The sequence below is a fragment of the Bubalus bubalis genome, chromosome 3, assembly GCF_019923935.1.
Source record: "Bubalus bubalis isolate 160015118507 breed Murrah chromosome 3, NDDB_SH_1, whole genome shotgun sequence".
In the NCBI taxonomy this organism is placed as follows: domain Eukaryota; kingdom Metazoa; phylum Chordata; class Mammalia; order Artiodactyla; family Bovidae; genus Bubalus; species Bubalus bubalis.
In genome coordinates, this window is record NC_059159.1 from 165,722,018 (window position 1) to 165,793,311 (window position 71,294).

Here is a 71,294-nt window from a genome sequence, read left to right on the forward strand (position 1 = left end):
GTTTACCACACAAATGTGAGAGGTGATGGGAGTGATAAATACTGTTCTGTTGGTCCTCTCTGCCATTATTGTGCAAAGCAGAGCCATAGATGCTCCCTAAGCAAATGAGCAGAGCTGTATTCCATGCAGTGTTTTTATGGATGCTGAAATTTGAATTTCAGGTAATTTGCCACACGTTGTGAAATATTATTATTCTGTTGACATATTTTCAACCATGCAACATTTAAAAATATAAAAGCCATTCTGTCTTATGGGCTTTACCAGATTTGGCCTGCTGGTCTTCACTTGATGACCTCTATGTTAAATAACCAATTGTCTTTAAAAGAACAAATATGGGAAATTTTACTTTATAATCTCTCTTATATTTTCCTTTTCTGGTGCTTTCATTCCTTTGCATAGATCTTTGTTTTCTGTGGTTCCATTTCCCTCAAACCTTAAGAAATTCCTTTAGTGTTTCTTTCAGTCCAGATCTACTACTGATAAATTATCTTAGTTTTTGTATATTTTAGATGGTTTATTTTGCCTTCATTATTCCCTTTTAAGTATTTTTATTTTCATAAGGATGAAATAAAAGAGTAGTACACCAAATAATGACAATATTAATAATGTGTTAAGGAAATTAGAAGCAATTTGTAGTTCTATTATGTAATTACTCATTGATATTCAGTCTTGGCTGTCAAAATATCCAATACTATTAATTTGCAATTAACATTCACAGTGCTTATTAGATACTTTTCTTTTCTTCTTTCTTTAGTTCTGACTTGATGCTGGTACATTTGTTTGTGTGCACATCTTAAGAGGACTGTGTGAAAGTGAAAGTGTTAGTTGCTCAGTTGTGTTTGACTCTTTGTGACCCTATGGACTGTAGCCAGCCAGGCTCCTCTGTCCATGCAATTCTCCAGGCAAGAATACTGGAATGGGTAGCCATTCACTTCTTCAGGAGATCTTCCCAATCCAGGGATCAAACCCCGGTTTCCTGCATTGCAGATGGATTCTTTACTGACTGAGCCATGAGGGAGAAGAGGTGTGTGTAAACAAGTGTATGTGTGTGTAAATAAGTGTATGTGTTTAGTGTGTGTGTGTTCATGTTTTGGTCCTCTGCCCAAAAGTTTACAAATGTCAAGAAAATTTGGAGTTCCTCTTTTCTGGATGTTCTTCTGTTATACCTTCTCATTTGTCTCCATCTTCATCAAAGCTTTGTTAAAGCTATAGTTTTCTTTAATTCCAAAACATTATATTCCTCTGATCTTGATGTAACTCTTTTTAAAATAACTATCAACCAATTGGAGTTATTTGGTTAGATAAAAATTCAAATTCTTAAGGTTGCTGCTGCTAAGTCACTTCAGTTGTGTCCGACTCTGTGCGACCCCATAGACAGCAGCCCACCAGGCTCCCCCGTCCCTGGGATTCTCCAGGCAAGAACACTGGAGGGGGTTGCCATTTCCTTCTCCAATGCATGAAAGTGAAAAGGGAAAGTGAAGTCGCTCAGTCGTGTCCAACTCTTCAAGACCCCATGGACTGCAGCCTACCAGGCTCTTCTGTCCATGGGATTTTCCAGGCAAGACTACTGGAGTGGGGTGCCATTGCCTTCTCCTTCTTAAGGTTACCAAAGTAGAATTCACGTGTGCTTAAAATTCAGTATATGGAACTCTCCATTAAAGAGGGAAAAGTGCAGATATATTGTGGCTTAAAAAATTGCTTTTTGGTGATCAAGTTTGAGCTGCAATATTTTCACATGTTTCATAGCTTTCATGCATCTGAGGAATAGAATTAACACTCTTTGTGGAATGTTTGTGTGCCGTGCTGTGCTTAGTTGCTTCAGTCATGTCCAAATCTTCGTGACCCCATGGACTATAGCCCACCAGGCTCCTCTGTCCATGGGGATTCTCCAGGCAAGAATACTAGAGTGGGTTGCCATGCCCTCCTCCAGGGGATCTTCCCAACCTAGGAATCAAAGCCAGGTCTCCCATACTGTGGGCCCATTCTTTACAAACTGAGCCACCAAGGAAGCCCAGAAAGTTTGTAGCTTTACATTTAAATTTCAACTTAAAATTTTGCCTTACAGAGTTGCCATAATTAATAACTATAAAACTACTCAATGTAAATATTTAAAGATATATAACATCTGCATTTCTTCCATTCAGTAAGCTATTTTCCAGCTGAATATTTCTTCATTAACATATTTTTTATTGCATACTCACTATAGTTAGGGCAGGCTTCCCAGGTAGTAAAAAACCCACCTGTCAATGCAGGAGACATGAGATGTGGGTTCAGTCCCTGGGATGGGAAGATTCCCTGGAGGAGGGCATGGAAACCCACTCCAATATTCTTGCCTGGAGAATCCCATGGACAGAGGAGCCTGGTGGGCTATAGTCCATGGGGTTGCAGAGTCAGACATGACTGAAGTGACTTAGCACACATACATAGTTAGGACACTGTGCTAGGTGCTGGGACTCTGCAGTGAAAAGGTAGATGTTCCTGCCTTGTAAACACTTAAAAATAGAGAACAGACCTATGGACAACAGGGAGTTGGGAGGAGGGAGAGGATGAGATGCATGGAGAGAGCAACATGGCAATTTGCAACACCATATGTAAAAGAGATAGCCAATGGGAATTTGCTGTATGACTCAGGGAACTCAAACAGGGGCTCTGTGACAGTCTAAAAGTGTGGGAGATGGGTGTACCTATGGCTGATTCTTGTTGATGTATGTCAGAAAACCACAAAATTCTGTAAAGCAATTATTCTTCAATTAAAAAAAATAAACTATGTGAGGTATTATGAAGGAAACAACAGAGATGCAGGGCTGTACATCTCTACATCTTTCCCTGATGTAGAATGACCAGGGAAATCTTCACAAAGAAGCTAATCAGTGAATTGAACAACTTTGAATAATGACTGATAAAAACATGGATGAAGTGGATGGCTTCAACAGACTACCCAAAACAAGAGCAGATTCATTTCAGGTTGTTTGTGGCCACATGGGATCTGGTTTCCTTTCATTCAGTCTTAGAAGAGTTCCTATGTGTGGCTGCAGAAGAGGAGCTACTGCTTATTGCTGGAGCTGAGCTGCATTGACTGCTGAAATGTTAGTGCATCTGTCCTCTGAAAGAGCTGCCACTGGGAATTGGGGTCCAAAAGGCACAGGGTGACTTCTGAGGAGTCACCTGGTACCTGAATACCAGAGTTGTCAACTGGAACAAGTCCAGACCAACTTGTTATAGGTATTTGGATTCTGCATTTCAGCATTTGAAAATTCTTCTTCAACTTGGGGTTTATTACCTGTTGAATTAGGAAGAGGCCACAATTAAATGGGCGGATTCATACAGGGCCCCAGACTCAACTACTTCAGCTGAGAGACTTGATGATTCTAGGAGTACACTTAAAGCTTTGAAATCAACATCCATTTCACTTGAAAAAAATTTTAAATGTATTTCAGAATCATCATCATCTCCTTGTTTAAGATCTTGGCCCCAGCCCCATCACTCTTGACATGGAAAGTAATTTGAGAAGCTTTTCCACTTCGACCCTACGAGAATATTAGCTTCTTGAGAGCAGAGACCCTGCTTACGTTGTTAAAGGTTAAATAGTCAGTGCGTATAGAACACTAAGACTCAACAAACATTAGGTTAAGGAATGAACTCAATGCATTGGCCTCCTACAGTGGTATCAAGCCCACAGGTCCCTTCTGTTGATAATGTTGTCAGTCATAGGAAAATTCCCCTAGTGAGATTCTCTGGAGTGTTTTACAAAGGGAATCCTAGATACTTCACAGAATGCCTTCTGATCGTATGTACTATATGGTTTCCATGAAAACTCTGTCCAGATTTTCTCTGTACTATAAGCTGGAGAACTGAGTGAAGAGAAGGCTCTCAGGCAGTCTCTCTTCATTCACTGTCCCCCAAGAAATGTGCCTTTTTGTCTCTTTTGTTGAGGTTCCGAGAGAAACTTTTTCCATAGAAAAGTTTTCAAAAATTTTTGGTAGTCAAAAGCTATTTCTGGGTGAATAACTAGAAGAAATTGCCCTTCTGATGGTGAGTCAGTAAAGTTATCATGATCTCTTTCATTCCCTGAGATTTTAATGTAAGGGCTTGAGAGCCATAATTCATGTCATTCGTAGACAGCCCTAGACTACTGCGATTCTCCCCTGTTTCGCATGCTGCAATCTAACCTCTATTTTGCCTTCATTTTTGAAGGAGAGTTTCACTGAATACAGAATTGTGTGTTGATACGTTCTTTTTTTCCTTTGGCAATTTAAAGATGTTATTCCACTGACTTGTTTCTGTTGAGAAATTAGATGTCATCCCTCTCATTGTTTCCCTGAATGTAATGTGTATTTTTCTCTGATTACTTTAAGACTTTTCTACATTCATTTGAATGTGATAAACCTTTGTTTGGTGTTCTTTCTTTCTTTTTTAAAAATGTATCCTGTCGGTGGTTTTGAGTTTCTTGGGTTCATGAGTTGTTCTTTTTCATCAAATTTGGAAAATTTTTGCTATTATTTCTTTATGTACATTTTCTGCTTCAACTAGTTTTCTTCTCTCTTTTTGGGACTCTCATTAAACATATATTGGACCTGATTTTGTCCCTCAAGTTAATATTTTCAGAATTTTTTTCTCTTTATGTCTTAATTTGATTAATTTCTATTGACTTGTCTTTGAGTTAACAATTTTTTTTTTTTCTGAAATGTCCATAAACTGTTAAGCCCACCCCCAAAGTTTTAAAATTTACTATGTGGTGTTTTACATTACTAGAATTCTCTTTTGATTGTTTTTATAGCTTTCATTTACTGAGAGTTCCTAGATGTTCACTTGTTATATCCATTTTTTCATTTAAAATTATGACCAGGTATATAATATCTGTTTAAAAGTTCTTGTCCCTTAATTCCAACAACTCTGCCATTTCGGGCATGTTTCAATGATCTTTTTCTTACTGGCTGTGTGTCACGTTTTCCCTGACTTTTTCCCATATCTGATAATTTTTATTGTATGCTGGATATTGTGAATGCTAAGTTGTTAAAGCTCAACATTCAGAAAACGAAGATCATGACATCTGGTCCCATCACTTCATGGGAAATAGATGGGGAAACAGTGGAAACAGTGTCAGACTTTATTTTTCTGGGCTCCAAAATCACTGCATGTGGTGACTGCAGCCATGAAATTAAAAGACGCTTACTCCTTGGAAGAAAAGTTATGACCAACCTAGATAGCAATTGAAAAGCAGAGACATTACTTTGCCAACAAAGGTCCGTCTAGTCAAGGCTATGGTTTTTCCAGTGGTCATGTATGGATGCGAGAGTTGGACTGTGAAGAAAGCTGAGCGCTGAAGAATTGATGCTTTTGAACTGTGGTGTTGGAGAAGACTCTTGAGAGTCCCTTGGACTATAAGGAGATCCAACCAGTCCATTCTGAAGGAGATCAGCCCTGGGATTTCTTTGGAGGGAATGATGCTAAAGCTGAAACTCCAGTACTTTGGCCACCTCATGCGAAGAGTTGACTCATTGGAAAAGATTCTGATGCTGGGAGGGATTGGGGGCAGGAGGAGAAGGGGACGACAGAGGATGAGATGGCTGGATGGCATCACTGACTCGATGGATGTGAGTCTGAGTGAACTCCGGGAGTTGGTGATGGACAGGGAGGCCTGGTGTGCTGCGATTCATGGGGTCGCAAAGAGTCGGACACGACTGAGCGACTGAACTGACTGAAGTTGTTGAAATCCAGGATTTTTGTTGTCTTCTTTTGAAAAATGTTGAGTGTTTTTTGTTGTTGTTGTTCGCATGTGTGTTTTTTTCTCAGAGCTTTTGATCCTGTCAAGGCATGTTCAAAGGGCTTGATAGGATGAGACAGATGTCTACCTAAATGTGGTCTTTCTAGGCTCTCAACTGAATACCTGGGCTTACAGTCATCTGTCTCCACTCCGGTTGGTCAGAATTCCATGATATCCCAATAGCGTGTGACTTCTGTAACCCCCATTCAGCTTGTCAGTTCCCTGTAGCTGTTTCCTGATGCTTCTGCATTTACAGTTTAATATTTAACCAAAGGAACCTACACAAAAATTTCTGCTGCTTCTCTGCACAGCTTCCTTCTTTCTTGTATCCTTCTTCACCAATTCTAGGTGCCTCAGCAGCCCCCCAAAGCTGATGCTGTTTCCTTTCCTTGTAAGACTACTGCTTTCTCTTTGGGCACCACTTTCCTGTCTCCATTTGAAAATTGCGCAGGCAGGAAGCTGAGATGAATGGGGAGCTCATGTCTCATATTTCCTTTCTCTCAAGATCACAGAACTATGTTATCTGTTGCCCAATCCCCAAAAGTAATTGCTTCATAAACTTGGTCTGGTTTTACAGCTGTTAGGACAGGAGGCTAAGTCTTTTAGTCATTACTCTGCATGGCTAGAACTGGAGGGCTCAGTCTCTTCCTAATCTTTGTTTTCTCGGAGCTTAGAGCAGTGTTTCGAGCCAGGTGCTGGTGCTGGCTGAAGGAGTGCACAGTAATTTTGTTAAGTGACCAGGATAAGGGATTGTGGTGGACTACTGTGTGGACCCCATGTCTCTGGCCTCCTGCTCTTGCTTTTCTATGCTGTATTGTATGGGGCTTCATTTTCTTCTCTCTCTGGTTATGAACTGGCGGGTCCAGTGTCCATTTTTGTAAAAAGAAGGCTTAAGTTCCCCATGAATGACTTTTTCTTCTCTGCTTTATGAAACTGACAACCATATTTGTGATGAAACCACTTTAACCTTTCAGGATTTGCTTTGGGGGACTACAGGGGAAGCACAGGGAAATGTCCAGTGTTTTTCAGTGCTATCTTTGTAGCTTCCTTCTTCGTGTACCAAAGCCACAGGACACTGCTTAGAGCATCTCTCTGATGCAGTCAGAGGCTACTTCTCTGTCTCCCTGAGTACTCTGAATGTTTATCCTGGTCCTTCTGGAGTGACTGTTGATTGCTTTACATTCTTTCAAGTTGATGCTGAGCTGTCAAATTTCTATTTAAGCCATTTCCTGGGAGTGACTGTGCAGGAAGTTGGGTTAGAAGATTGCATCAGGTCAGACATGTAAACCTTGGAAGAAAGAAGGGCTCTTAAAGCTGAGTTCTAGTGCTTATGAGATGTGCAGCAATTGTCAGTTTTCTTAAGCTCTCTAAGCCTCAGTTTCTTCAAGTGTAAAATGGGAATATGAATGCCTATCTTCTAGGTAGCGTTAAATGAATTAACAAGGGTAAATCACCTCTGTCATGCTTGCCTCAGGGAAGGTTCTCACTGATGGTGGATACCCTTTCCCTCCCCGCCTCTTTCCCTCCCATGTCCTTCCTTCTTTCTTCTTTTGGACACTTGGTGGAAGATGGTGGTGCCTCTGAAGTGCTAGTGCTCGTGAATATGTGGACAGGGAAAATGTCTTTGGGGATTATGGGTATTTTTGCTGGGAGGTTCTTTGCTGTAAACATATTTGCCACAGCATTTTTGCTAAAATTATTTTTGCTACATAACTAATTGATTGGAAGACAGCTTTGCCCTGAAAGACAAAATAACTAACTGACAGTTTGGTTTGGCAGGTTGGTTTCAAATGGTTGGAATGAATAGTGTTTTTCTAAGTTAGCCTCGTTAATGATGGCTTTATCAAGCCGACGGAGCATGGAGGTTTGCTCCAAGAACTGGTTTCTTGTTTTGAAACACACTACATTGGAGTGAAACAGGTCAAGGGGGTTCAAGGCTCAGAGTTGAACCCACCTTTCCCATGGAATGTCTATCAACAGACATATGACAGTACTGCAAGAATAAGCAGTAGGCATTCACCAGGCAGTACAGAGCTCAGTTACAAATATGCATCCCAGTATTTGGAAATCTCTCTTAATGAAGGAAGAAATTTCAGCCAAAAAGAAAAAATATGATGCTGAACGAGGAGATGAGTCAATAAGCCAAAAAATGTATAATACATGAACAAAGGCTTGGAAGACAAGCCACAAAATAAAATTGATTCCTTGCACAGTATTGCCATGAGTCTGCAGAAATTTTAAACATATTTGAATATTTTATAGTTTGCAATAAAGTCTTTAATTTTTTATTCATTTTTCATGTTTCATTATCATTTTAAAATTTTATTCATTCATTTTCACATTCTGACATTTTAATTTTAAAATTTTTTTAAAATTAATTTTTTTATTGGAATATAGTTGTTTTACAATATTGGGTTAGTTTCTACTATCAGTTCAGTTCAGTTCAGCCTCTCAGTTGTGTCCGACTCTTTGCAACCCCATGAATCGCCAGGCCTCCCTGTCCATCACCAACTCCTGGAGTTCACCCAAACTCATGTCCATCGAGTTGGCGATGCCATCCAGCCATCTCATCCTCTGTCGTCCCCTTCTCCTCCTACTCCCAATCCCTCCCAGCATCAGGGTCTTTTCCAATGAGTCAACTCTTCGCATGAGGTGGCCAAAGTATTGGAGTTTCAGCTTCAGCATCAGTCCTTCCAATGAACACCCAGGACTGATCTCCTTTAGGATGGACTGGTTGAATCTCCTTATAGTCCAAGGGACTCTCAAGAGTCTTCTCCAACATCACAGTTCAAAAACATCAATTCTTCAGCGCTCAGCTTTCTTCACAGTCCAACTCTCGCATCCATGACCACTGGAAAAACCATAGCCTTGACTAGACGGACCTTTGTTGGCAAAGTAATGTCTCTGCTTTTCAATTGCTATCTAGGTTGGTCATAACTTTTCTTCCAAGGAGTAAGCGTCTTTTAATTTCATGGCTGCAATCACCATGTGCAGTGATTTTGGAGCCCCCAAAAATAAAGTCTGACACTGTTTCCACTGTTTCCTCATCTATTTCCCATGAAGTGTTGGGACCGGATGCCATGATCTTCATTTTCTGAATGTTGAGCTTTAAGCCAACTTTTTCACTCTCCACTTTCACTTTCATCAGGAGGCTTTTTAGTTCCTCTTCACTTTCTGCCATAAGGGTGGTGTCATCTGCATATCTGAGGTGATTGATATTTCTCCCCGCAATCTTGATTCCAGCTTGTGTTTCTTCCAGTCCAGCGTTTCTCATGATGTACTCTGCATATAAGTTAAATAAGCAGGGAGACAATATGCATCCTTGACGTACTCCTTTTCCTATGTGGAACCAGTCTGTTGTTCCATGTCCAGTTCTAACTGTTGCTTCCTGACCTGCACACAGGTTTCTCAAGAGGCAGATCAGGTGGGCTGGTATTCCCATCTCTTTCAGAATTTCCCACAGTTTATTGTGATCCACACAGTCAAAGGCTTTGGCGTAGTCATTAAAGCAGAAATAGATGTTTTTCTGAAACTCTCTTGCTTTTTCGATGATCCAGTGGATGTTGGCAATTTGATCTCTGGTTCCTCTGCCTTTTCTAAAACCACTTGAACATCTGGAAGTTCACGGGTCAGGTATTGCTGAAGCCTGGCTTGGAGAATTTTGAGCATTACTTTACTAGCCTGTGGGATGAGTGCAATTGTGTGGTGGTTTGAGCGTTCTTTGGCATTGCTTTTCTTTGGGATTGGAATGTATAGTTTCTACCATACAGCAAAATAAATCAGCTATACATATACATATACATATATATATATATATATATATATATACCCTCTCCGTTTTGGACTTCCTTGCCATTCAGGTCACCACAGTGCACTCAGTAGAGTTCCCCCTGCTATACAGTAGATTCTCATTAGTTATCTATTTTGTACATAGTATCAATAGAGTATATGTGGGTCTTCCCTGGTGGTCCAGTGGCTGAGAGTCCCTGCTCCCAATGCAAGGGGCCTGTCAGGGAGTCGCACACTCGCATAGTGTTTATGTGTCAATCTCAGTCTCCTAATTCCTCGCACCCCACCCACTGCCCCCCCCCCCCATTAAGTCCTTTTGTAGATTTGAATTTTTAAAATTTTATATTGGAGCATAGTTGATTAACAATGTTGTCCAAGTTTTAGGTGTACGGCAGAGTGATTCAGTTATACATACACATGTGTCTGCTCTTTTTCAAGTTCTTTTCCCATTTAGGTTATTACAGAGTACTGAGCAGCATTTCTTGTGCTATACAGTAAGTTCTTGTTGGTTATCTATTTTTAAATACAGCAGTGTGTTCATGTCAATTCCTAACTCTCAATCTACCTCTGACCCTTCCCCTTGATAACCATAAGTTCTTTAAAGTCTGTGAGTTTGTTTCTGTTTTGTAAATAAGTCATCATATCCCTCTTTTTTTGTTATTTTTATCTTTTATGGCAAAATTGCCTTACAACCTGTTAGTAGTTATACGGTAAAAATGCTTGCAGCGAAGATGTCGATGGCGAAGATGCTCATGGTGAAAAGACCAGACAAGGTCTTGGAGACATGAGAAGGTCCCAGTGCATCGGTCCTTACTCCTGTGTCCCTGTCTGTATCACACCCACAAGCACTTACAGGGGTTTCATTTGGCTGTGTAGACTTCCAGAGTGGGACGTCTCTGGCCCGTTTGCCCAGGGGCTGTCCCATCTAGGAAGGCACTACAGGAGCTGGGAACAGTGTACTGAGGTTGATCAGGCTCCATTGGGCCTGACAGTTTCCTCTCTAGGCCTGTTTGCTTCTCTATAAAATTGTTATTGTCCTCTGGACCCAATTCTCCTCCCCATGGAACTCTTGAGAGAAGAGATACATGCCAGTGATTTTTCTTGTGGTTTCAAATTGTGTTTCCCAGTGCCAGGACACTAGGGAAAGGTCCCTGGTGCAGGAAGCAAACTCCGTTGGTATTATTCCTTAAAAAAAAAAATTGGGAATTCCCCAGGTGATCCAGTGGTGAAGACTCCGCATTTTCAATATTAGGGGCCTGGATTCCATCCCTGTTCAGGGAACTAGATCCCACGTGTCACAACGAAGACCCAGCACAGCCAAATACGTCAATGAATATTTTTTTAAATATGGCAAGAAGGGCCAAGAAAGGTTCTGGATCCCCATGCCATGGTGCAGGAGAAATATTTCCCATCTGAAAGCACGGAATGGAGTGCTAGGGATTGGTGGGGTGGTTGTGACCAGCCATGCCAGAAGAGTCCAAGGTAAAACTCATTTGCTTTTGGCTCAGGGACAGCTGGCAGCTGGCCAGTGCTCAGTCATCTTATTCTTTGCCCCTGCAGGTCCTAGTAATTGGCAGTACTCACTGGATTAGTCATACTTGCTATCAATCAGTAATTGTGTTGTATAGTCATCAGTCCAAATGTTAACTAAATCAAACACACTGAATCAACCTCTGTGGTTGGATCCCTCTTCTTGGTTCTCTGTCTTCACACCCTGTTTGTTTCCTGTCTGTGATGACTTATCAGGATGTAATGTCATTATTTTATTCCTTTATGGTTCCCCCTTCATAATTTCAATTCAGTAGCTTGGAAGCTTGGTGAGCTCAATAGCCATGTCAGTTTCACTCACAGCTCCCAGGAGCCTAATACATTCAGGGTGCTTATTAAGCATCAGTTGAATGAATGAATAACCCAATCTGTAGCTCATCATTTACTCTACCCCATTTCATTATAATTCCTATAACTTGGTTTTGCTTCCTTAAAGGCGGAAGAGGAGAAATACAGAGAGCATAATCTCTAGGTTATGACAGAAGGGCGACTGTCATTTACTGAGCTCTGACCAGAGGCCATGCACTTTGATAGGCAAAGTCTCATATTATCTTCAGGAGCGCACCTAAGGCAGGTACTGCCCTACTTCTCATTTTGCAAATGAAGAAAGCCAGGCTCAGCTAGACTAACTCAGCTGTCTGAGGTCTCACAGCTGGAGCGTGGTGGAATTGAGAATGCAACACAGGTCTGTCCAGCCTCAAGGCCCTGCTCTTTGCTTCCTGTGTCAGTGTTTCAACAATTTTGGTTCACTATTGCAAAGCAGAAACAGAGACACAGATGTAAAGAGCAAGCATATAGACACCAATTGGGGGGAAAAGGGAATGGGATGAATTAGAAGATTGGGATTGATATATATACACTGCTACATATAAAACAGATAACTAATGAGAACCGACTGTGCAGCAGAGGGTACTCTACTCAGTGCTCTGTGGTGTCCTGAGTGGGAAGGGAATCCAAAAAAGAGGGGTTTTTGTATATGTATAACTGATTCACTTTTCTTTATAGCAAAAACTAGCACAACATTGTAAAGCAACTATACTCCAATAAAAATAAATTTCTGGTTCAACTCTGGCTGCACATTGGAGTTAAAAAAAATACGTTGGATTGTCTTCCATTGTGTGTGTGTGTGTGCTCAGTCATGTCCAACTCTTTGCAACTGTATGGACTGTAGCCCTCGGGGCTCCTCCGTTCATAGGATTATCCCAGCAAGAATACTGGAGTGGGTTGCCATTTCCTCCTCCAGGGGATCTTCCAGACCCAGGAATTGAACCCATGTCTCCTGTGGCTCCTGCATTGGCAGGTGGATTCTTTACTGCTAGCACCACCTGGGAAACCTCACCTTCTATTATTCTGATTTAATTAGTCTGTGATATTGCCTGGACATCAGGTGGTTTTTTTTTTTTTTAAATCTAGCCCCATCTCCCACTTCTGCCAATGCATAGTCAAAATTGAGATCTATTGCCCTGAAAAGCACAAGATAAACATAGAGCCGGTGAAGCAGTTTTGCTTGAGGGCAGAACTTCCTGGGAAATGCTTTAATGATAATGCATCATGGTCCCCTGGGATAAATGCACAACCTGGAGAGGAGAGGGCTCTGGGTAGGATTTCCCTTCAAAAGCAAGACCTGACTTTACTCATCTGTATTATGAGGATGATGACAATTATGGCTTGTTTAGCCGTGAACCTAGAATCTTAGGCTGGAGGTGAACTTAGAAGCCCAAGCTGGTGAAAGGGCTGCCAAGCCCAGTGGAAAGTCCGGGGGTGGGTGGTGGTGGTTTGGGGGAGCAGAGGGGAAGGAAGAGTGCCGTCAGGATGGCACAGCACTCACTGACCCTGGAGTATATGTCTCAGTCCCACCCACCTTTCCATTTCCTGCCCTGGATGAGTGAAAAGTCCCCATTTGCCAAGTGTAACGTACTCGAAATATATGGTACACGGGGAATTTTGCTTTCTCTTGGAGAAACCCTCTTGTCTCCCCCAATACACTGAAAAAGGGAAGCTCACTTGAAAGTCAAGCATTATGAGCATAGAATTATTGAGACTTGTTTCTAAATTACAAATGGAAGGGGCTTTAGCTCACTTGATCCTTCTGTACTCAAGATTCTTGGGCCTCCCTAGTGGCTTAGACAGTAAAGAATCCCCCTGCATTGCAGGGTTTGATCCCTGGGTTGGGAAGATCCCCTGGAGGAGGGCATGGCAACCCACTCCAGTACTCTTGTCTGGACAGAGGAGCCTGGTGGGTTACAGTACATGGGATTGCAGAGTCAGACACGACTGAAGTGACATAGCACGCGCTCACTCATGATTCTCACAGGAGGACATTGAGATTCATAGAAATAAAGTGGTTTGCCCAAGGTGGCAGAATTTGCCGGGTGACAAACCGGGGCCTGGACCAAAGTTCATTGACTCTAATCCACTGTGTTTTCTACAGTTCCACCCTGAAGCATTATTATTATTGCCATTATCATTGTTGTTGTTATTTTGATGTGTATGGGGGGAGTGGATAGAAGCAATGTAAACAGGGATGGCAGTCAAAATGTATAACACTTGGTTAGTTTTGCTCTTTGTTCTGAAGTTCCTAGGGATTAGAGTCCTTTTGAGAACAAAAATTGTGTTTGGGGAGCTGGATTTGGTTCTCCAGTATTTTTCATCTGGAGAACTTGGTATTATGACTTTTGTGGACGTTTGACTTTTAATACATTTAGGGGAAATATTTCATTTTTTTCCATAAGTATAAAAAATGGTTTATCACTCCCAGGAGTTGAAAGTGAAAGTTGCTCAGTCGTGTCCAACTCTTTGCGACCTCATGGACTCATGAGTCCATGGGATTCTCCAGGCAAGAATACTATAGTGGGTTGCCATGCCATACTCCAGGGGATCTTCCCAACCCAGGGATCGAACCCACGTCTTCCACGAAGCAGGCAAATTCTTTTACCATCTGAGCCACCAGGGAGAGGGAAATTTTTGAGACTGAGTTTTTGGAGGAGGACTTATCGTCTTCTCCCTCAATCCATGTTTCATTTTACCTACAACCACTAGCTGTAAACAAATGAAATTTCAATGTGACCATTTTTTGACCCACAGAAATGGCAATTTAATATGGTCCAACCTAATATTGGCTGAGCATCAGTGGTGACTCCAGATACTGCTCTGGAAATGGAAAGAGATGAATGAGTTTAACCCCTTCAGTTCTGGCTGATTGCTGTTGTCATGAGTGACAGAATGTGTGGTTTCAAAGATCTGGGTCCAAGTTCTGGCTCTATCAAATACTAATATGACTTTCTCTGGCATTTTTTTCTCCTTTTTTAGGGATGTTCAGTGTGAGCTTAAGCCGCTTAACTACAGAATCTCCTAATTCATGAAAGGAACTCATCATATTCTGTGCTTCTCTTCCTTTCCTCCATCTGACCAGAGTGGTACAATCTGTTGGGCTTCACAATCAATTTATCATAAGGTTTATTATAACCTGTGAAAAATCAGTTGCCACTTTGGATTCAAATACATGGAGAACTAGATGCATTTTAAAACTTCAAGAGATTATCTTTGGACCTTAATCTAGAAAGAAAAATAAATGCACAGATGGACAAAAGAATTGGTCTAATTATTAAAATTCTGTGGCTTTCAATGCCAGTTTATTAAGTTACATCTATTAAATACTTTAACATACAACATACCATTCACAGTGATTGAATACATACAGTAGTGCCGGGAGACATGGGATTAATTAAGAACATATCCAACAGCATACAATATGCAGTTTACCTTGGGTTTGTGATGTTTTAACATAAAACATAAAATCAGTAAAAGCACATGGGGCTTATCATTAAAACCAGATAAACATTTGTTTAATCTTTTCACCCCTGAAACAAAAGGGGGGAGATTACATATTTCATGACTTTACAAATAAAGTCATCTGATGAAGTTCAACTTCTTTAGTTACTCAACATCGTTTGTCTCCTTCCACCTGAACACATACGACACAAGCCTGGGACTCGCCCGTCGTATTCTTTGTTGTCTCGGCTCTCTGGCATCTAGGGAAGTGCTGTCATGTGACAGATGCTCAAGAAAGTAAGTGAGTCATGGGTGACATGGAAAGATTACTAGTCTGGATGTCAGGAGATATGCCTTCTAGCCTCACACTGCTACTTGTTACTGCCTGGCATTGGGCCATTCACATCACCTTTCTGAGTCTGGGTTCCTTCATCCTTAAAATGATGTAACCTGGAGAAATAAACTCTACAGTTCTCTAAAATTCCATGACATGCTCTGTTGGTCACGATCTCAGAGTCCCTTGTGTTGGACAGTCTCTGAGAAAGTAGGAAATGGCAACCACTTCTAGGCTAGAAGCCCTGAACCCTTGACAAGGCCTTCCAGGTTCTTAATAATCAAATAGAACATTAATCAATTTAAGGAAAGGAAAGGAAAGTGAAGTCTCTCAGTCGTGTCAGAATCTTTGCGACCCCATGGACTGTGTAGCCTACCAGGCTCCTCTGTCCATGGGATTTTCCAGGCAATAGTACTGGAGTGGATTGACATTTCCTTCTCCAGTGGATCTTCCCAACCCAGGGATGGAACCCAGGTCTCCCGCATAGTAGACAGATGCTTTACTGTCTGAGCCACCAGGGAAGTCCATTTAAAAATGGACTTAAAAAATCAGTTTAAAAATGGCCACAAAGATTTGGAAAAGACCTCAAAAATCCTTTGACTCAGTTCTTCTTCTCACCTCAATGAAAGAATGGTTTCTACAAAAGCCTCAAGATGAGTCCTTTACTTGAATATCTTCTGGGACTAAACATTCACTATCTGGGAACATTCTCTTGAGGGATAGAAAGTTCATTTGGATATCAAGGCAGAAATGGTGACCCTGTAACTTCAACTTCTTAGCCTTAGTTCTTTCTTCTAGGAAAATAAGAAAGAAATCTCTTCCCCTTCCTACATCACCCCATTGACACTTGATATTTCTCACGTCTTCCTCTAATTTCTCCTCCAGTTATTAAGAGGAGTACTATTTAATAAGAGGAGAGGGTAATTGGTGAGCCTAGGATTATGATTCAGGAAGCTAGTATCCCAGCTCCAGATCTGCCATTAGCTCATTGTGTGGTCCTGAATAAGTTCCGAATGGGCTGGTATGGTACTTTTTTCTTAAAATGGGATGATGGAAGGAGAGATGGCAGGGGGCAAATGTGTATCAGAGCTTGAAAAGTTGTAAATATGGTTGTCAGAGTCAGGCAGGGCATAGATGTGACTGTTCTGACCCTCACTCTCTCACTGTCAGAACAGAAGCATTCAGGGGTTAATAGTTCACTGAATTCTTCCCAGGCCCAGCTGCCAACAGGATGCAATCGCTCTTAATATCCAGGATAGTGGTGCATCCTTTAAAAAATTTCTTCTAAAAATGGCAGAATCCTTCCGGGCTCTGGGTCCTGGGAGAGCAAGAAATCTTGAGGAAAGTGACTTCTGCATGTGTTTGGCAAGGTGCAGCGTATAAACAGTCCTGACCTAAAGAATTAATCCCCAATGTCACAATCATGAAAATACGACTGGGAAAGGACTTGGGAAAACACCTTGCAAGAGAAACTTGGCAACAGACATGCCTTGTTGCAGTGAGCTAGTTGAACTTTTACAATCCAGAGGGGTTACTGACAATCACCGGGGTGGCATTTCCTCTGGGGTGGCGTAGCTTTGATTGAAATGGAGCCCAGGGCTCTGGCATGCCCTGTTATTGAACTGAACCAGACGCTTTTCAGGATGTGAAAGTGCACCTTTTCATGTCCTACTGTACCTTAGCCAAACAATTTAGGAAGTTTAGTAGCTTAAGCAATTTTGTTGGGCCAAATAGATCCAAACCACGTCAAAATGCTAATGACCTCATGCATTTTGATCATGGTTCCTGTACTGGCTGAGAAACACAGGCTTTTCAAAACATTTGAGTTATCCCCAAAGTTATAATAGTGTCATTGGTGTTGATGGATTATCTTCTCTAGTCCAGGAGATAATAAAAACCTTTTTCTATATGTGGCTTAGCTAGTGGATTTTACCACAGAAAGTATCTTTGTTTTCTCCCCTTTTATTTATGGAGAACTGTACTTGAATAGCTATTTAAAAAACCACTTAGGGTAAGCACAAGTCATTTTGTTAATGATTATCCTTCATCAAACGGCACCCATTTTCATAATGAGAAAATACCCACATGCCTAAAGCTAGCAAATTAATTAGCTAATACAACCAAAATAAATTAAAAGATCTACAGACAGTGGGGGTGCTAAGCAGTTAGAATGAACACATCAGAAGAGAAAATAATTTTTCTTTGTATCCCCAGGGCAAGTAGGTACTCAGTAAATGTTTGTGGAATTGATTTGATTTCAGCCTTCTCATAGACTTAGAACCAGTAAAACATTTTCTCCCTAAATTAACTATTTTACAAAGCATGTGAGCATGTTCCTTTTCCCCTTCTAAATCTTTGAATGCACCCCATTTACTCCTTTTAGGGGACCATCACGAACTTAAAAAGCATTCCCTCACCTCATTTTCACAACTAGTGTACTAATTTTTGTCATGGAAATAATGCCAAGGAAACAGAAGTTCTGACTTGAGTCCCACTAGCAATGTTTGGCCTACTTGAACAATAAAAGGAATACCAAAGAGGATTTAACAAATTCAGCAGTAACAGAGAAGTTAACATTTCATTTCAGCAATGAAAACTTGAGCAAAATACAATCTTCAGTAATCAAGAGCAAAACAAATATGTGGTGGGGATTTTTCCAAAGCCTCAAGTCTTTTAGGAGAGTAGGAAATTCCTATTTTTTGGATAAACTTCCAAATTCACCAGATTCCCTATGGAACAGAGGGAAGATTTGAAGGCCCTTGGTAAGGGGTTCTTTTCAAAGGAGGGCAAAGTGAGCAGGCCACTCTGGGCACCTCTGTGAAAATCCTTTTCCACATCCGAGATTGCTTGGTGCTCACATGCAGATGCAGACAGAGCATTTTATTTCCTTAACAGGGTTAGTTCTGACCTAGAGCCAGGCTGGAGTCATTGATAAAAACATTGCTGAATTGCAAGTAACTATTGTTCTAGGAGTTGGTAGAGGGAACATTCTCTTATCAAGCTGGTTTTGTAGTTACTGAGAAACCTTTCCTTTCTGCTTTAAGTAAAGGGTAATTCCTCTGACTGAGATGCCCTTTCCCCAGGCCCTCTGCTGCCCGCCCACCTCCTTTCAGGATGCAAGCTTCACTTCCCTTGTAAAGACACTTTTGAACCAGGTGGAAGGGACCACGCCCTGCTCTTTGCTCGTGCTGAGCCCTTTGCTGACTGTTTGGAGAAACTCAGGGCTTCAGAGCCTTAACCTCCCAACTAAGAAATTAATTTTTATTTACTTATAGCTCAACAAGTGTTGGTCAAGTACTGCTCCACTAGTCATCGTGTTCAGGAACCCCATCACACACGTCTCTGCCTCTGAGGTAACGAGTAAGAGTGAGGTGAAGTGAAAGCTGCTCAGTCATGTCCGACTCTTTGTGACCCCGTGGAATAGTCCATGGAATTCTCCAGGCCAGAACACCAGAGTGGGTAGCTGTTCCCTTCTCCAAGGGACCTTACCAACCCAGGGATTGAACCCAGATCTCCTGCATTGCAGGCAGATTCTTCATCAGCTTAGCCACCAGGGAAGCCCAAGTAAGAGTGATATCGTTGCCAGGCTTGCTTTCAGACCCATCTGTGAGGTCTCTCACAATAGGGGATATCTATAACAAAGGCCAAGGTGCTGGAGACCACTCCCCAAGTCACACTGACACACTCGCGGGCTTCACAGAATGCTCAAAGCTAACATGTTTCATCCCCATGAGCGCATTTGATCCTGGGAAACAAATTGACGGATTCCTCCTTTACAGACAAATCAACAGAGGCTAAGAGAACAAGAATGTCCTTCCAACCTTTGACATATGGTTGCAGGAAAATCATACAGATTTGAGGATCATAGAGGATATGAACTCATAGAAGCACAGGAGAGTGTTCTGCCTCTTCTTCAGGAAAGACACCTTGGCTGGGCTGATGAGCCAATTCCACATTTAAATCCCTTTGAATATTTTCAAAGTACCCATATAACACTCTGCATATACAGTGAGTCAAACCTCAAAGCAGATCTCAGTTAACATCTCCAGATTTGGTGATTGGCATTTTCCCTCCAGGGAATAAGTCCATCGTCTCTTGGGATCAATCGACTTTGTTATATGGGTGGTCTGTTTTCTAGAACTCTTGTCTTCAAGTTTCTTGAGTGGCCTAATCAGCTGGTTGTCTAACATAGTGAGGAGACCTCCAGAAATCTTCTGTTTAACAGTATCCGGTGATACTTGTTTGGAGTTGGAATTAGACCTTGAAATACACTGAGTGGCATTTGACCAGGAGCCAGGTATTCATATACATTTGGGTAGAGTCTGTCTCATTCTTCATAGTGTGTTTTGGTTTAGCACACACATAAAAGGTACTCAAGAACACTGCTGAGCAGGTGCTGTTGTATTTTTAATATGCATGTGGAACTCACAGTTGCTTGTTTTGGTGCATGTGTACATAATAAAGAGAAAGGTAGTTTTTCTCATTGGGTAAAGTAGTTTTGGCATTTTCCCTCCAGGGAATAAGTCCATCGTCTCTTGGGATCAATCAACTTTGTTATAAAGGTAGTTTTTTCATAGATGGCATGAAAATTAATTCCTTTTCTTGAAGAACATTTATAAGAAATATCAGTTCTTTTTTCTTTTTTTTTTCCGGTAAGGCATTAAAATATGTGTTTGGGGGAACTGATGCAGGATTTTGCCTCTCAAGTGTTTGGACTATTTCTGGGGCTTTGAATTTTGTTTTTAAGTTTCCTGAACTGAAGCAAATGCTGCATAATAAAATTGAACAGTACCTAGGCCCTCTTCTTGACAAATGCATAGGAGCCAGGCATGGAAATGTTCCATTCATTTGGTGATCAGTGTTTTAATGTTTAGAAACTCACTGCTCTTCCAAGCAGTTCTGATAATAGGTCTGCTGTCTTCTGCCTTTTTCTGATTAGTATTCTCATCAGTTAGGTACATAAAGTATGAATTTTTGGCCCCTAAATTTCTTAACTGCTGTCTCTATCCTCCGACAAAGCCTCCTGGTTATAATTACGAGTGAGGAAAATTAGGACCTAAGAAGCAGAGGACCTCCATACAATGACATTTGTCTTACCACTATAGCAAGAAGGCTCCGAAGAAGGTTTTATCTTCTTTTGTGTAATCTACCAAAGAGATATCGCTGACATTCACCATCAGCTTGTCCCCTTCATTCAAGGAGAACATTGCCCCTAGGTAGATGGGTTGGAACCAGTTGCTACCTATTTCACACACTGACTTGGTCCCCATTAGGAGCTGGGTTGGTTCAGGGTAGCTGTCTGTTACCTTGGTGATGACCACGATGATGGAGTCTGGCTTGTTTGGTCGCCTCCCTTGGCTGATTTCACCACACTCCGATGTGGTCCCTCGAAATGTCACCTGGGAGTAAACAAAGTAGTCTCCCGACTCTGGGATCACCAGGAATTTGTTGGTGTAATTCATCCGGTTCTTGGTGAAGGCCAAGCCAAGTTCATGTTCCCAGTGTAGAGCTGGGAACTGATTTTTCAAGGGCTGCATGGGAGTCTGTCTCACAACTGCAAAGACAAGAGGGTGGTTTCATTGCTTGTGTCAGAACCTAAGGAATTTGCTTAGAAAAATCTTACATTATTTTCAAAGAGTAAACAGATTGGATAAAACCAATGCTAACAGTCTCCTTGAGAAGGAATGAGTAGAGGATGTGTGAATGCACATAGACTTCTGTTCAGAGAGTAACATCTTAGGCAGGGGACCTCAAGCAAATCACTTGGCCTCTCTGGACTTGAATTTTCCTGTTTGATAAATTGGAATTTTTTCTGAGCCCTCTGATCTTGGAAACCAAAGAAGGTTAAAAAAAAATCTCCTACTCTCCTTGCTCCAGGCACCTGAAATTCTGTCCACCCTCAACCTGATCCTAAACCTGAGCCATCCTCCTGAAAATATGCTGGCTTCAGGATAAAGCATTCACTGAGCTGATCAAGCCAAATGTCCATCCCACTTCCCCATACGTGGTTCTTTTTAGCTGTATGTACTCCCTTCTATAAAAGGAAAACCCTTCAGCCTATCTCTTGAGAAACTTGCAGACTTTATGGTCTGAGATCCTTCCGTTTGCAAGCCTCTTCCCTCTCCGACCTCCCCACTTTGCAATAATCCTTTTGCATATAGTATTTATTAAAGAGGATTTGTTTTTTGATGTACTTTTCCTTAAAAACAACAAAAAAAAAGAACAACATTAAAAAAAAAAAAAAACGAAAAGGAAAAGGAGATAATACCAGTGGAAAGGATTAAGAGATGATGTATGTTAGGAACGTCCTCTAAACTACATTCACTTTTACTAGCCTTTTGGTTTCGGAAATGCTCTGCTACTGAGAGAGATGTCAGAGAGAGTCATATTCCCTATCACTCCCTTCCAATGCCTATTCCAAAGCCACATGAAACACAGGCAGTAATTAATAAAAAATTAGCATGCAGAACACCAGAGATCCAGAAGATTTTGCAATGCTTCTCTCACATCAAAAGGGACAAAATGTAAGCCAAAATACCACAGACTTGAGGAGTGAAAGAGACAGGGACTCTGGACCACCCGGGCCCTGTTCTAATCCTGACTCTATAACATGGAGGCTCTTCTGTCTGAAACTCAGTCTCCTGTCTGTGAACTGGAGACAAAGGTCTCTCATAGTCTTGTTCTAAAGAGCAGATGAATGAAAGAGACGTGGACATTTTTATCATGATGGCTGGATACAGTGTTACTTCTATATATATTTATTCTCTTTCCTCAAATAAGCTAACATCTTTCATTTTGACATTAAAAATAAACCTTTTTCATATTATATATACTTTATATGTTTTTATGTTTGCATTATTTAAAATGGTGGCTCAGACAGTAAAGTATCTGCCCGCAATTCAGAAGACCTGGGTTTGATCCCTGGGTCGGGAGGATGCCCTGGAGAAGGGAATGGCTACCCACTACAGCTTTCTTGCCTGGAGAATCCTATGGACAGAAGAGCCTGGCAGGCTACAGTCCATGGGCTTGCAAGGAGTTGGACACAACTGAGCAACTAACATTTTCATTTTCACATACATTATATAGAACATATGAATGAATGCTTTTTATGAGGTTTTGTCTATAGCAGAAAAAAATTGAATCAAACCATTGATTCAAACCATTGATTTTGAATAAGATAACCTGCAATAAAACTGGTACTTTTCAGAAAAAAGAAAAACACATTTTAATTTCCTACAACTGCTTTTGAAATTCATAGCAATAACCACTATGTACTGTTGGCCACAGTTTGGGGATAGGTTATATTTAAAGAAGTGTTCAGCAAACTTCTCACTTGGTAAGTGACCAAAACCTGGTTCCCGGATTTTCTGAAGTGTCTTTCCCATTGCTGACTACATTGTGACTTCTTCTGCGATTATGACACATGTTTAGAATGTGTGTGGTCTTTCCTGATCCCTGCACTGAGTGGCCCCTGGACAGCTCTGTTGTTTCTCTGCAAAATCTGTAAAAGCCATTTTTACCAGTGACCTCTGATAGTCTCTACTCCTTCTTTGTGGGTAATGCAATAGATTTAAAAAAGTCATCTGGAACATCCCTGGCAGTCCAGTGGTTAAGACACCACGTTTCCACTTCAGGGGACACGGGTTCCATATCTGGTCAGTGAATTAAAATCCCGTGTGCCGAGTACAGTCAAAAATTAGGGGAAAAAAAACCAAAACTTAATTTCAGATGATTAGAAGCAAAAACATATATTTTCTAGACAAAGTCAGTTCTGTTAAATTGGTATGCAATTAGCTAGGTCAACACAGCAGCAAGCAGGACTTTGAGTAGCAAGTATGTTGTAGTGGAAATAGTTGGAGTCAGTCTCAAATCTCAACTCTTCCTCATCCTGTGACTTGGGAAAGTGAACTTAGTTGTCTGAGCCTCAGTTTCCCCATCTTATTGGGCTGATACACAGGTTGATAGAGATCGTGAATGTAAAATGTCTACCATAGTGTTTAGTATTTGAAAGTGTTACTTGCTTAGCTGTGTCTGACTCTCTGAGACCCCATGGACTGTTGCTTGCCCGGCTCCTTTGTTCATGGAATTCTCCATGCAAGAATATTAAGAGTGGGTTGCCATTCACTTCTCCAGGGAATCTTCCTGACCCAGGGATCGAACCCAGGTCTCCTGCATTGCAGGCAGCTTTGTTACCACCTGAGCCACCAGGGAAAACAGTGGTGCTTGAGACATATTAAAAGCTCAGTAAACCTGGGATAGATTCCTGTCCCAATTTCCATTCCCCCCATTCAATAGGAAAAGGAGTGGCATCTTCATACTTGGTGTCTAGGATTTTCCTGCCAAGCCTGTTCAGTATCTCCCATTTTCATAGGTAAGTGGTGAGTGATAGCAACTGACATCTCCCTGGCCCTCATCCTCACTTAGGACTCACCACAGTTCCCACTTGGTCAAACATTAAGGCAAATGTGGGCCACAGGGATATCCCTTTGTGGGTTGCAGACTTTGTTATAGGTCAGAAGAATATGCTTCTTTTAACGCTCTAGTATTTCAGTGAGTTTTTAACACATCCTTCTGCACTGTCTTGCTCTCATCTCTGGAGTCTTAGAAGTATGTGTGACTCCAGACACAAGGTGTCAGGAATGTCAGCACTAAACTTGGGAATCTGACTAACTGGTGATGCTAAGAGATTGCTCTTAATCTTTTCACATCAATGAAAATTCTTTAGAAATACCTAGCTGAATGTAAATGCCCAATAACTTCATCTTGGATAGAGCACAGATGGACTCAGTAAATTGGCAACTCAGGGGAACATTGATCTTTGACTAGATTTATAATTACGTGACTCTCTGCATCTGAGGAAAGTCATTTCTGAATGACCAAGTGTGAGAATGAAGGGAGAAATGATAGAGAAGGAGGAGCACTGATAGAATCTGAAAGAAAACGCCCAAGAAACAAAGGGGCTTTGGACCTTTCAAGGGAGGAAGAAATCTGAAAACCCTTGACTGAGAGGAGTCTTGTTACCAAGGGGTGTGGTTTCCATTTTAAAGCTACACACTTGAGTCTTGGCAAACACTGAAAGAAGCCTCAGGTCCATGGCCCTTAGCCTCTTTGAAAACACACTCAGAAGAATTACCTGTCAGGTGTGCCCTTGGCTTCTCCCTGTCAGCTCCAGGAGGTGTGTCTGTAAAGAAAGGAGAAAAATGCTTGTATGAGTGGGAGGGTGACTGGAGTGAAGACAGCGTTTGGGGAGTTGCATGGTGCCTGCAACCGGAGAGAAGCATTCCTCTCCTCCAGCTTGCTTCAGGGTTTTTGTTTTTGTTTTTCCCCCCAGGGGCAGGGCAGCCTCAGAAGAAATAATCTTGAACACAAGTGAACCTTGACCCCATGACTTTGGCCAAGTTATCCAACCTGAAACTCTGTTTTCTCATACCTAAGATGGGCACATCAATTCCTACCATGGATGATGAGTGCTCAAAGTGATTCCCAGCACATGGTTGGTGTTCAGCAAGGCTCATCTTGCCTTTCCTTTGCTTCTGTCTGTTCTGTGAGAGCTGATTGGCCTTCTTCATTGTCCCTTCAACTGTATCCTCTGAGCCATCTGAATGTGCTAACAGATCTAGCTGGGCACTGCTCTGTAGCTATGTGACCTTGGCAAATCCCCTTCCCTCTCTGGACCTCTGTTTCCCTATCAGTTCTCAGAGATGATTATATTGGATAACTGTGTTCTAACTGTAGTAATAAAGATGATGTTATTGATGATAAAAAGAAAAATTATTGCATACATTTGGTGTGCTAGGTATTGCAAAAATACCTTTCCAGGAGTTAATCCACACTAACCTTGGGAGGTCGGTACCATTATCACCATTTTTATAGGTGAGTAAACTGAGACCGAGGAAGGTGAAATTATTTGTTTAAGGACTGTCAACTCCACAGGCCATACACTTGGCCATGGCACCATTCTGCCTTCCATAGTGACTGAGGAGGAGCCTCACTTTTCCTCTGAGTCTACATCTGAACTTCCCACATATCAGAACCACAAGAAACATTCTTGCACCCCACAAGAAATGGCATAAAATATGAACACACTTACAAGCTCGCTGATGCGAAGGTCCAATATCCTGCTCTTTTGGAGTCTGTTGGGAAAGAAAGACATGGTTCAGGTCATCTGTGGTCCTTTTGACCCACTGCTCATATCATGAGTGCAGTTAAGATGCTGCTGCTACCCAGCCTTGGTCCTCAGAGATAAGGGAGATGGGCATGAGAATATGGGGTTGATGGCAGTCTTGCACCCAAGCTCTCTCCTTTCCTCTTCCAGCACCCCAATGACCTTTCTCTCTCCTAGGCTTGTCTCTGAAGCTCAGCTTTAAAATTTTGTCCTGAGAGCTTTTTCCTGCTCCATTCTAGGGCACTCTGACATCTTATCGTTGCTTCTGTTATTTGAACAAATAGCCACACTTGCTTTATTTTCTTTTCTTCAGCACAATTTAAAAATTGGAACTATTGCAAAAAATGAGACTGAAAAAGAAATGACTATACTCTCTCACTATCACCCTCCACAATTCTGCCGTATTGCTTTGTAATATATGAAGACTTTTTCATTCTTGCAACCCTAGTTTGTGAGCCATTTCAGATACCAAAGGGTAGTTAAAGAATAACTGCTTTGGGGGGTAGACGGACTGGATTTGAATCCTGTTTCCACCAGTTATTAACCGTATAATCTTGAGCAAGATACTTCCACTCCAAGCTTTGGCATTTTCATTTGAAAAATGGGAATAATAACATCCCCAGCAACAGATAACTCCCGGGTCAGAGATGTATGAGTCAGTATGGAGAAGGCCTAGGAAATGAAAAACCACCACTCATAAGACTTGCATACGAACTCAGGAGCAAAACTAAGTTCTTAGTTTAGAAATAAGATCACTGTTTTACATTATCAATGTTCTCTTCTCTGCTGTAATTTTGACTCAACTCTGAGTCTTCTGATTTGGTTCTTGTAACTACATAGTCCACGTGACCACTGATCATAGTCCACGTGACCACGTGACATGAACACTTGGTTAATTTTACATTTTAAAATTCATGTGTGTATGTGTGTGTGTGCTTGTGAATGAGAAACTGTGAGTAAGAGAGAAGGCAGTTTTATCAGTGGGAGAGGGTGTAAGTCATTGTGTTTTTGCATCTGTGTGTCTACACATGTTGTATGTATGGATTCTATGCATGTGCATATGTGGTCTTATGGATGTAACTGGGTTGTTGGTGGGTCTAGGTCTGAGCAGTTCTGTGATAACAGTGATCTTGTTAGAGCCCAGACCACCAGGCTTGTGTTACTCTCAAGACACGTTGCCTAACTTCTACTAGAAGCCGCCCGCCCGAATTGTCTAGTGACTTTCTCGCCTTCCCAGCACCCTTTTCTCCACTTCCGAGTTCTGTGGATGGCCCCACTACTGCTCCTCTTCAGTTACCAAGCCTGACATTTGCTTGCTGCTTTCTTCTTCCACGAAGCCAAGTATTATTTTTGTTTTGAAAATTTTGTCATTCATGCCTCCACTCCAGGTTTCAGCACACTGCTCTCCTGGATCCTTCCCACAGCCTCCTAACAGGTCTTCCTCCACCTGGTTCCTACTTTTCTTGAACCCATCTCTTAAGCTGCCTTCAAAGGGCTTTTTCTAAAGCATCAGTTTGAGACACAACTCTGTTCCTAAACCTTCGGTGCCCCCTATAAACTTTCAGACACAGTGCTAAATGCTTATGTTGGAATTAAAGTCCCAGCTGCCATCCCAGCCTTGTTATCCACTATTTATCCCTTTCCATGTCCTCTTTGGCTTCCCTGGTGGCTCAGCAGTAAAGAATCTGCCAGCAGTGCAGGAGACACATGAGACAAAGGTTTGATCCCTGGGTCAGGAAGATCCCCTGGAGGAGGGCATGGAAACCCACTCCACTATTCTTGTCTGGAGAATCTCATGGACAGAGGAGCCTGGTGGGCTACAGTCCCTGGGGTCACAAAGAGTCGGACACAACTGAAGCGACTGAGCAAGAGAAGCAGCAAGTTCTCTCTACTCCAGTCATTAGAGGCAACTAAGTGAATGATTCAAGAGACCTGAAAAAGGCAGTAAATGCAGCCTTATTTATTCCCTGAGTAGTGGCACTGTGCTGTGCTAAGCCCTTCATATGCGTTACCTCCTTCATCCTGGCAGTGAGTCTCTGCAGTGGATGCTGTTTATATCCTCATATTGAAAATTAGGCCTAGGGACACTAAGTGTCCACTAAGGGACACTTTCTTAGTGGAAAGTGGAGGAGCAGGGCTTTATCCCAGGCCAACTGACTCCGGAATCCTAAGTCCTCAGCCATTATTCCTTCTAATCCTGGGCAAGTTCCTCATCTGCTGAGGTGGATGGATAAGTGCTAGAGGTTCCATGTACTGTGGCAGTGGGGGAAACACAGAGTCTGGAAAACAGGAACTTGGCCCAGAAGTGGGGGAATCAGAGGGGATTACCCTTGAACTGAGTTGTACAGGTATTAGCCATATAATAAAGATAATGACAATTTTAGACAAGACCAGAAGCTTGTGCAAGAGTGAAGAGGCTCAACAGAGCACAGGAGCAGTTGGGAAACTGGGATTTCTGCTGCCAAATGAACTCATTATATGCTTTTAGCATAGCGCCATGAACACAATCATCTTTGAACACTTAAACCCAATCAACATGATGACTTATCCAGCATGAATAACTTGGATGAGCTTGGTAGGTAGGAAAGCAGCCTAGAAATGAGCTTCCTCTGTAGCCTGTTTCCTTACTTGTTATTGACACAGCTGATAAAGGACTTGCTCCTTTGGCAAGGTAGAAAACTGAAGGTGAATTTTCAGAGAGAACTGGGTAGCCTGGTTACATCCCCTGGTGTAGGAAATGGTACCTTCCCCGGTTGGCCTTCTACTTCATTTAGTTCTTCGCTGAGAGATCTCTGTGAACATCCCGCTTATTTTTGTCTAAGCAGACTTTCAGCTAAGAGTCTGGAGCATTTCTCATGGCTCAGAGTCTGATTGTCTTTAGCAAGAATTTGGGAATGAACTCATTTCCCTATTTGCTCTGCTGGATTTCTGTAACTTGAGCACATATTTTATTTTCATATATGGATGGATGTGTGTGGGTTTGAAGTGGCCCACCCAGCATTCTGTGGATATCACATCAGGAGGCTGTGCCTGCCAGTTGGCAGGTTTGAAGAACAAAGCATTCCAAGAGTCTCCAAGAAGAAGGTCAGCTGGGACTCTCTTTCCAAGAACAACATCTAAAGCCTTCCATTGCTATTTCTCTCTTTCTTTAAAAAATGATTTATCTATTTTTATTTTTGGTTGTACTGAGTCTTTGTTGCTGCACACAGGCTTTCTCTAGTTGTGGCAAGTGGGGGCTTCTCTGTGTTGTGGTGCGTGGGCTGCTCATTGTGGTGGCCTCTCTTGCTGAGGAGCACAGGCTCTGGGGCACCCAGGCTCAGTCGTTGCAACACATGGGCTCTAGAGCGCATGCTCAGTGGTTGTGGCCCATGAACCTAGTTACTCCATGACATATGGAGTCTTCCTGCATCAGGGATTGAACTCGTGTCCCTGGCATTGGCAGGAGGATTCTTAGGCACAGTAACACCAGAAAAGTCCACTTTTTCTCTTAATAATCACTCTATCAAGGAAGGAAGATGACTGTGATGAGAAGCAGGAATGAATAAACAGGAGATTTGAGAGGATGAAACAAAGTTTTCGAGGCAAGGTTTACGTATGTGTCCTGGCTCAATGCTTGTTGCTCTCAAGGTGGTTGCTTAGAAAAAATGTCAGTAAGTGGCTTACTGTCTTCCAACTCTGAGTCGTCTTGATCACTTTTGGTTATTCTGGGGTACCAAGGAGATGATGGCTCCTGAGAAATGCTGGTCACTGCAACATTAGCTCAGAAAGCTGAATAGATACGGAATCCAAGAGCACCCTGAGAAACATACGTTATCCATTTCCCATTAAATGCCTTCTCAAATCACTGGCTGAGAACAAGGATCCAAGTTTTATTCCCCCTTAAGAGCATTTGTCACTCCCTCAAGTGTTGTTGCTTATTTGTGGGCTTATTGCTTTTCTCTCTCTAGCAAGACTTGGTCTGGCTTGCTCACCCCCACATTCCTAGCACCTCAGACAGTGCCTGGCTCTCCCACTGGATTGTCCAATTGATGCTCAGGCACCAGAATGACAGACAGAAGAGAGAGCAGAAGATGGAATAAGATTCAGTTTCAGTGACTTTAGCCAGAATTTTACAACTTAGAAATCCAAAACTTTGCACATATTCTAAATATGTGCAAAGTTTTGAGATTTTGTTAAAAAAAAAAAAATGATTAGGCAGAAGTGGATAGCCATAATCGTTTAGTACAGAGGCCTCCAAAGGTTGTTTTCATCAGGCTCTGCTTGGAGCATAGTCACAGCTCTAGAAATATTTGTTGAAAGCTGGCCAGGATCAGAATCAGAAAATGCAAATGTGTCTGCACACCAGCATATATGTTGATGAGAGAGTAGGACGCTTGCTACTTTGGTATTTATTAGCCCAAGCAAAGCAAACGCATGCTTTTTCCCCTTTAGTTCTTATGAACTTAGTTAATAAAGGTAGAAGTGAAAGTGCTAGTTGCTCAGTCACTTGCGATTCTCTGGGAACCCATGGACCATAGCCCATCAGGCTCCTCTGTCTATGGAATTTTCCAGGAAAGAATACTAGAGTGGGTTGCCATTTTTTCCTCCAGGGGATCTTCCCAACCAGGGGATCTTCCCAACCCAGGGATTGATCCTGGGTCTCCTGCATTGCACGAAGATTCTTTACCATCTGAGTCAGCAGGGAAGATATTTCTTATAGATCAGGGAATTTTCACTTGCATTTGATTTTTTTCCCCTTCTTGCTTTTTTTTTTTTTTTTTTTGAGGGGATGGTGCATGTAGATTCCATAGCGTGTGTGTGCTCAGTCATGGTCCACTCTTTGCGATTCCACGGACCGTAGCCTGCCAGGCTCCTCTGTCCATGGGGTTTTCCAGCCAAGAATACTGGAGTGGATTGCCATGCCCCTCCCCCAGGGGATCTTCCCAACCCACAGATTGAACCAGTGTCTCTCGTGTCTTACGTGCGCTGGCAGGCAGACTGCTTACCACTGCGCCACCTGGGAAACTGGCTGGTAAAGAACCTGCCTGCCAAAGCAGGTAAGACACGAAAGATCCGGGTTCAGTCCCTGGGTTGGGAAGATCCCCTGGAGAAGGAAATGGCAAGCCACTCCACTATTCTTGCCTGGAAAACCCCATGGACAGAGGAACCTGGCAGGCTGCAGTTCATAGGTTGGCACAAAGTCGGACATGACTGAAGTGACTTAGCAGCGGCAGCAACTCAAACTAACCATGACCTATTACTTCAGACATTTTGGAAATTCTGTAATACGTCCAACAAGGAAAAAGGAAGGATGGAGGGAAGGAGGAGACTGCAATCTAGTTGAGGGCTCCTTGGTGCCAGGTACTATTAGTGCTTTTGTGCTTGCCTCATCTAGTACTCCAGTTGCCCTCAGGAGAGGTTATCACCTGTTTATCATCTTTATAAGTCAGAGGCAAAGAGGGGGAGGGATCTGAACCTTTAGATCAAGTACAGACTGGTACATGTCAGGAGCCCTATAAACATTAGCTGACTACATGATGGATGAGCCTGAAGTGATATGGTCTTTGAGAATCTCTTATTGTCATTTCTCCAGAAAAATCCCTTGAGTATATTTTAACTAATGACCCACTTATCCTTTTTCCCATAGTCTGTACTATGGGAAATACTATAAATACCACATAAATAAATAAATACCACATAAATACCACAGTTGCAAAGGCATAAATGCTTTATGACCCATAACATTCTCCCAGCACTTCAAGGAGAAATACACAGATGCTTGTTGCTTTGCCTTTTCCTTTTGCAATTTCCTATTGGTACTTGCACAAGGATATACCCAACCAGGAAATGTTTGATGCCAAGGCCATTTTATTTCATCCTCTTCCAGGGTATGCTGGATGGAGCTTTACATGGAACACTCCAAGTGGTGCAAGGCAAAGAATGTGGTGTTTGCAGCCCAACAAAAGGTGGAAATCTCAGCTGTATTATTTCCTAGTGGTCACAGTGGTAAAGAATCCACCTGCAATGCAGGAGATGAAGGAGACGCAGGTTCAGTCCCTGAATCAGGAAGATCCCCTGGAGGAGGAACTGGCAACCCATCCCAGTATTCTTGCCTGGAGAATCCCATGGACAGAGGAGCCTGATGGGCTACAGTCCATGGGGTCGCAGAGAGTTGGACATGACTAAGCACATAAACATGATAACCTCAATGAGACAGTCTCATCAGTAAAAGCAAACTGATTCTTTCCTCCCAAGACTGTTGTGATGGCGAAGAAAGACCATGTGCTAGAGTAGAAAGCCGATTCATTTTCCTTCTTTGTTTGGGCTCAGTCAATCCTTATGGTATGTGTTGTTGGTTCTGAAGGAGGAAACAGAACAGGCTCTATCTTGAAAGCAGGACTCCATCTTGGGCCGGACTAATGGACTTTGAGCTATATGCCCAGTATCTATGGAAACGACATACCAACTGGAAAACCAGGCCCTCGGAAGGAAGAGCCCCAGGGCTCTCCATTGCCTAAAAGAATACCCTAATTATCTGTGCAACTGAATAGAATCATACATTCTATTATGCTTATTGGGATATGACCACAAGCCTATTGATAATTGTCCACTGTTAACTATCTGGAGAAGGCAACGGCAACCCACTCCAGTACTCAGGCTTAAGGCATATGAATCACGGGTTAACTTTGATTGTATCTGTCTTTTTCCTTTGTTCAGACTAGTTTCAGGGAATTTGGGGAGGTGGGTTTGGGCATGTACACTTAGGCTATATAAGGTTTTCAGAAAAACTGGCCGGGGTCCTTGGCTAAGAGGAGACTGCCTTGGGCCTGCCGGTGTAATAAACTGCACTTCATTGTCTGCATTGTCCTTCTGAGTGAGTTTGTTTCCCAGCACGTGTGGCTACAACAGTTCCACAAACCTTCCCTTCATCCCCACCGCTGCAGTGGTAAACAGAAGCCACCCTTGGGTCTCTTTATGATTAGTGGCACATTTGGATCCTTTTGACCCTCTGGACGGCTCTCTCCTTCTCCCAACAGGAGGCCTCCTTAGTCCACAGTTTGCTTCTAGACTCCTGCCCTTGCTGAGTCTACAGGAGTTGAAGGATTGGGATATAGCCTCACCCATTCAAAGCCCATGCTTGTTGCTGCTTTCAGCTGCGGGGCCTTGTTAAGGACACCAGGCTGGGGGATGACCTCTGAGAGGCACGGTGCTGCTGCCGCTAGGCTGCCTCTGCTCTGTTAGAAGAGGACGCTGGCCTTGAGTGATGTGTGTTTATTTTAAAGAGGGAATGGATGGATCATGGAGTCAGTAGCCAGGAGCTCCAGCGGAAGTGTGCAATTCACATACCTGCTCAGTTGCCCTCCCTTCATTTCTGCAGCGCACCCTCACCTCCTCTGGATTCTCTGTACTTTGCCTCTGGTTTGACCTTGGCAGTGGGCTGGGCTTCTCCTCCAGTTGTGCCCAGACTCCTTGAGGCTACAGCAGAGGCAGCCACTGAGTGCTCAGGGTTCTGCAGTTTACAAAAAGCACTTCTCTCAACTTTGTTTCCTCTAGACAAGCAAAGGGGCTTAATCCTTACATCCAGCAGAGGGAACAGCTTCAGTGAAATAAAGCACTTAAAGGTGGCCTCAGCAGAGAAATGATGTCTGTGGAGCATCTACTGTATGGCAATAGCTTTCTGGACATTGTGCAGAATTCTCAATGCAATGCTGTGAAGAAAATGTGTTACTCTCTCTGTTTTATAGATGGGGAGTTTAAGGCTTAGGGAGATCAGGTACCTTGTGCATTCTTCCATTCTCCTCTCCATCCAGGAAACACTTATGAATGCCTTCTGTGTGCTAGGGACTGCTAGGTGTCTCCAGAGGAGAAAGGGAAGTCTCATTTTTGAGCACTTATTACGTGAAAGGCATTTTCTAGGGTATCATCTTTAAATCCTCTCTGACTACCCCCAGAAAGTGAATAATTTGCTGGCTTTATACTCAAAGGCAGACTAGCATCACGGTTAAGAGGAACGAACACGCACAGGGGTTCTGATCCCAGTATCGCTCTGTGTATGGTTTAAATTTTCTAAGCCTCAGATTCATCTTCTCTAAAACAGAGATAATAGCAGTACTTTCTTCATTGTGTGATTTCAAGGATTAACTGAGATGATGCACTAAGCATCAACAGTAAACATTCACTGCACGTGTTATATGCCAGATCCCACATTAAGAACTTTATAGGCGTGACCTCATGTGCTTGTCTCAAAACTGAATATGAAAAAGCTTAGAATGGAGTCTGGTATATAATAAATTATAATGTGCTTAGTCGCTCAGTCATGTCCAACTCTTTGTGAACCCAAGGACTGTAGCCCACCAGGTACCTCTGTCCATGGGGATTCTCCAGACAAGAATACTGGAGTGGATTGCCATGCCCTCCTCCATGGGATCTTCCCAGCCCAGGGATTGAACCCAGGTCTCCCACATTGCAGGCGGGTTCTTTACCGTTGAGTCTCCAGGGAAGTCCACAAATTATAATAAGGTCACAGTTGTGGCCTGGAAGGGCCATGGCTTTCCCTGTAGTGTGTACCATGCTAAAGCCTGAGCTGGCATCACTGTTGGGTCCCGCTGACCTGGAGCAAAACCAGGATGTCTCAGGGGCCATGTGTAGGAGAAAGAGGGGTGCAGGGAACAAGAACCAGGAGCCTTGCAGGGATTTTCAGGAAAGGCTGGAACTGAGATTGGAGGAGACGGAGGAGAGGTGAGGAGAGTGCATGCAGATGATTCTAGAGGTAGGACCTGGAGGAAAGGACTGAAACTGACGGTGGTGCAGCCCTGGGAAGCCGTGCCTCCCGTGGCATTCCTGACTCTTCATCACACAGCACTGAGTGCCCAACCTGTGGATCTGTGCTGGGTTCGGGCTGAGCCAGTGTGGTGCATTCAGCTATGCCTGGAGCGCAGACTCTGTACTGGAGGGAAGATGAAGGCCTAGACTCCGGGTACCTTTGGGCCTGAGTCAGAGATGGAGAAGGCCACTAAAGGCCAAAAGAACACCCGGGCCGTGTTCAAGAGCAGCTGGGAAAAGATGCATTGGAGTATGGGTGAAGGGGGCAAGACCAGGGTGGAGAAGGAGGTACGAAGACAGCTCACAAATATCAGAGACCAAGAAAAGCCTTCCAGTGCCAGAACCTGCTCTCTGGACTGCTGATGGCAGATTCCAGGAAGGCTGCTGAAATCGTCCTCTTGTGACGTAATTTCCATGAGCAGGGAAGTTCCCGGAGCGTAGCTGCTACGACTGCTAATACTCCACACCCTGCCAGATACTTTAAGTGTTTTATTTCTAATTATCCCTATTTCATACATTAAAAAGCTGAGGCCCAGGAAGATTAGGTAACATGGCTAAGAAGTGGCTAAGCCAGAATTCAAATTGGGTTTGAATTTTTGACTCACGGTTTTTCCACAATGCAAATCTATCTAGCATGCTTCAAGAGTCTCAAATGCTTCACTGTGTCTAATTTTCTTTTTTTTTTCCTGTATAGGTAACAAATATATTTTGTCCAAAATGTTATGGGTTCAAGAATATCTCCCTATTTCCTTTGTTACCCAGCCCCTTCAGTTTCCCCACTTGGATACTAACAGAGTTATCAGTCTATTTAATCGTCTTCCTTGAGATAGTCTATGCATTTATAGACACATCCATATATATTAATATACATTGTTTTTTCAGAAGATGAAGTATTTCGCATTCTATATGCTGTTATGTACTTTGGTTTTTTTCACCTAACATACATCTTCCAGAAAGTCCCACCCTTTCATATGAGATGCTTCATTTTTAGTTTCCCATTGCATGAAAGGACCACGATATATTTAATTGATGCTATATTTATGATCACTTCATCTAAAGGCAACTAGCCCAGCCTTCTCAAATCTAATTTTTATTTCATCTCTGCAACTTACTGGATAATATGTCACACTGAATCTTCCCTAACACATTTCCTGAAGGAAGAGTCCCGTTTAAAGTATTTTCTTTTTTTAACAGTGCTGGTGACCGTTTTTGTTGCTGCTAAGAAAAACCTGGAAGACTACTCACAAGTCGCTGTTGCTTTTCCAAAGTCTAGTCTAGGGACCCAGCAAGAAAGGAACTGGTCCTGTTTTCTGGTAGAGTGGGGCCAAGCAAACACAGACGTAGGATCTGGCTCTAGGCCTGCCCCTGACCTGCTCTGTGACCCTGGACTTCTCCTTCCCTTCTCTGATTCTTGGCTTCCTGAACTTTAAAATGAGGACATTCGACTAGATCAAGTGTCAGCAAACACTTCCTGGAAAGGGCCACGTAGTAAATATTAACTCTGTGGACCACAGGGCCTGTCACAAACACTTAACTCTGCTGTTTGTATGAAAATGTCCAGCGTGTAATGTGTCCAGTGTGAACATGTTCATTGCGTAAGCGAATGGGTGTGGCTGTGTTTCCACCACACACACTGGGTGAGATTTGGCCCATGGGTCATAGCTGTTGACCCTTGGACTAAGGGCATTGCCATCTTTTAATTTCTATAAATCTCTGAAGAGCCCTGCTACTAAGGGAAAGGAAGGGACAGACACCCAGTAGTGCCTAGATTGCCAAGTACTTTCGAGGGGCTTTACGAAGTTTCCTTAGCATCCTTAGGGCTCTTCTGTGGGGTGGGTATGATGGGAAAATGGAAACTTGGGGAGCTTCTGCGCGTTGCTCACTCTCTTCCTTTCAAGCCCCTTTGAGCCTCCTCTTCTCAAGCCTCAGCTCTCTTCTGAGGTAGATTAGAAAAGATCCTCAGGGATGCTGGCCTCCTACCGTTGTTCCGTGGGTGGAATGAGGCGGTCTCTCAGTGCAACCCTCACAGGGGGAAGAGGCCAGGTGAGGACCTGGCGCGCAAGAGCACTGGAGCCCTGAGGGGACCTTGGGGAGCCAGAGGGGCTGAGGAACCAGAGGCAGGGAAGAAGGGTGAGGGGAGAAAGGTGAAGCCACCGTGGTGGGGCCAGGACGCAGTGCAGTGAAGAGGTTCCCAAGAATCACTGCGGCTCCCATGGGGAGAGTCAGGGTCAGGCCCCTCTTTACAGGATCTCTCATTTTGCAGAGTTCTCCTATTCCCTATGCTCCTCAACTCCCCAATACATGAGGGTGATCCCCTCTCTCATCCATGCAAAGGGGCAAATGGAAAGTGCTTTTGTTGGCTGAAAGCTTGATTGTGGATGGGGCGGTGGAGGAGGGGAGGTAACAAAGAAACCAAGGCACCCTGGATTTGTCAACTCTGAGGCTTTGCTCTATCCCCCTAGTCTTCGACCTTGGGTGCTCCGCCGATACTCTCGCTCCAAGTTCCCCGTCTGCCAAATGCCTCTGTTCCCCCTCTCACTGCCTCTCTAGGTTAGGATGAACGTCCAGTGGGATCACGTTTATGAGCTCACGCTACACGTGTGAGATGGGAGCTCATAGCGTATCTTCATTATTGTCTTTAACGTGTTATCATCAGCTTATCCTCTGCTGCTCAGCCAGCTCTTCAGGCCTGTGAATATATTTGAAGGTCTGGGTGACCCCCTTCTCTTAATTTTTCTTGTGTTAGCATTGATTTGCCTGGGCCTGAAAAATCATTCCGTAAACAAGCTCAGATCCTGTGGATCTCACTGAAGGCTGTTGGCAGATGGTGGTTGTGGGGCTGGGTGGGAGTGGTGAAGAGGAGGAGGAGGCGAGGACGGGGACACAGAGGGGAAGCCCATGGAAGGGAGGATGGGGAACATGGTGATTTGCCCCTAGGTGCATCTGGGGCAGTCCCCTCAGGCAGATCACAGTGGGGCTTTGTATCTGCAGGGCTTGTGGAATGTTTCAGGCTCTGAGGGAGACAGATCTGGGTTTGAGATGTGGATCTAGGTCTTACTAACTGTGGCATCTAGGTCATAAGGACAAGTGCAAATGAAAAATAAGAAGCTTTGTTCAAAATAAGAGAAATTTCTTTCCCTTCCTCTTTCCTCGAGCATTTATGTTAGGAAACTCATAAGTGGTTTCTCTCTGCTTTGGAATGTATAGAAACTCTTTCAAAGACCACATAGGTCTCTTCTTGCCACCCTCTCCCTGGACCTGGGAGCATCTCTCTGAAATGTGAACATCAGGAAAGATAATACCCCAGCCTCCCAGTTACAGTGCAAAGGTAGGTACCTAATTTAGGTGGGCACCTGGCTCCGAGTGACCGCCTTCCGTCACAGGGAAATTGGACGCTGGCTCTCCCCCTGGAGGAGGCCACTCGGCTGCCACAGCTGTCACTCCAGTTGCAGGGAGCTCGGATGGACTCGGTGTGACAGCCGGTGGCGGCAAGTGCTCTGAACGTGTTCCTGCGGCTCTCCCCACATTTCCAGCATGTAAACTGCACCTGCGCGTGCTTTATTAGTGCTGTCAGAGCACAGATATTAGAATCCTTTTTGTTAGAAAGAGGAACAGGCAAACACACACGCACACACAGAAGCCTCATGCTTACGCACACAACCGGAAGCTCCTGAGCTGGGCTTCAAAGTCGGGCGGCTAAGAACCCTGACATTTCATTGCTATGTCTACCCAAGCTGTCCTGGTAAACTGATTTTCCTTCTTGAATCCCACTGTCTTCCATCCCCTCTGAGCTAGTTATTGTCTGCTAGCCTCTCTGGGTCCACTCTCGGTCCTGTGCCTGGCGAGTCTTCCCTCCTGGCAGGCTGCCTCCCTGGCTCTTTTGAACCCAGCTTCCAGCTGAGTTCTGCCGAATGGGGTGAGGGGCTGGGACCAGACACTGGTCAGAGTTTCCCTTGCCCGCTTTCTGTTGCCTCCCTGCTGCCCCTCCAGGCAGGCCCTCTCCTACAAGTTAGGTCTCCTTGGGTTCTTTTAAAGCGCCTCCCTCTGTTTGCCTCTTCAGGTCAAGAGGCGGTGACCAACTATACCGTTGGTAGCACCAGGATGCTGCCAGCCCTGTGGTTCCCATTAATCCGTCTGCATTTTAGCAAATTGACCTTTCTTTGAACCTCTTTTAAATTCTTTAAACATTCTTATTTAAGTCTCTTCTTTGAATAGGGCTGGTGTTTCTTTTCAGGACTCCAATTCCTGCATGCTCCCCAGCCTTAACCTCATTTCCCTTTCTCTTTCTTCTGACCAAGAACTTGTATAACCTGACCAAACCACAGCTCCAAAAGTCCCCACATGTTCACTCTCCAGGGAGATTGATTTAGCAATGACAGAACGGAATATTAACTTCTGCATCTCTTGAGTGCCTACAACAGGGCAGGCACGTGGTTCCTTCACTCACAGGGCTTCCTGTCTAGTGCCAGCTTGTGCCTGGACTCCCTTTCCGACTGGGTACATCACTGCCCCCTGAGGGACCACAGCATCCCACCTGATGGACTTTTAGATCAACACCCCTTGGGCAGTCGTTTGGGGCAGAGACAGGGTTTTCCATCAGAACCAAGGAGAGCTCAGGTTGGAAAGCACTCACTGCCTCATTCAAGAGCACCCGACCCTTTCTGGCTAAAGAGGGACAAAGTCCAGAATGTTGACTGGACTCTACAGTTTGACTTTGTAGGAACCAGCCCCACAGTGGTCTAGGGTCACAGCCCAGACCCCCATGCCCTCCTGTTCTGTAATTATGAGCAGCGATTCTGGTTGTCTGCCTGTTTCTACATTCCCTGAATGGTCGTGGCATGTGGCCATGGATGCTGGTGTCCGGATCTCAGCCAGTGTCAGTCTCAGGGTCCTAATCTCTGCTGACCCTGATGGGTGGTGAGAGTTACACGCTCACCACGACTGGTTCAGCATGTCTCTGCTTTCAAGTCACCAGCAGTGCTTAGAGAACAGGTTTCCAGTTAAACTAACTGAAGAGCCTGTTTTCCCCTCTGGAATTTAATACTTTGGACTGAAGTTAAATAACTTATCACAGATTATGCAGGAGAGTTTTTTTTTACAAGGGTATTGCTTGAATGACACGCTCTTCAGGCTTTGAGGTTTTTGGAGTTCCTAGTCTGGAACTGTTTTCCCCCATCACCTGTCAGCACTCTCCAACCATTGCATCATTGTTTTCCTAGACCCAATATTCTTTGACTAAGCTCCGTGACACCCCATCCCGACCAAGACCGGAGAGATAAATAATCAGGTAGGAGGTTCTCTTTTGAGCTTTGATAAAGAATATTTCCAAACCCAAGAAAGGGGGTTGATTAAATAAATTATAACACATACATATACAGCAATATAATACAACCATCTATGTCATCATGCTGCTGTGAATTTACTAACAATAAATAAAATCACAATATATTAGGAGACTCAAAATAAACCCATCTTATTGAAAAATACCCCAAAATGTTAATTGTAGTCACCTTCATGCATTATGGGTAATGATAATTATCTTTTTCCCTTTATCTGTATTTTCTTTTTTTGACAACTATGTATTAGTTTTGCACTTCCTCCCCCCATAGTTTAGCTTTTTTTTAAAGAAAAGGAATACCCCCAAATTATCAGTACATTATAAGTATCTAAATATGTGGCTTGAAGTTCTTTCCAAAATAAACATCCAAAAGCACAATTCATACCCTGGCAATGTTAAGAGTAAAAACCAGTTTGGACTTCTCCAGCCCTCACATTCTACCTCTCCTCTGCATGTGGAAGCAAGCACCGTGATGGATCCCGGAGCTCTGTCCAGAGCTGCAGTAGTGGCCAGGTGGCCTCCGGAGGTCTGCGGACCCCCAGGTCACCGAGAAGTCTCACTTACCCGGAGCTCACAGGCCTCTCCTTGGGCCCGGAGCTGGCCGACGAGCAGGTAGGTGGTGAGTGCGGCCAGGATGGGGATCGACAGCAGGCAGCAGGTCAGAGGCCAGCGTGCGCTGCTCCTCCTGGACGCCAGCCCAGCCCTGGCCTTGGGCCTGCAGCCGCCATCCTCCGGCAGCATTTCCACACTGGCCGTTTCCCTGAAGCCCAGTGTCAGGCTCTCTGCCATGCTCCTGCTGCTCCTAGAGTTGCCTCCAACTCCTTCTGGGCAGAGAGACCCCCCATTAAATAGAAGCCCAGCTCTCACAGTGGGTGAATTAATCACTGCCTACTCCTCCCCTTGCCCGCCCCCCCTCCCCTTTCCACAACACACTTGGCCCCACCCCACCCTGCTAGGGAATGCACCGCCTACAACAGAAACCAAGTTTGGTTTAAGAAAAAAAAAAAGAGAAGGAGAAGAAGAAGAAAGCTTTCCCAAGCATATTTATATACAGTGTGCTCATGTGCTCCTTCCTTCATCTACAGAAGGAAGTCAGGAAAGTCCCTGGAGGAGGAAAAAAAGAATTCAAGTCAGTGGGTGGAGCCAATGAAAACATACCTGCTCCCTGGGCTGCTGGAGGCCTGCCCGTGTGCCAATCTGGGAGTGTGTGTCTTCCGGAAGTGAAAGTGAGGATGGGGAGGTATGCCCTGTGGCTTGCGGACTGGCAGATGGAAATCATGTTTGCATCACCACTTTGCAAAGTGCTGCCAAGCCCTCTGCTTTTTTAGGTCTCCTAGGAGCTTATTCCCATTGCACAGATGGGATGACTGATGTCCTGAAACGAAAACACACCTGCCCTAGGTCAGCCAGGGATTAAGACACAGGAGCTAGGAAGATGATCTGGTTCTTCCAAATCATGTTTTAAGCTTCTTTCACATGGTTGCTTATGAAAGGAAAGTGTATTTTTAGCTTGTGTTGACCAACCTGTGTTTGTCTGAGGCAAGAGTATGAGGTAATAAGAGGTGACTGTCTATATGGAGAGGACACCCTCTGATGAGTCCAAAGTTGACTGAGCCCAAGCTGGGCGTGCCTGGGGGCCATCACGTGTAACAAAGGCTAACACTGATTAAATGCTGGCTTTGTGCCGGTCACTCTTCTGAGTGAGTGAAATGTATCAATGAAATTATTCCATCCTGAGATGACCTTTTGGTGTAGAAATGTTGCTCTTCCCACCTGACAGATAAGGAAATGAAAGTGCAGAGAATAAGTGATAGAAGCAGGCTTGGCACTGGGGCAGGCTGGTTCCAGAGACTCCCAACCATTACGTTACACTGCATGTCCACGGACACCCACACCATTCTACCCAGACTGTCATCCCTTCAGGTACAGGTTGCAGAGGCTTCCTGGAGAAAGAGGTGGTGTTGGAACAAGACCTTGAAACTTAGGGAGGGTGATACTGGAGAAGAAGAGAGGGCCCTACAAAAAGACGGGTTACAGAAAGAGGAAAACTTAAGGGTGTCCTGTGGCATATGGTGGAAACCAGTCTGACTCGTGCCTCTATTCAGCGGCTACTTCTGTTTCTATCACAGCTGGAACCCTGCAGGCTTCTTGGAAAAACCTTGCATGACCCACCCACTGTCACCTCTCCGCAACGTCCAGCTCTTCTCTTATTGTTTTCCAAGCTGTGGTTCCCTCAATGCACTGTGGACTAGCTGCTCTGTTGTATTTGTTGTTCCTCCACTGTTTCCCCTGCCATTGAGTATTTCATACTAGACTGTGACTGTTTCATCATCCTCAGTAAAGTATCAAATCTAAGACGGCAGACACGTCCCTTCCTGTTGCTTCTAACGTAGTAACTGTCACATCATAGACTCTTAACCAACACCTGTTGAAATAAGCATCTAAAATATTCTCAAAGAATCCCAGCCAAGGGTGTGTTCCTTGGTTACCTATTCTTGGTTTAACAAATCTAATAAGAAACTTTTCCTTGAGATTAACCTAAATCTTTGCTATTGTAACTTTTAAACATGTAATCACACTTAGTATCAAATCATCTTGAAGGAGTTTATAAACGTGTACTTACCCTTGTAGTTCTTTTTTAGAGAGTTGGTGTGCTTGATCAAACCACGGTCTTAAAAGTGTAAGTGTATGGGTTCAATTGAAGAGGTATGTATTATCATCTTCAGTATAAGAAGGTCTTGAAAAATGGTGAATACTAAAAACACCAGACTGGGTATCTGGAGACCTCAGTTTTAGTCTCGTAGTTGTGCGACCTTCAGAACTCCAGGAGACGCTCCTCATTCTGATGTATCTGATTATCTGCAAAATGTGGTAAATAAGCTTGTTATGGGCTTCCCAGGTGGCACTGGTGGTAAAGAACCCACCTGCCAATGCAGGAGACATAAGAGACACAGGTTCAATCCCCGGGTCGGGAAGATCCTGCTGGGAGCCGGCACATTGCATATTGAGTGAGGATCTGGAATAGCTCAACTGGAATTTTATCACTTCCGGGAGCCAGCGTGAGGCACTCCGCCCATGACAAAGGTCATGAGGAAGGAGGCTCGACATACGCAAAGGCGGGATCGAGCCTCAGGAGTCCCCCTGGAAATTCTCGAGCATCTACCCCCAAAACCAGAGTCTGCCTACTTTCTGCTTTGTGCTTTCACCTACACCTCTGACTTTATGGGGGGCTGTCCCCCACTACCTCTCTCTGAAAAAAGAGTTAGCTCACAGCTCCAGTTAATAATTCCTGGGTGTGACAGTGTTTAACCTACAAACTCCTTTGGAAATCCTCTAGCCTGCCTGAATGGGTTTTTCCGGCCACATGTGATTGTTCAGAGCCTCCCAACTGTGAGAGGCAGGAGATGTTCTAAACTGCCTAAACACAGATTCCTTTGAGTAGTTAAAAGATTGATTAGAAAATGTATTGGTGAAGGGTTTTTCACTTGTTGGGCCAATGTTTGCTGCTAAGTCTCCATACTCCTACTGTGTCCTTGGCAGTGTATTGATTGATATAATGGGTGTATAGAAATGTAAAATGCAGCTTTGTTCAATGCTTTTTGGAAGGCTGGCGCCTGACTTTGGAATAATCACCTTTAGAGAAAGATAAGTTTCTTAAAATGTTAACAGGCCTCTGGGCCAGAAGATGATGTCTATCACCTGAACTTTTGCATATGATAAGTTTGCAGGAAGAAAGCCTGGCTTGCTGCATGACTCTACCCCTTCCCCCATTATCCTCTATGCATACCTTAAGGTATAAAAACTACTTTGGAAAATAAAGTGCGGGCCTTGTTCACTGAAACTTGGTCTCCCCATGTCACTCTCTCTCCCAAATTCCAGCTGAGCGTCCATCTGGAGCGCGGATGTCCTCTGCGACCATTTATTTGCCTGGGCTTCTAAGACCCACTCGAGAAGGTGTCTAAGGTGGGGCACCTTCCGCTATTCGAGAGGGCGCCTGCGGCCTCCGTGGTCAGAGCTAACCTGGTGTCACGGGTTATATTGATTTTCCGCGTAAACCAAGCCACTCAGCTTCTTTTCTCCACTGAATTTCCTCACTGAGCTATCCTCATTCTATTCCTCTTTATTATATCTAATTAACATTTGAATAGGCCGCCTAGCCGTCTCTCCTTCGAAGACCCTGGATCAGCCGGGGCTGGTCCCCGGCAAGATCCCCTGCAGGAGGAAATGGCAACTCACTCCAGTAGTCTTGCCTGGAGAATTCCATGGACAACGGAGCTTGGTGGGCTATTTCCATGGGATCTCAGAGTCGGACACTACTGAAGCAACTTAGAACGCAGCACACAGCCTTGTTATAATTCTGTTTAAAGTAAGGGTCAATGGATTCTGAATTTGTGCCTGGGGAACTTCCTTTGGGAAGAGGATAAGAGTGTTAGGGCATAGACCTATTAGACAACTATTTGAGGTAATTGTTGAGGTACATTTACATAGTGCTGTAAGAAAAAAATGGGCTTCCCTGGTGGCTCAGTCTGTAAAGAATCTGCAATGCAGGAGACCTGGGTTGGGAAGATCCCCTGAAGGAGGGCATGGCGACCTACTCCAGTAATCTTGCCTGGAGGGTCCTCAGGAACAGAGGAAAAAATACAGGGAGATTCTTTATACCCTTTACTCAGCTTTTCCTAAAGACAGCATCCTGCATAAGTATAATAATACCATTATCAGGAAGTTGACATTGATATTCAGATTTGACCAGCTTTATATGCACTGTTTGTGTATATGTGTTTAGCCCTGTGATATTTATCACATATATAGATTCCTGGGACCATCACTACAGTTACGATACAGAAAAATCTCTACCACAAAGATCCGACACGGATCTTTATATAGTCACAGCTGCCATCCTCCCCCGCTTTCTCCCTTCAGTTCAGCTCAGTTCAGTCGCTCAGTCATGTCTGACTCTTTGCGACCCCATGAATCACACCAGGCCTCCATGTCCAACACCAACTCCCGGAGTTCACTCAAACTCACGTCCATCGAGTCGGTGATGCCATCCAGCCATCTCATCCTCTGTCGTCCCCTTCTCCTCCTGCCCCCAATCCCTCCCAGCATCAGAGTCTTTTCCAATGAGTCAACTCTTCGCATGAGGCGGCCAAAGTACTGGAGTTTCAGCTTTAGCATCATTCCTTCCAAAGAACACCCAGGACCGATCTCCTTTAGAGTGGACTGGTTGGATCTCCTTGCAGTCCAAGGGACTCTCAAGAGTCTTTCTTCCTTAACCCCTGACAATCACAAATTTTCTCTCCAACTTGGTAATTATGCTATTTGCCAAACATCATATAAAATGAATCATGTGGTGTGTATCCTTTAGGAGTTGGCTTTTTTTTTTTTTTTTTGCTCAGCATCATTTCCTTGAGGTCTGTCCAAATTATTACATAAATAATACTTCATTTCCTTTAATTGCTGAATGGAGTTCCATGGCATGGATGGACCACAGTTTGTTTGACCAGTTAAACATTTGGGTTATTTCCTGTTTAGAGTTTTTAGAGCAGAATAAAGCTGCTATGAATGTACAGGTGTACAGGTTCTTGTGTGAACATGTTTTCATTTCTCTAGAGTAAATGCCCAAGAGTGAAATTGCTGAGTCATGCAGCTGGCACATATTTAGTTTATAGGCAACTGCCAGACTCTGTTCCAGAGTGGTTGTATCATTTTACTTCCCACAGCAATGTGTGAAAGAGCCAACATCCTTTCTGCACCCTTTCCAGAACTTAGAGTTACTACAGTTTTTAACTTTAGCTCTTATGTTAAGTGTATAGGGTTGTCTCATTGTGGTTTTAATTTTCATTTCCCTAATGGCTAACAACATTGAACATCTTTTCATGCACTTTATTGCTATCTGTATAACCTCTTTGGTGAGACAAACATCTGTTTTGGCTGTTGCAATGTACTTCTCCCTTCCTCCTTGATTCTCAGTGCAGAAGGAGATTCTCAATTCCAAGACAGAGGTAAGTAGCTTACAGAGAAATAATGAGTTACTGTACTTGAGTCCAAGATAGTGTTCTAAGTGATGGGCTAAAGCAGTGATGAAAACACATAAAAATCCCTGGTCTCATGAAGCTTATAGTCTAGTGTGGGGAGATGGCCAGTAGACCACAAAAAATAAGTTGAATTTATGGTATAGTAGATGGCCTTAGTGGTTTAGAAAACAAATTAAAAAAAAAACAACAAACAAACAGAAAAGAGAGCTAGGGAGTTACCCTAGTTGTAACTTAAAATAAGGTGGTCAGAAAAAGCAACTTTTCCTGAGAGTGGACATTTGATTGAAGACCTGGAATGAGGAGAAGCCCTGTGGGTGTCTGGTATCATAGAAGATTGCTCCTGATGTTGAAGCAGGTGTGTGTAAGGAGCATCAGGCTGGTCATGAAGACTGGAACACTGTCACAGGAGCCTGACCACACAGGGCCTCTGGGGTGGGACTCAGGTAGGACTTGGCTTCTCCTTCTAGGAGATGGGAAGTCTTAGAAGATGTGTTGCAGAAAGTTGGCAGGTTCTGATTTCAACTTGAAAAGGATAATCCTGTTTGCTATGTTGAGAATAGCCTGAAAGGTGAAGGATGGAATCAGAGAGACTAAGTTGGAAACTATTGAAGTAAACTAGGTGAGGAGTAATGGTAAATTGGATAGGGTGGTGGCAGGGAGGGTCACAAGAAATGGCAGATTCCAGATATATTTTGAAATAGAGCAGACATAATTTCTTACTGACCTGAATGTGAATGAGAAAGAAGAGAAAAATCTGGGTCCAAGTTCTTGCCTAGAGCATCAGAAGAATGGAGATGCTCTTCATGGAGACAAGGAAGACTGGGAGTTCCACATCTCAGATCAAGATGTGCATCCTGTAAGGTGATTTTAGACCCAAGCAGAGAGGACATGACAAGGAGGCAGTTGGATGACAAGTCTGGGGTCCCGGGGAAAGACTTGGGAGGAGATATTCATTTTTGAGTCACTCTTGGGGTAGAATCCATCACATCAGTTCAGTTCAGTCGCTCAGTCGTGTCCGACTCCTTGCAACCCCATGAATTGCAGCACGCCAGGCCTCCCTGTCCATCACCAACTCCCGGAGTTCACCCAGACTCACGGCCATTGAGTCAGTGATGCCATCCACCCATCTCATCCTCTGTCGTCCCCTTCTCCTCCTGCCCCCGATCCCCCCCAGCATCAGAGTCTTTTCCAATATGTCAACTCTTCGCATGAGGTGGCCAAAGTACTGGAGTTTCAGCTTTAGCATCATTCCTTCCAAAGAAATCCCAGGGCTGATCTTCAGAATGGACTGGTTGGATCTCCTTGCAGTCCAAGGGACTCTCAAGAGTCTTCTCCAACACCACAGTTCAAAAGCATCAATTCTTCAGTGCTCAGCCCTCTTCACAGTCCAACTCTCACATCCATATATGACCACAGGAAAAACCATAGCCTTGACTGCTGCTGCTGCTGCTGCTAAGTCGCTTCAGTCGTGTCCGACTCTGTGTGACCCCACAGATGGCAGCCCACCAGGCTCCTCTGTCCCTGGGATTCTCCAGGTAAGACTACTGGAGTGGATTGCCATTTCCTTCTCCAATGCATAAAAGTGAGAAGTGAAAGTGAAGTCGCTCAGTCGTGCCCGACTCTTAGCGACCCCATCAACTGCAGCCTACCAGGCTCCTCTGTCCATGGGATTTTCCAGGCAAGACTACTGGAGTGGGGTGCCATTGCCTTCTCCTTAGCCTTGGACTAGACGGACCTTTGTTGGCAAAGTAATGTCTCTGCTTTTCAATTGCTATCTAGGTTGGTCATAACTTTCCTTCCAAGGAGTAAGCGTCTTTTAATTTCATAGCTGCAGTCACCATCTACAGTGATTTTGGAGCCCAGAAAAATAAAGTCTGACACTGTTTCCACTGTTTCCCCATCTATTTCCCATGAAGTGGTGGGACCGGATGCCATGATCTTCATTTTCTGAATGTTGAGCTTTAAGCCAACTTTTTCACTCTCCTCTTTCACTTTCATCAAGAGGCTTTTGAGTTCCTCTTCACTTTCTGCCATAAGGGTGGTGTCATCTGCATATCTGAGGTTATTGGTATTTCTCCAGGCAATCTTGATTCCAGCTTGTGTTTCTTCCAGTCCAGCATTTCTCATGATGTCCTCTGCATATAAGTTAAATAAGCAGGGTGACAATATACAGCCTTGACGTACTCCTTTTCCTATTTGGAACCAGTCTGTTGTTCCATGTCCAGTTCTAACCGTTGCTTCCTGACATCCATCACATAACTAGTGCCAAAAAGTGGAGGCTCCTCTTTTGATTACAGATTGTCAGTGCAAAGTCCTTAGGACCAGATTTTAGAAAAGCATTAAGCTGAACCATAAGAAATTGCCAATATCAGACCATTCTTGACCCATATTAATAATATATATGCTTCATCATAACTGTCCATTCCAGATGTCTTATATTATGTAACACTTTTCTGGTGGGTTTGGAACAGTGCTCTAATCAAACACAGAGATATTTCTGAAGCCCAACTCAAATTGAGTGAGATTTATCTACACACCACACCCACACACTTAGTTTTCAAGTTAGGTTTGGTGCCAAATGCATCATATCAGCATCTTACATTTGCGTCTCACATTGTTAGGGTTTTGTTTTGTTTTTTTTTTCCTCACATTTTTGGATTGTATTATCATTAGGCCTTCCCAGATGGCACAGTGGTAAAGAATCCACTTGCCAATGCAGGAGACACGAGATGTGGGTTTGATCACTGGGTTGGGAAGATCCAGTTCCATGGACAGAGAAGCCTGGCGGGCTAGTCCATGGGTTCCCAAAGAGCCGGACACAGCTAGGTAACTAAGCATGCACACACATTATTATCACTGTGCTGTTATTATTTGGCCATTCTGTGTAGCACCCACAGAGTTGAAAGACCGGAAGGTACTGAGAGGCATATTTCAGCTCAATTTTAAGCCTATATCAATGCTCTTCAAAGATAAACCATGCTGCTTGCAAAGGCGGCAGCTCTCTGCCCAATGACTAAATACAAGACCTGAATAACCACTTATTGGGGGATATTTTAGGAGAAATTAAATTATTAGAGAGATGCTTGAACTCGATGTGTGTTACAGTTCTTGGTCTCACTGAGACAGGATGAGTCTAAATCATTTCTCCTCTTCAGGTCTCGGTCTCTGCATCTGTAAAATGGGGACAAGGAGTTGAGCTTTGTGATTATTGCTGAGGGTGCTTTCGGCATCAGTGTTTTCAGGGTCTCTCTGTGTCTTTTCCTGGTTGTTCCCCTTACGCGTCTCTACACACCCTTGTTCGCTGAGTAGCCTTCCCACACCGTACCATGCAACTGCCCACAATGTGCAATGAGGAATTAGCATAGGGAGCTGGGATAGGGAGGAGGAGGTTTTCTTGCTGCTTCCCAAATTGGGAAAACCAGTCATTTTTTCAGTAATTACTTCTTGACATCTTAGTATGTCTTGACTTGTGCAATACCCACAGTCTTCCCAGGAGATTGCTAATCCAGGGTGCCTCTCCACCTTCCTGGAATGGTGTTCTTGGCTGCAGAGCTTCCCCTTTCTGGTTCTGTTGGGAAATAAGCTATTTGATGAAAGAATTTTTCTTCTTTTTAAAAAAATGTTTATTTATTTATTTATATTGAAGTGGCTCAGCGGTAAAGAATCCTCCTGCCAAGCAGGAGACTTGGGTTCAATCCTTGGGTTGGGAAAATCTCCTGGAGAAGGAAATGACAACCCAATCCGGTATTCTTGCCTGGGAAATCCACGGATGGAGCAGCAGGGCAGGCTACAGTCCATGGGGTCACAATAGTCGAACACAATTTACAGCTAAAGCACCACCAGCACAGAGTTGTGTATAATATTAGACAAGTCTACAATGTAGTGATTCACAATTTTTAAAGGTTTGTAGTCATTACAAAATATTGGCTGTCTTCCCTGAGTTGGACAATACATCCTTGTAGTTTATGCTTAATAATTTGTACCTCTTAATTTCTCATCACCTCTCCCTTCTTCCCTCTCCCCCTCGGTAACCACTTAGTTTGTTCTCTGCATCTGAGTCTGCTTATTTTTTGTTATATTCACTAGTTGGTTATATTTTTAAGGTTCCACATATAAATGATATCATGCAGTATTTGTCTTTCTCTGACTGACTTATCTCACTTAGCATAACACCCTGCAAGCCTATCTATGTTGTTACAAGTGGTAAAACTCCATTCTCTTTTTTTGAGTGAGTAGTATTCCATTGTAATAAAATACTGTATCTACTTTACATGTGGTATGTTTATACCACATCTTCTTCTGTTGATGGATACTTAGGTTGATTTCATATCTTGGCAATTGTAAATAATGCTGCTATGAATGGGGTGCATAGATCTTTTCAAATTAGTGTTTTTATTTTTTTCAGATATATACCCAGAAGTATGTATCATACATGTCATATGGTAGTTCTATTTTTAGGTTTTTAGAAACTCTCCATAATGTTTTCCACAGTGGCTGTAGCAATTTACATTCCGCCAACAGTGAACAGTGTATGAGGGCTCCCTTTTATTTACATCTTTGATGACACTTATTTATTTATTTGCAGTATAGTTGTTTTCTGCTCAGTGATAAAGAATTTGCCTGCCAATGCAGGAGACCTGGGTTTGATCCATGGGTCAGGAAGATCCCCTGGAGAATGAAATGGCAATCTACTGCAATTATTCTTGCCTGAGAAATTCCATAGACAGAGGAGCCTGGCCGGTTACAGTCCATGGGGCCGCAAAGAGTTCGACATGACTCAGCAACTGAGCACGCACGTGTAGTTGCCTTACAAGGCTGTGTTAGTTTCTGCTGTGTGGCAGAGTGAATCAGCTACATAAATACACACATCCCCTCTTTTCTGAGTTTGCTTCTCATCTAGGTCACCATAGAGAGCTGAGTGGAGTTCCCTGTGCTGTGCAGTAGATTCTCATTAGTTACCTGTTATATTTTATACATAGTAGTATATGTGTCTCAATCCCAATCTCCCAGTTCATCTCCTTTCCCCACTTGATATACATACATTTATTCTCTATGTCTGCTCCTCTGTTTCACTTTGCAATTAGGTTCATCTGTACCATTTTTCTAGATTCCATATATATGTATTAATATATGATATTTGTTTTTCTAACTTGATTCACTCCGTATGACAGTCTCTAGGTCCATCCACATCTTGATAAATGTCCCAGTTTTGCTCCTTTATATGACTGAATAATATTGCATTGTATATGTGTGCCACATCTACTTTATCTATTCCTCTGCTGATGAACATTTAGGCTGCTTCCATGTCCTGGCTATTATAAATAGTGCTGCAATAAACATTGGGGCATATGCCCAGGAGTGGGATTGCTGGATAGTAGTAGTTCTATTTTTAGTTTTTAGGAAACCTCCATGCTGTTCTCCATAGTGGCTGTGCCAATTTCCATTCCTACCAGCAATGAAGAGGGGTCCCTTCCTCCATACCCTCCAGAGCATTTATTGTTTGTAGATTTTTTGATGATGGCCACTCTGACCAGTGTGAGATGATACCTCATTATTGTTTTGATTTGCATCTCTCTAATAATTAATGACATGACTGAGTGACTAAGCACACACATGATAATTAACGCTAGTGAGCACTTTGTCGTGTGTCTGTTGGCCATCTGTATGTCTTCTTTGGAGAAATGTATACTTAGGTCTGCAGAAGGAAATGGCAACCCACTCCAGTATTCTTGCCTGGAGAATCCCATTGACAGAGGAGCCTGGCAGGCTATAGTCCATGGGGTTGCAAGAGTTGGACACAACTTAGTGTCTAAACCAGCACCAATCGGCATATTTATGTCTTCCACTTATTTTTTGATTGGATTGTTATCTTTTGGAGATTAATCCTTTATCAGTTGCTTTGTTTGCAAATATTTTCTCCCATTCTGAAAGTTGCATTTTCATCTTGTTGATGGTTTCCTTTGCTCTGCAAAAGCTTTTACATTTAATTAGGTCCCATTTGTTTATTTTTGTGTTTATTTTTCATTACTCTAGGAGGTGAATGGAAAACTTGCTGCAATTTTTGTCAAAGAGTGCTCTGTCTATGTTTTCCTCTAAGAATTTTGTAGTGTCCAGTCTTATATTTAGGTCTCCAGTCCATTTTGAGGTTGTTTTTGTGTATGGTATTAGGAAGTGCTCCACTTTTTTTTTTTTTTTTAAACCTGAAACACTATTAGTTTTGCCAAACATCAAAACTAATCCGCCACAGGTAGTTATCAGGTTTCCCACCATTTATTGAAGACGTTGTGTTTTCTCCTTAGTGTACTCCGATCTCCTTTGTCATAGCTTAGATGCCCATAGGTGCTTGGGTTTATCTGTGGACTTTCTATCCTTTCCTACTGATTTCCATTGATTCCTGTTTTCATGCCAATGCTATGTTTATTGATTAGTGTAGCTTGTAATACAGTTTGAAGTCAGGAAGCCTGATTTCTCCAGCTCTGTTTTTCTTTCTCAAGACTGTTTTGGCTATTTGCAATCTTTTCCCTACATCCTCCCGACATTTGTTATTTGTGTTCCTTTTGATGACACTCAGTATGGCAGGTAAGCAGCGCTCTCTCGCTGTGATTTTGAATTGCATTTCCCTGATGATTATTGATGTGGAGCATCCTTTCACGTGCCTGTTGGCCATCTGCTTGTCTTCTTTGGAGAAGAGGTCTTCAATTCATTCAGGTCTTCTGCCCATTTTTAAATTGAGTTGTTTCTATTTATGATGTGGAGTCATATGAACTATTTATTTATTTTGGATATTAACCCTTTATCAATCATACCATTTGCAAATATTTTCTCCCATTTAGTAGACTTTTTCTCATTTCATTGATGGTCTTCTGCTGTGCAAAAGATTTAAGTCTAATTAGGTCCTATTAATTTGTTTTTCCTTTTATTTTCTTTGCTTTAAGTGGTGGTGGTGGTTTAGTCACTAAGTCGTGTCCTACTCTTGCGACCCCATGGACTGTAGCCTGCCAGGTTCCTCTGTTCATGGGATTTTCCAGGCATGAATACTGGGGTGGGTGGTCATTTCCTTCTCCAGGGAATCTTCCTGACCCAGGAATTGAACCCGGGCCTCCTGCACTGCAGGCAGATTCTTTACCAACTGAGTTACTAGGGAAGCCCCTTTAGGAGACAGATTTGCTTTAGGAGGCAGATTCAGAAAAAATATTCCTATAATTTTATGTCAAAGAGTGTTCTGCCAGTTTTTCCTCTAGGAGTTTTCTGGTTTATAATCTTGCATTTAGGTCTTTATGCCCTTCGAAGTGATGAAGTGAAGTCGCTCAGTTGTGTCTGACTCTTTGCGACCCCTCGGACTGTAGCCCGCCAGGTTCCTCTGTCCATGGGATTCTCCAGGCAAGAATACTGGAGTGGGTTACCATTTCCTTCTCCAGGGGATCTTCCCGACCCAGGGATTGAACCTGGGTCTCCCTCATTGGAGGCAGACGCTTTAACCTCTGAGCCACCAGGGAAGCCCAAAATGTTTAGGGGATTTTATTAACAATGTTGTAAGTGAGTGAGTGTGGAGAAGGAAATGGCAACCCACTCCAGTGTTCTTGCCTGGAGAATCCCAGGGACGGGGGAGCCTGGTGGGCTGCCGTCTCTGGGGTTACACAGAGTCGGACATGACTGAAGTGATGCAGCAGCAGCAAGTGAGTGAGTGAGTGAGTGAAGTCACTCAGTTGTGTCTGACTCTTCGCAGCCCCGTGGACTGTAGCCCGCCAGGCTCCTCTGTCCATGGGATTCTCCAGGCAAGAATACTGGAGTGGGTTGCCATTTCCTTCTCCAGGGGATCTTCCCGACTCAGGGATTGAACCCAGGTCTCCTGCATTGCAGGAAGATGCTTTATCATAATTCTCAAGCAGGTTAGAGCCAACTAGTCTACTCCTAAGCACATGCCCAAGAGAAACTCTCACACATGTTCAACGGGAGATACATACGAGAACCTCTGCCACAGCAGTTACCATGGGGGCAAAAACCTGGATGTCACCAGGAAGGGTGGTGAACAGAGTGTGTTGAAGTCACCAAATAAGGCATTATACAGCCGTTCAAAAGAAGGAACAACACAGCATGCCTTGATATGGATGAATCTTAGCAAAATGTTTTAAGTGGAAAGGTAAATTCCCAGAGGTTATATATAGCAAGGTTATATGAAGTTAAAAACAATGGGTGTGCACACACACACACACACAAATACATATGATACAGCTAATTATAAAGGAGAATAAAACAATGATGAACACAGGACTTAGGATGAGGAATACCCTGAGCTGGAACAGTAAATGGGTGGTGGCAAGAGGCTTCATATGATACCCCTCAAGGTCCTGGCTTTCCTTTTATGTCATGCGTTAACTGGTATTTACAATGTTATTACTAATTAATTAGCTGACTGATTAAAAGGCAGTCCAAGCATAGACTATGACGTGTGTAACATGATCCAGGGATTATGACAATTCCAATTCTGTCTTTATGAGATCCAAAAACAGACAAAAAATAAGAATCAGTGGATGCTGTGTGTGTTCCTGAAAGACTTTCCAACAAATCATGTGGATGAGCCTCAACACATAGATTTCAGAGTGACTGCTTTGGTCTTACAAAGGAATGTTTTGATTTCTTCTTAGTTCTTAATTCTGGTCCAGCAACTGATGTTGCTAGAAAATGAAGTCTGGTTGAACCTGGTCCCATTTTAAGCCTTTCCTTAAATCAGCATTCCCTTAAATGGCCTGATTGTGTATTTGTTGACAATTCGATTACAGAAAAAAAAAAAAAAATAGAGGAGACCTCTTTGGATACATGAAATGTTCTGGTTGGGAGGAGAGTGCTTGGGTGAAGAAAGTGTTGGAACAAATTTGAAGCACGGAAGATGGAATCTGAGTTGTCCTGGCCAAACAACTAGACTATTTCCTTGAAGTCTTTCTTTCTTCTCTGACCTTTCTGGAATTATTCAGTTTCAACCAAGAATGTGGCTATGTTGTGAAGCCTGGCTGTGGGTGTGGGCATTCCTCGATTCCTCGGACACCTACCCCCGTGGCCCAGACTCAACCAGAAGCTGGATATGCATATTTGACCCAGATCTGAGGTTGAAGACTGGTAATATTTTGTCCTTGGCTTATTTTCTCTCAACATGGGCAATATTGGCTCCTTGTGCAGTATTGCATCAAGTGGATCTTGCAGTAGAGGAGCAGAAGACTCAGCTGTAGAGCCACATCCACAGTGGCAGCCCCAGGCAGAGCTGGAGCTCCCTCCTCTCAGTATGTCCAGCCCACACCTCAATTACTGAAGTCGTATCACATTGTATCGTCCTGGTTTATTTACAGAGCTCCCCCGCCCACCGGCCTGTGAACATGTCAAGGGCAGAGACTCTGCCTTTTTCATTGCCAAGTCTCCCAAGTTCAGGGAAGACTGGAGATGCTACTTGAAAGTTGGGGGAACACCATGCATTTCACCTTGTTGTCAGCACCCAGTGACTGGGACCTCAAAGTAATGACAGATTATTACTGCCTGGATGGGGTTCAGGGAAGATCAGAGATAAGGGAGGGTGGTTTAGTTTGGTGTTTGAAGTGGGTTCCATGCATAGAGGGTGGGTTCCCTTCCTCTCTATCAGGGGATAGAGAGTGGGGAGGAGTGCTGGTAATGATGGGGTGGGGATAGTCAAGGTAAGTAACAACCGGAACTGCATGCCTGCTCACCCATCAGAGCAGACTCTGAAAGCAGATTGTTGATATTGCTGTCTTGGTGTCTACCAGCTGTAGGTCAGACAGGGGAGACGACGTGGGGCCTGGGGTTTGGGTGGTGAAGAAGTAGAACAGGAATAAATGTTTCACCATCAGCTCGGCATCAGGAACTTCCTGTGCATGATCTTACTTGATTATCACACAACATTGGCAGATAGGCACCATGACTCCAATTTTTAAGAGTAAGAAAGAGACAGTGGAGGGGTGAGCAACTTGCTCAGAATTACCCAAAAAGTGAGTTGTAGAGCTGGAACTGAAGTTTAAATTAAGAGTAAGAAAGAGACAATGGAGGGGTGAGAAACTTTCTCAGAATTACCCAAAAAGTGAGTTGTGGAGCTGGAACGGAAGTTTAAATTGGACCCCGCCCCAATTTCCTAGGCCTGTGCTCTGTTCCTGATATCCCGTCACACTGCCATGCACAGAAGGTGTGGCCATTGGAGGTCAGGCTCAGAGCCAAGGCATGGGGCGGGAGCCATTAGACACATGCAGAGGACTGTGTGGAGGAGGAGCAGGAATGAGGCTGCATTAGAAGGCTGGGCAGCTCCTGAGGTCAGGGTGGGTGTCCGTGGTCAGGGACATTCTGTTTAGAGCCTGTAAACCTCCACCCTTCACGGCCAAGAAAGTCCGCAGTGGCCACACCCTTGTCATGGGCTTTCTGGGGAATATTTCTGGACAGAGAGCTCAGGCAGCGAAGGAGGGCAAGGCACTGACTGCCATGGAGCCAGGGCCAGAGACGATTTTGGAATTTAGAATGGAGAGATTGAGCACAAGGCTTCCAGCCTTTGGGGCTGGAGATGAGTAATGTTGCGGGAGGAGCTCTACTCTAGGGATGAAAAAGAAGTGATAAAAAAGAATCAAGAGATGGAAGGTGTGGCTGAACAAGCAGATGGTTTTAGTCCCAGTTTTGGTGAGAGAAGCCCAAGGACTGGTTTCATGGGGATCATCAAAAAACATCGGAGTGGTATAAACATCCCAGTGTATGGGAGGGAGAGACAAAGTGAAGACTGAGAGGGAGGAGAAGAGACACTGAAGCAGAGAGACAGACTGAGATGGGGACAGAAATACACAAAAGAAAAGAAAAACCCAAAGACACAGCCACACGGAGAGAATGCTGAGGAGATCCAAAGGTGCACAGAAACCAGGGCAATGAGAGAGGAAATCGGAGAGGCCGAGAGATGGGGACAGAGAATAAGAAAGGACAGTGACGCAAACTCCCATGGGTAGCTGTGTTTCATAGAGAGAAAAACATATAAACTTCCTGAGGACTGTGTTCTGGCCCTGTGGGCCTCCGGGGAAGAGAGATTCTTTGGCTTACCTGAGGTGCTGGGGAGTCCTAAGTTTCTGGGCTTTCCTCACTGACAGGTGGAAAGCCCGGGGTAAAAGGTCGCCTATGACATAGATTTTCCCTGTAACCACAGTCCCAGAAGAGGCCTTCATGCCATCTCCTGTCCTCCCATCTCACTCCTCTGTTTATGGCCCTCCAGGGAACTCCAAAGACCAGCCACTTAGTACTAACTCCCAGAATATTATTGCTCAGGCAGCCACCTCTGCGACTTTCAGTTTGGGAACATCACACTAGCAAATTCGGTGCTGCCCTTTCCACTTGACTCTTCAGGCTGTTGATGGCAATGGCCGTGTTCCCATAGAGTCTCTCTTCTTCAGGACCACCATCTGCAGTTCCTCCCCTGGTGTAACCAGTCAGGACAGGCTAAGTTATGCTACGGTAACAAACAATCTCAATATCTCAGGGGCTCTCAGGAACAAACATTTATTCCTTGTAGTAAAGAAAAAAGTCATTCATGACACTTGTTAAAGAATGGCAAGGAGACTTCATTAAAGGGGTATTTCAATGGGTGTAGGACCACCACAAGGCCCTGCAGAGATTGGATTCAGCTCTTAATATAGCACGGGTAAGTGGAAATGGGGATCAGTGGATGGAAAATAGCTAAGAAGAAATATCAGAAGTAAGGCGATTCTGGCTAATAAGATCTAACAGGCTTCTTACTGAAGGCAGGCCAGGGTGATTACACATCACCTGGGAAGTGGTGGAGGATGAAGACCTGACCAAATGTTGAAAGCCATCATACATGGAGGATGGAGGAGTCTAGCTAAACCGACTTGGCGGTATTCTTGTTAAAACAGGGCAATGCAAAGATGAACACTGAAGCTCAAAAATCAAAGCCTGCTTGAGAGGACGGTTCATAGGAACCTGAATAGAGGTGGCTGAGGAGAGAATCTTTGTCGTTTGCTCACGCTGTACGTTCACTTTGTGAGCCAGATCCACTGCTTGGGTTCATCTTCGTTCTGGGATCCCATCTGGCCAAGCCTCGCCTCTCTCTGAGTGCCAGCTGGTCCACCAAGGTGGGGGCGCTGGGCGGGGAGGACTGCAGAGCATGTGCTTTGATGCCTGCGATGTGATGCAGCACGCAGATGACCTCGGATGGGCCCCTGCCCCACGCCGGGCACTGCGTCTACACTGCGTGCTGACCACCTGGAGCCCATCTACCTGGTGGAGGCCCACTGTCCACGAACAAGATGGACCATGTCCCGGGGGTCCCCCAGGTGGTCGCCACCCCCGTGTTGGTCATGAAAGCTTTGCTGGCTGTCATGAGTCCTTTGGCTTCTCCACTGACCTGAGGTCCAAACGGGTGGCCAGGCCTTACCCCGCAGTCCACTGGACACTGTCACGCCCTGGCCGCAGACCCCTCGGACACCGCCAGGCACCCCAGCCAGCTTGCAGTGGAAACACACAAATGCAAAGCCTGAAGGAGGGCGTCCCAGCTCCCGAGAGCTTCCTGGACGGATTGCAGGCGGCCTTCCATCCGGGCTGAACTCCGTGCAGCACTCGCGTCTTGCCGGTGACCAAACGCAGCCAGGACCACGACACCCGACGGAACTGTCCAGACCCAGTGATGGTCCGTCTGCCAGGTGTCTAGGGCCCACTCTGTGCCATCGCAACCTGAACACTTGATACCTAGTTCAGGGTTTCAGAGGCAGCGCAAGTGACCTCCTAGCAGGTACTTACTTGGCCGGCAGAGGTGAGGGAGAGGATGGGACACCCAACATGTTTTTGTCATTTCTTCAGAGGGAAGTTCAAGTTTACTGCCCTCTCCTCCCCGCCCCCAGATTTAAAATGAATGCATTAAAAGGTTTACAAAGCAGAGCCAACAACAACAACAACAACAAAAATAAAGCATTGCCAACTGTATTCGTTGAAGAAAATGAGAACACAGGCCTCCATACCCTGATCCTGAAAGCTTCTACTGGAATTGACACATCTCACACTCAATCCTGCTGCTTTAATTAGAGCCTCCTGTCAGTGAGGTGAGGAGGAAAATTCTGGAGTCAGGAAGGGGCTGCAGATATTTGTGAACGAAGATACAGTTCTCCACGGTCGCTTCTCCCATACTACAGTCTCAGGCTGTTGAAGCTAGTCCCTTGATTAAGGTCTCCCAAGTTTGTTGATGTTCCTTTTGATATTTAGGAGCTAGTACTGGACAAGAAGCTTGCAGGGAGGTGATGTTTATGGAACACTTGGTGAACATAGCTATGAATGGTCTTCTTCCATCTTGTAGTTAGAACATGTGTCCACTAGGTTTACCAAAGGCCACAGGAGAAAGAGAGAGAGAGAGAGAGAGAGAGGAAACACACCTTTAATTTGATTTTTCTACCTAGGTTTTACTGGGCTTTATCATTCAATGCCTTTTAAAAATCTCATCTTTTATCACTTGGGGTCTTGAAGCAGTTGGCTCTTCTGTAGCTCTGAGATGGAAAAGGACATCTTATCTTCATTGGGCTTTGAATAAATGAGAAATAAACCCCTATTCTTTTAAGCCACTGAAACTGTAGGATTTATCTGTTTTGACAGCTACTGTTAATTATTTTAATGCAGAAATTGCTACAAGAAGTGAAGTGCTCCATTATAAAAACATAATATATATGATATCTTAGTGATTGGGACAGGTAATGGGAAAGTGTGTTGGAGACTGGAAAGATGGAGGTAAGAGTATTCAGTGGCAAGATATTTGTAAAGTTGTTCCTTGTGATGATTTGAAAATGTGGATCCTGAGCTTAGTGTACTTGTCTTTCCAGGGAACACATAGTAAAATAGAATGATGGTGGCCTGGCTGCATTTGATAAGGTATTATAAGTATGAGAAAAGTTCAGGAAATTCTTAGGTGGATGGCAAGCAGAAATTAAGAAGAGAGAGTCCAGAAATTCGAGGCTTTGAAATTGGATTGCATACTACTTAAGACATCACACAATAAGAGAGGAGATTCTATAAGGATTTAGGCGGCAAAGGCCTAGTCAGACCTCTCAATTGGAAAAGTGACTTGGGGGATGGATCAAATGAAAAGAGCAGATTTCTCATTGATTTTTTCCATATAGTCTCAAGATAGCTGTCATTAGCTTAAGAGGGAGAGAGGCAAGGGAGTGAGAAAGCAAAGGAAAAGGACAGATTTGAGAACTATATTTTCAAAAGAGCTTTGGCTGTGGTCAGTGGAAATAGATCAGAAACCTATTATATTACTGAGTGAAATGCAATGCTAAAGAAACCATAAGCCTGGTCTAGAAAATCTTTCAGGCTTAAAACAACTCTTGGGATTCCAACCTTTTCACCAAAGAAAAAAATACAATGTCCAGCAGAACATAATCCCTAATACTCACTCTAAGATAGGTCATGCATGGGTCCCAAAGGTGGACGCTGGGGTTATGAGAACAATAGACACTCACTGATGGCTCTGAGAGGACATCATTCCCTCTTACCCAGAGCAGGAGGCTTCCTGAAGTCTGCCTAGCAAGATTTCGGAACCACTCTAGCCTTATGACTCATATGTTTCCCTTTCTTTCCAAGCAGGTATGTTGATCATGGTTATCCTGCCCCTCTTTGTTTATCGTGTTTTGGATAAGTGGTATGGGGATGGCTGGGAGAGAGGGATATATAATTTGTCCTTTTGGATCCTTTTTGTAGGGTAGTGATCTCAACTGGGCAACATTTGGCAATACCTGCAGGCATTTAAAAAATTTTAAGTATAGTTAATTTACAGTATTGTATTAGTTAACCTGGAGGCATTTTTCATTATCACGCCTGGGGGAGGAATGCTATTGGCATTTTGTGAATAGAGACCAGAGATGCTGCTAAATCTCATACAACAGTGCACAGGACAGCTTCCCCTGCCCACCCCCAACAAAGAATTATCTAGTCTAAAATGTCAATATTGGGCTTCCCTGGTGGCTCAGTGGTAAGAGACATGGGTTTGATCCTTGGGTCCCTCGTGAAGGAAATGGCAACCCATTCTAGTATTCTTGCCTGGAAAATCCCACGGACAGAGAAGCCTGGTTGGCTACAGTCCCTGGGGTCGCAAGCCTTGGACGTGACTTAAACTGAGCATGCACGCAAAATATCAATCAGGTCTAGGGAATATGCTCTGGTCTAGCTTAAAGCTCAACATTCAGAAAACGAAGATCATGGCATCCCGTCCCATCACTTCATGGGAAATAGATGGGGAAACAGTGGAAAGTGTCAGACTTTATTTTTTGGGGCTCCAAAATCACTGCAGATGGTGACTGCAGCCATGAAATTAAAATATGCTTACTCCTTGGAAGGAAAATTATGACCAACCTAGATAGCATATTCAAAAGCAGAGACATTACTTTGCCAACAAAGGTCTGTCTAGTCAAAGCTATGGTTTTTCCTGTGGTCATGTATGGGTGTGAGAGATGGGCTGTGAAGAAGGCTGAGTGCCGAAGAATTGATGCTTTTGAACTGTGGTGTTGGAGAAGACTCTCGAGAGTCCCTTGGACTGCAAGGAGATCCAACCAGTCCATTCTGAAGGAGATCAGCCCTGGGATTTCTTTGGAAGGACTGATGCTAAAGCTGAAACTCCAGTACTTTGGCCACCTCATGTGAAGAGTTGACTCATTGGAAAAGACTCTGATGCTGGGAGGGATTGGGGGCAGGAGGAGAAGGGGACGACAGAGGATGAGATGGCTGGATGGCATCACTGACTCGATGGACGTGAGTGAGATCTCCGGGAGTTGGTGATGGACAGGGAGGCCTGGCGTGCTGCGATTCATGGGGTCGCAAAGAGTCGGACACGACTGAGTGACTGAACTGAACTGAACTGAACTGAGGGAATAAAAGTTGTAGCATCCTGACCTAATAGAGAGATTAGGGAACATCACCTGCCAATCAGAAAGCCTGAAGTGGCTTCATTCAGTCCTTCATCCAGCACTTAACTGATTGCTTGCGAGAGGGCGGAGGTGGAAAGGGGTAGAGTGGGGATTTGTCAGGTATTAACGTTAGTTGCCGCATTAGCCAGCCTCCGAGAACCTCAGTGTCTCAACAGGACAAGTTTATTTTTCACATCATGTTAAGGAAAAAAATATCTGTTTTTCATCTAAATGACTAGTGTATATTTTTTCTTATGGGCATTGTGAGCCTGGTAATAGGTTGATTTTCCTCATTGAGTTGGCTTCCAGGAAGCTCGTTATAACAACTTTTTGTTGCTGTTGAGTGATGTTCTCTGGCTCATCTTCCTATTTGACACTCTTTTGCCCAAGACTTTTGATTTTTTTCCACCCCTCCCCAATATTGCATGTACTTTTGCTTGTTGCTTCAAAATACCAAAATACTTGTGGGGATGAGGTGAGCTATAGAATAAATGAATGAATCAAAAGCATTCTTGCTGGAAGATGGCTCCTATTAAAGGGAAATTGGGGAAACAGTATCTCTTTCCTTGTTTAAAAAGGAAAGTGAAGCTTTGGGTTCTGGCTTGAAAATTTATAGAATTGAAACTGTTATTTGGGCTGGACATCTGCAAATAGCTTTTCTTTTTCATTCTGCAGTTTTACTTACCCCTTTTAAGTTGCTATTTTAGCAATCCAGACTCCCATTTGCTTTTGTGGGCGAACGGAGACAAGAAAACCTTTTCTTCACAATCTTTTGGGGAATCACTTCATGCAAATATCTTTGTCTCAGAAGGAAACTGTCCCAAGGTTAAGTCTCTGGCCATCTCTGAGTAAGAGGCATTAAGAGCTAGTGTTTTTTCCTTTTGCTTTTCTGTTCCAAATGGTCAAGGAGTCAGGAGACCAGTCACAAACTTGTTATTTCTGATTTCTGGAAAAAAAAAGTGGGCTGAGAACCCCACCAGATCCACAGAGAACCCCACCAGATCCACAGTTCTCATCTGTGTGCCCGGAGAGAGGGCTAATCCAGTGAAACATGCTTTCGGATGATTTTGGTTGAAAGTAGTTTTAATGACACCTAAACCATGTTTTCTGAAGAAGCTAGCTCTGCTTCTTGTAAACATGGAAGAAATGTTGGGTTTGGAGACCGAGGCCAGGGTCTCTCTGGGGAGTTCTGAACTTAGGAGCCCCACTGCCTTAGGGCTCCCAGTCCTGGCTGCCTCCCTCAGTTGTGTAAACTTGGGCAAACCATGTTGCCTTCGTAGCCACAGAGGTATGACAACAATAGAATGATGTGTCCTCAAGAATAAATAACATGTTGCTCATAACGTGCTGGACACGTTATTCAACGTGTATTCCTGACTGCTTCCCTGACAGCAGGACGGATTGGAGCGTGGCCACTGGAAGATTGAGACCGCATGCCCTCACACTGGGCCCCTGTACCTTCCTTTCTCATCTTCAGAGAGGCCAGGAAAGCAGTGCCCTGGCCACTCTCCCCAGATGGGGTGTTGGGAAGGATGTAGAAACCTCCCCACCAGAAGCTTCTGGAGGTAGGCTCCTCTTGACTCCATGTGATCTCTCCTTGGGACACGAATCCCTTTCCCTTTTTGATCTCTGTCTTCTCTTCTGTGAAATGAATAGGTTAAGTTATATCATCTTTAACAAATTTCATTCCCCCCTAGTTTAGATAGTTTTATTACATGGAAGCAGGATTTCTCAACCTTGGCATTATTGGCATTGCATGGCAGATAGTTCTTTGCTGTGCTGTGTATTGTAGAATGTTTAGCGGCAACTTTGGCCTCCAGCCACAAATGTCAGAAGCGGCTCTCCCCCAAGTCGTAACAATTAAAAATGCCCCCAGACATTGCCAAGCATCCCAGGGAGCGGGGTGAGGGGAGCACAGTTGCCCTGGTTGAGATACTGACCATCTTTGTTGAGTTCTTTATGCCAGCCCCAGTGCTGGGATTTCCATGCTGGAATTTTATTCAGTCCTCACAATATCCTGGTGAGGTAGGTGTTAATAGCCTCTGTTTTGCAAATGAGGATGTTGAGCTACTAATAAGTGATAAAGCTGGGATTTGAATCCATGTGTTCCCAACATTAGCACTTGTGATGCTTCATCACATTAAATGTTTAGAAACACAAGGGCAGTCTTTTGAAAAGTATAGCAGTGGTGTTTATTTAGCGAGAACACAGAATTTGGAAACAGACAGATCTCATCTAGAATATCAACTTCAAACTGATGAGCTGATCATCGGCCCCTTATTGAGCTCCTTTTCTTCCATTGTTGAATCAAAGGTAATACCAGCCTTGTAGATCCTTGGAGGAAAGAGACACACCAGGTCCTTCCCCAGCTAGACGATGTGCTCAACGACAGTGGAAAAAACTGTTGCTGTCGCTTTCATTCCTTCCCTGAGGCCCTGGGTGTGTGAGCCCTGCGGCCCTCACGCCAGAGTGTATCACCTCATTACTGGGCCCACCCTCTCTTGGGTGTCTAGGCTTTTCTTCTGAGCTCCAGACCAACATAGCGGTTTTCAGAAAATCTGTACTCAGTATGACCAGAACTGAAATTGTTGTACTGCCCCTAATCTACTTCTCTGCTGTGTTCCCTTTGTCAGTGACCTCAGTCACCTAAGCCAGGATTTTGGGAGTCATTCTTGACTTCTCCCAACTCCTCACCCCCCATCGTCAAGCAGTAACTGGGCACTGTTCAGCATACCTGCGAGACCTGCCCACATTTATCTGTATCTCTCAGCCTCCCCGGCTCCCACCCCGGCCCCAGAGTCGGGTTGCCATACCTAGCATCAGGGTGCCGAGAGTGCTGCCAAACCAGCACCTCCGCCCTCTGCCCACCCCTCTCTTCTTTTTCTGTTAGAGCATGGTTGCTTTACAATGTTGTGTTAGTTTCTGCTGTTCAGCAAAGGGAATCAGCCATACGTATACCTATTATCCCCTCTTCCTTGGAGTTCCTTCCCACTTAGGTCACCACAGAGCATTGAGTACAGTTCCCTGTGCTGTACAGTAATTTCTCATTAGTTAGCTGTTTTATACATACTAGTGTATATATGTCAATCCCAAGCTCCCAAATCCATCCTACTCCCCATGCCACCACTGCTTCCCCACTTGGTATCCATGCATTTGTTCTCTATTTGTTGTCTCTTTCTGCTTTGCAGATGAATTCATAAAACCAGTCTTGCTGCCTCCACACTTGCCCTTACAATCCATCCCAAAAGTACAGCCAGAATAACCCTTGGCTGCTTTCTTATTCTCAGGATAAAGCTTACTTCCTTAATTGGCATGGACGCATTTCTCATTCTGGCTCCATCTTCTCTTCATCCTCACTCTTGGCCTGTCTCACCATCTTTTTATCGATTTCAGCCATATGGAACCACTAACACTTTCTCACAGAGCCATGTTCACCCTTCCCTTTAGCTATCTGTGTCTGTTTTCGCCTAGTAGAGAACACTTGGCTGCCACTTTTGCTCTGACCTAGATAATTCCATAAGCCTCAGCTCAGAGCAATCACAACCCACTCCAGTGCTTTTGCCTGGAAAATCCCATGGATGGAGGAGCCTGGTAGGCTGTAGTCCAGGGGGTCGCAAAGAGTTGGGCATGACTGAGCGACTTCACTTTCACTTTTCACTTTCATGCATTGGAGAAGGAAATGGCAACCCACTCCAGTACTCTTGCCTGGAAAATCCTATGGATGGAGGAGCCTGGTAGGATGCAGTCCATGGGGTCGCTAAGAGTCAGGCACGACTAAGCGACTTCACTTTCACTTTTCACTTTCATGCATTGGAGAAGGAAATGGCAACCCACTCCACTGTTCTTGCCTGGAGAATCCCAGGGACAGAGGAGCCTGGTGGGCTGCCGTCTATGGGGTCGCACAGAGTCAGACACGACTGAAGCGACTTAGCAGCAGCAGCAGCAGCTCAGAGCTCCTGTCCCCTTTAGCCTTCTCTGATCCCTAAGCTGTCAGGCATCTCCTGGGGCTTCCTCACTAAGGCAGTTACTATGCTGTGTTGCCACCTCCTGTGGACAGGTCTGTCTCCCCCTACTAGACTGCGATTTTTATGGGTGGCCAGTGTGCCTTTTGCTGTAATCCCTAGTATCCAGCACAGGCCTTGTTGTAATAAATGTTTGTAGCACAAATGAATGGTACTCAGTGTTGCCCAAGTTAGAGTGTCTGTCCAAAAGAGGAAGGAAACAAGACAGTGAGGTAATAGAAAATGATAGAAACTGGTCCAGAAATTGGCTCAGAGACCCCTCTTTCCATCTTGAAATCTCCAGGGATTCAACAGGAAGATTATCTTGTTTGGTGGAAATGTGACTCAAGTAGCTTTATCTTTGACATTTAGATAGACAATAAATCATCTACATTCTTGACAAGGAGCTTCTGTATCTTTTTGTGTTATAAATGTCAGATGAAGAGGATCAAAGAACCAGGAGTTATGTGACCTAGGATTCACTTTCAACTTAGCTGTCAAAAAGTGTATGAAGGAGTCTTTCAGATGCTGTAACTTGAAAAACTGGGTGAGCTTTTGGTATGTTTTAGAGCAGAATTTCTCAATGTTATTGACATTTTGGGCCAGATAATTCTTTTTTGTGGGAGCTACTCTGTACCTTGTGGGATCCTTGGCAGCATGCCTTCACTAGATGCCAGTAGTTCTTTGTGGCACTGTGACAAGCAGCAATGTCTTTGGCCAGATGGCCCCTGTGGAGACACAGTTGACCCTGGTTGAGAATCATGGCCCTGGAGAAATTAGAATAGGAGTCCATCTGACGGAGCCAAAGGAGCACTGGACGAGAGTTGGGTTTAAAGGTCATTGCTAACTTTGCCCACTTAGAGAAGATGTTTTTAAATAAGTTCTATATGAATCCAAAAGTAGGATGTTTGAGGGATCAGCTTGACCTCCATGGATTACAGCCTCCTCATCTGAAGTAATAAATAATGCAAGGCCAGAAGGTTTTGGATCCTTCCAAGTTCAGTTTTGGTGTTAAGAGTGATCAGGGAGATGGAGTGAGCTCAGAACTGGGGATGAGGATCTGTGGTCTGGAAGCTACAATCAGCCGATGAGCTTTGGGCCTCTGCTTGCTTAAGATGACCTATCCCCAACTCGGGCCTCTCCCTAAAAACTCCTCAAGATGCCTTGGGAAAGACAGTCTCTTCAGTCACTTTTGGCCATTCTCCCCTCCCCAGAAGCAGAGACTGTCAGAATTGGAAAGTGCTTAGGAACATTTGGTCTGAGTCCTTTTTTAGAGAGGGGAAGTGGAGACTCAGAAGAGGGAAGAGGCTTAGCTGAGGTCGCACAGCTAGATTAGGGCCTCTTATTGACCAAATCTCTTTCTTTCTTTTTTTTTGAACTGCTTTGTTGAGGTATGATGACATGTGAAAAGGTATACATATTTTGTTGTTATTGTTGTTTAGTCACTAAGTCGTGTCCAACTTTTCTACAACCCCATGGACTATAGCCTGCCAGGCTCCTCTGTCCATGGAATTTCCCAGGCAAGAATACTGGAGTGGGTAACCATTTCCTTCTCCAGGAGATCTTCCCGACCCAGGGACTGAACCTGTGTCTCCTCGTTGGCAGGCAGATTCTCTTCCACTGAGCCAGCAGGGATGCATATAACTCAGTGGGCTTGGGGTTAAAGTCTACACCTGGGAAACCATTACTACTGTCAAGGGCAGAGCCACATCCATCGCCTCCCGGAGTTTACTCCTGCTCCATTTATCATGACGATGATTATTATTTGGTGATAAGAACACTTAGCATCATATCCACCCTCTTGGCAGATTCTGAGTATACAATACAGCTTTGTTAGCCATAGGCACTCTCCTATACAGTAGAGTTCTAGAACTTACTTATCAATGTCAGTTATTATTTCTCCCACTCTGTCCTGCCTATAACTCTGGCAGCCTACCCATGTCTGTTCAACTCCTGATGGGAGTCTTTATTTCATTGAACCTTGACATGTCTTTGTTTTTACACTTCCTATATCCTGATTCCTGCTTGCTGATAGCCATCTAATGCAAACATAAGACCATTACACTTCAGCAAGAAATAATGTGTTTACCTCCCAGCAGAAACATTTGGCTTTTAGTTGAGCTTTAACCTAATGAAATGAAACTAATAGAAGGAATTTGAAGCAGGGGCTGGGTTTAGAAAGACTTCTGGACCAGCTGGATTCTTTTGGGAAATTCCCCATCTTTGGAGGTCATGTCATCTACCATTGAATATAGAATTGCACACTGGGGTTGTTTCCCAGCATGTGATACAGAGGAAGGAACCTCGGCTTTGGACATAGGTTCAGATTCCAGCTCCACCTCTTCATAGCTGTGTGAATTTACCACAAAGATAACACCATTTATGAATGGTCTGTGTGGGCTGGTCATGTTACCTACGTTATCTTATTAATTCTTATGACAGCTGTGGGCAGAAGTTTCTCACAGTTTATGGGTGAGAAACCTGAGTATCAGAGAATTTATAAGCCTTGATTAACAAAGTTAGAAGCGGTGGGGTGAGGAGTTTAACCCATGGCAGCTGGGCTCTAGATTATGAGCAACCTAACTGAGATCAAAACCAAATGATTAGGGCTCCCTGGTGGCTCAGTGGTAAAGACTCTGCCTGCCAATGAAGGAGACATGGTTCAATCCTTGGCCTCGGAGGATCCCACATGCTGCGGAGCAATTAAGCCCGTCTGCCACGCTGAGTCTGTGCTCTGGAGCCCGGGGGCCACAACTACTGAAGCCCACTGCTCTAGAGCCCGTACTCTGCACCTTGAAAAGTCAGGGCAGTGAGAAGCCCTCACACCACAACTGCAGAGTAGCCCCCACTCACTACAACTAGAGAAAAGCCCGCTCAGCAACAAAGACCCGGTACAGCCAAAATAAATAAAATGATTAAAAAAAAACCGATCAGGCATAACTGCCTGGAACTTCAGTTTCTTAATATGCGAACTTGTGATGGCAACATCTCTGCAGAAGTATTGCTGGGAGGATTAAATATTAATAAAGTAACGCCTATATAGCACCTGGTAAACACTAAGTGATAGATGGTTAGTTTTCCCGTTAGCTCACGTTCGTTTAGTATCAAGTTATGATTTGTTGTTAACTTCGTGTAAGCAAAGTGCTAGGTAAGTTTACGTATATAATTTCACTAAACTTTGCAGAAGCTGTGTGAAGGAGGCCAGTGTTATTTCCCCCTTTGCCATGGAACAGTAGAGGCATAGAGACGTGTAGGAAGCTGCAGAGTCAAACAACGAGGAGACGGCAGAGTCAAGATTTGTTCGTGCCTGGCTGACTCTAAAGCGGCGTTCTTGCACCCTCAGCTATGCTCACCCCTCTAACTTCTCAAAACCACAAATGAGCTTCAGGAAATTGCAGATGCTCCAAGCCTTCCTCTTGGCATGCCATTCACCTTATGAGACTAAAATAAACAAAAATTTTATCTTAATTAGTAGAAACCTCTTACTGTTGATACCTGGAAGACCATCTGAGTACTATAAAGCCTTGGTTTATCTTTGGTGAATGTCTAATTCAGACTCATATCCATCCCTCTTCCATCCTGCCCAATATGGCCTCAGGGACTTCAGACTAATCTTCAGCCAAATTGCTGAATTTAATGAGATCTAATTAAAGCTGCTTGTGGTCTGTACCCAGCTCACCTAGCCAGCCTCATTTCCCAGCACACTGTCCCCTCCTGGAGCCCCTCGAGAATCGTAGCTCCTTCCATGCCTTTTAAGCTGTCAGGTCCCTGTTCCTCTGCTGGGTGCAAACCTGTCTTCATCTGATTCAAATTCTTTCCAAACCCATGCCGGCAAGTGTGAAAAAGTTGGGTAGGGTCAGAGCCACATCTTTTTTCAGACCAAAATGATGACACTAGAAACCAAATTTCTCTTTGTTCTTTCTTTGTAAGAGCTCCCCATGGTGCTAAAACCTGTAGGCCCTAGTGAGTGCCTGGTGCTGAAAGAGGGGACTTCATATGGCACACCAGCAAGGGCTATGGACATGGACAGACCTGGATGCGGGTCCCAGCACTTCTTAGCAATCTGGTCCGAAACAAGTCATACGAACCTCCTTGTGCCTGAAGTCTCGTATCAGTAAAGTAGGGACTGCACTGTGGCTGTGGCGAAGGTCCAAAAAGGCCACATCTATGAAAGCACTTAGCACGGCTGAATTGGATCTGAACAGATGTTTCTAGGTCATAGAGGGCCCGTAGGTTTCTCTTCTCTAATCTGATCTTGTGGCATTTCACTGTACCTCTTTAAGCCACTGCACACTTTCCACTTTGGTTGGGATAAATGGGATGTATAGATATGTTCTCCTGCTACTTGGAGCTCCTTGAAGAGAGATCTCACAACAGACTTGACTTTGAGTTTCTGCTCCACCAGGGCCATACCTTGTATAGAGATAGTCTTAAGAAACAGAATGGGAGAAAGAGAAATTTGCTCCAAAGAGACACTGGTAAGAATCAGTCTGTGAAGGTTGGGATCAAGTCCGTCTTGGTCACAGCTGTGTCCTTATCACTTGGCACAGTGACAAGTGATAGTGTTTAACAGATGCCTACTGAATACATGAATATGAGGTCCAGGAAAATTTAACTTCTCAAAGTCCATAGCCATCACTGGGACTGGTTCCTACCTAGTCTCATATGGAGAAATAGAGGCCCAGGGAAGGGGAAGAACTTTCTAGTTTCACACAGGAACTCAGAGCAGGTATTTTAGATCACCTGATATGTAAGATTATCTATAATCTGGTACAAGCATAGCTCTTGGTTGGCAGAGACTGGCTTCATGTACCAACCAGAACTGAACCTAGCTTCATTCTTGTGCCCTTCAGTGACTGGCAGGAGCTGAACCAACCAGAGGATAAAAAGGGACTAAAGCATTCAAGGGGTTCTTTTTGGGTTGAGATTCAGTACATTCCTAAATCAAACTGTGTGTTTTGGGAGGAAAAAAGAGTTTTGGTTATTTTTTAAATTGTATGCCTTGACTTTTACCACGTGGGGTTCTACAACCAGATTCTGCCTCACCCTCCCCACCCTCCCAAGTTGTGCTAAACCATCCAGTTATGCTAGCTGGAGGCATTCTCCTTGGGAGCCAGAGTCTTGCTTTACAAAGCATCAAGGTATGTTGCGTGGTCCAACGCAATAGTCAGAATTGAATTCTCTTTTGATTTTCTGTGATTTCTCTGAAAAAATAAATATTTCCTGTGACTCAGATGAGTCCATAAAAAATTACATAAACTAGAACACAAGCTTCATGAGGGCAGAAATTTTGTTTTGTTGCTAGTGTCCCCAGTACCTAGAATGTTGGTAGAAACTCAGAGCAAGTATGTGAGGAGCCAAAAGAAAGAAAGAAAATGAAGAAAGAAGGAAAATGAATGGCTGTTCCTTGCAGATGGAACAGAACCTTAAAAAACTGGTGTTGGGAGACCCTGAAGACATCTGTATTTTTGCTTGTAACCAACTGTGCTACCTTGGGCAAAAGCCCTCACCTCTCTGGATTGTTGGTTGGTCTGTAAAGTGAAGTGGGTAAGATAAGTGGTTGTGAAGAGGATTAAGTTCAGTAATGGGTATGAAAATATTTTGGGAAAAATACTTGGCTTTCGTCACTTTCCTTTCTTTAAAGTTTCTCTATAGGACAGTCTCCCAACATGTTTGTTTTTGGACTGTTGTGGACAGCCAGCTTCACACCAGGGTGGATTGTGAAGGTGTTGCTGGAAGGTTTATGATGGGTGGGTTATAACCAGATTCAGCACGTGTAAGTGGCAAAGACCGAGGTGTATTCTGGAAGCTTGTA

General features: G+C 44.0%; 1 protein-coding gene across 1 annotated transcript; it reads right to left on the bottom strand.

The window, feature by feature from the left end:
• Nucleotides 1-15,726: 15,726 nt before the first annotated feature.
• On the bottom strand, nt 15,727-40,404 carry TNFSF15 (TNF superfamily member 15). Its single transcript, XM_006061197.3, has 4 exons — nt 40,076-40,404; nt 25,297-25,339; nt 24,340-24,387; nt 15,727-20,760 (listed from the first exon to the last, which is right to left on the bottom strand). Exons 1-4 carry the CDS (start codon nt 40,298-40,300, stop codon nt 20,306-20,308), a joined length of 771 nt encoding a protein of 256 aa, XP_006061259.1. The 5' UTR covers nt 40,301-40,404; the 3' UTR covers nt 15,727-20,305.
• Between the last annotated feature and the right edge of the window lie 30,890 nt (nt 40,405-71,294).

Coding starts and splice junctions, on each gene's coding strand:
- TNFSF15 (XM_006061197.3), bottom strand. CDS start 40,300: ATGGCAGAGAGCCTGACACTGGGCTTCAGGGAAACGGCCAGTGTGGAA. Junction 24,388..25,296: donor ACCTTCGCATCAGCGAGCTT/GTAAGTGTGTTC, acceptor CTTTCTTTACAG/ACACACCTCCTGGAGCTGAC. Junction 20,761..24,339: donor GCCAAGGGCACACCTGACAG/GTAATTCTTCTG, acceptor TTGTCTTTGCAG/TTGTGAGACAGACTCCCATG.